The following is a 71,292-nucleotide window of genomic DNA, read 5'->3' on the forward strand; positions in this document are numbered from 1 at the left end:
CAGTCCCACCAGAGCCGGGTCTCGTTAAGGGGCGGCACAGGGGCGTACTCCTGGACGCTGGCGAGCCACACAGGGTCGTACGGCGCCGGCGCATCCCAATGTATCGCCGACACTTGAATAGAGTTTTAATTAAAGCTTGGGTTTTCTATGATAACGGCCATAATACAGCGGCGAATAATACAAAATGGTGCGGTTTCCTACTTATAGTGATAATTTACACCCCAGTATTAGGGCCTATATGACGTCACAGCACTCTTAGAAACCTTGTGACCTTCAGAGACGCAGTTCGTCGGAAAAACGCCTGTCATTTCAAAAGCCATTAGTACCTGCTTATTCCTGTATGTTTAATATTTAGGCAAAGGCGTTATCTTGATGTTAGTATTTAAAATAAATTTTACGACTTTTAAATAGGTCTTAAATTGCTGTCGTTATGCACTTTTTAACCGACTTCAAAAAAGGAGGAGGTCATCAATTCAGTTGTATGTTTTAAGTTAAACGACTGGAGGTTTTCGGTTTTTTTTAACAAAACGTAAATAATCTTAGTATTTTTAGGGTTCCGGAGCCAAAATGGCAAAAACGGAACCCTTATAGTTTCGCCATGTACTGTCTGTCCGTCTGTCCGTCCGCGGCTTTGCTCAGGGACTATCAATACTAGAAAGCTGTAATTTTGCACGGATATATATGTGAACTATGCCGACAAAACGGTACAATAAAAGTTAAAAAAATTTTTTTAGGGTACCTCCCATAGATGAAAAGTAGGGGTGTTTTATTTTTCTCATCCAACCCTATGATGTGGGGTATCGTTGGATTGTTCTTTCAAAACAATCAGGGGTTTGCTAAGACGATTTTTCGATTCAGTGATTTGTTTGCGAAATATTCAACTTTAAAGTGCAAATTTTCATTAAAATCGGGCGTCCCTCGAGCCCCCCTGTAAAATCTAGACCAGTGGGTGGAGAAATTTGATAAAATTCAGGATGGTAGTAAGTATATCAAATTTACAAGGAAAACTATAATGGCTAAGTTGGCTTGAGTAAATAGTAGCCTAAGGTATAAAATATACTTAAACTTGGAAGATTCTGCATATAAAATACGAAATCCTTAGAAAACAATTACTTATTTTTTTCGTAATGGCTACGGAACCCTATTTTGGGCGTGTTCGACATGCTCTTGGCCTATCTAACGATACCCCACACTATAGGGTTGGATGCGAAAAAAAATCACCCCCACTTTACGTCTATGGGAGAACATTTTTTTTTTAATTTTTGATTGTACCATTTTATCGGCATAGTTTACTTATATATTCGTGCAAAATTACAGCTTTCTAGCATTGATAGTCCCTGAGCAAAGCCGCGGACGGACAGACAGACAGACATGGCGAAACTATAAGGGTTCCGTTTTTGCCATTTTGGCTCCGGAACCCTAAAAAGCAATAACCTAACCAACAAAAAAAAACAAAAAATTGAACCGACCGAAAAACTATGAAAATAATTTTCTACCAGTCTGAAGTGAAACCAGGTTTTCCAGCGATGGTTCTTAGACATGTTTCATCAAAATCCGTTTAGCCGTTTTTGAGATATTGAACTTTGAAGAGACAAAGTCAGGGTTTTCCAACTTTTTAACCGACTTAAAAAAGGAGGAGGCTATCCATTCGGTTGTATTTTTTTTATGTCTGTTACCTCAGAAGTCCGTCATTTATGAACCGCATTCAAATCGGACCACCCGTTTAAGAGCTACGGTGCCACAGACAGATACGCAGACAGACACACATAGCGGTCAAACTTATAACAGCCCTCTTTTTATGTCGGGGGTTAAAAAGACGCTTTTGCTATGAACACGATCGAATAATGTTATTATTTCAACGTCATACTAGTTTCTCAAGTACTTAAATTTACCAAGAAACTGGATTTATATACCCGGAGAATCCGCTTGCATAATTTAGCAACAAAATGCAATTTAAAATTATAAGCCCTGTTCATGTTAATGCGACTAAAACGGCGAAACTCGATCCTGCGCGGCACGGACTGCGTTTGCCGCTACCCACGCGACACCGCCTCTGTGTAGCCAATTTAGCGACTTTGTCGCAAGAACTAAAAAAAAATGGTTTAGCGACTTATCTGGCCACTTCTGGAATACAAATTTAAACAGTTCTAGGACCAATAATGGATAATTTTTATGTCAACTCGGCGACGATGAGAACTATACTGTGCTAAGAGATATATATGGACAGCGACAAACGCGCTTGCGCACCAAGTTCAAACTTTATTTAATATAACTATATTTAAGCTCTATCCGTTTATGCTCTAGCTTTAGCTATTTAAAAAAGAAACATTTTCAGTGAATTCGGAAATCTTCTAATTTAAGTTGTTTTTTTTTCGTAGGTGTCCCAACCTTTCAGACCACCAGTGGCCTCTCGTGTCTCTCCCAGCCAAACAACAGACCGTCCGCTCGCTCCAGGTGGAATAAATTTTAGCGACTTTCTAGCGACTTTAGATTTTAAGTTTAGCGACTCGAGTTTTTAGAAGTTGGCAACACTGCCGCGCGTCCACAGTGATCAGACAAGTCCTACAAACTTTAAAAGTTAATTTCAACGTAAGCTCATACCCCAGAACTGGCTCTGGTAAGGATACTAACAGTATAAAGAAGTTAATGATAGAAATTCCAGACAACACCGTTAATGTCCGACTTGTGGATGCGTGGTGCAGTTTCACCAACTCGAGTTGGGGTGAATTAGCTGCTGTTATTTGTAGTTAAACTAATCTAATTCCCCTGAGTTGGCAATCGTGGAACTGATAGAACAAATGCTAACAATCGCAAATAAAAGTTTGTACGTCGGTAGGAACTTTAACTAGCTTGCATCGAAACGCAATATACCTACCTGTTAGGTGCACGTCGATACGTAAATAGGTAGGTACATTTGCCACGGTTAATTATAAAATTTACCGGGTGGGCCCTGTAACAGGAGTAAATATTTAAAACACAGGTTCTGCTACTCAAATGGAACTACTTTAGTTATGCAACTTTCAAAATTTAAGTAATTTTATCATTAAGTATGTTTATTCCAAATAAATTAAATTGTATTTACCATAGATATAATTATATTTTCAATGTACGGCATCCAATAGCCTAAATGACATCGCCTGTCACGTAACAAAATGCCGGATTTCGCAATACATTGCTTGTGCAATTAAACTTTAAACTATAATAAAAATCATAATACAAGTTATTTTCTAAAGTTGTAGAACTAAATTAGCTCAAGATTAAGAGTGGAAATTGTGGTTTAATTTTTTTCTCCTGTTACAGGGCCCATCTCTGCATAGTTTAGAGTTAAAAAAATAAAACGATAACTGTAGGTTATGGATGACAGTTACTACTACATACATTCTGATAATACTTAACCCTGGGTTAGCACTGAACTCGAAGTTATGTACCTACCTTGTTAACTGATTCAAGTCGCTTAAGTGTGGTAAACTGTGTTGTTAAATAAGTATTATCGTAGGCAGGAGATACAGTCGTACAGTTGCTATTTTTTTCTGCAAGCCGGCCTAAATATCTTACTCGTAGGTACCAAATCGAATCGTACCGTTGCGTTCGACAGAATCTTAGATTAAACGCGTGTCTACAAAGATCTTGAGTAACAAAATATTTCCGATATAAAACCAATTACCAAACCAACAAAAAGTTAGAAAGCCCCCGACTTTGTCACTTCAAAGTTCATTATCTGAAAAACGGCTGAACCGATTTTGATAAAACATTTTTTTTTATTCGACTGGATGGCAAACCAGCAAGTGGGTCTCCTGATGGTAAGAGATCACCACCGCCCATAAACATCTGCAACACCAGGGGTATCAACATGTCTAGAAACCATCGCTAGAAAACCTGCTTTAGAGCTACGGTGCCACAGCCAGACACACATACACACACAGCGGTCAAACTTATAACACCCCTCTTTTTGCCTCTGGGGTTAAAAAAGCATAAAAATACATAACCTAGTGGTAGATATTTATTGTATTTTTTATAGTGAAACACAAACCTGAATTAATGGCAAGCAACAAAAGAATCATTCCAGCTTCCTGTCTCAGTCACGAATAATTATCACTATCAGGCTCACTGCTGCACCCTCAACTTCCCACATATCGAGCAAAATGTCACCAATTTTCAAAGTTGTTAGAACGCTCATTTTCGAGTTAAATGTAATCGGTGTACCGCCAGCGAGGAGCCACACATTTTCACTAACCGCTAGTAGTGGAGATTGAATTTAAATTTGTATAGCGGTACCGGACTCCATTGGCAATTCACACGGTGCCTTGGCTTGTCCATCGATCATATTAATTAAACTCGGTCCTGTTGGTATGGCCCGCGACACAGTGCGTGACGCACACTTGTTCTAGAAAGACTGAATGTGATATCCTGCTCAATATGCAAATCTTAGATAGCCGTAGTTAGAGAACCAAGAAAGTACTGCCTGCTTATTTCATTCAAGTACGTACCTGCCTCGATTGCTAGGAACTTATTAGCATTTCCTTTGATAAAGTAGATGTAAATACGTAGGTTCCTATTTAATTATCCTGTTCTGAAGTGCAACAGGGTTGCCTCCTGCTATTGAACGAGAAAGTTACGAATTTATTGGTTTGTAGGAAGCAGCGTCGGAGCAGTAAACAAAAATTGGAAACTGGAAGTTCGTCTCGCATTCCTGTATAATATAAATTACAGGGTGTAAATTTTTTACAGGTATATAATATTGTAACCACGATTAGTACTGGGCCTAGGGAAAGGGAACATAATTACATTTTTTTTTTAGGAAATTGTTTTTTTTTCATACATAATAATAATTGAGCACGCAATATATTGCATCCATATTAGTCGACGTAGATACCTAAACGTCACATCATTTGATGACCGGATGGCCAAGTGGTTAGAGAACCTGACTACGAAGCTTGAGGTCCCGGGTTCGATTCCCAGCCGGGGAAGATATTTGTATGAATAATACGAATATTTGATCTCAAGTCTTGGGTGTTTAATTATGTATTTAAGTATATGTTTATCTATTATAAGTGTGTTTATCCGTTGCCTAGTGTCCATAGTACAGTCACCAGCAATAATATCTGCCACAGCGGCGCGTGCAAAAATCCTTCCTCGACACGTCCTTCCGGCCCTAGAAATAGAGTCGTATCAGATATTTATGCACGCTTGTTGTGTCAGATATTGGTGCTGGTGACTGTACCAGCTTTGCTTAGTTTGGGACTAGGTCAATTGGTTTCAAGTGTTCCATGATACGAGTATTTAAGATATACATACCTATATACGTAATAGTCAGTCCATCTTTTCCTTTAGGCATTTTTGATAGGTACCTAGGTAGTTATATGAACTGCCCAGAGCTTAACAATCGATGATAAATATATCTACGAGTTCACCAATTGAAAATCTTTTGCAGAAATGTTTGAGTTTAAATAACCTTATATATTTAGGTACTTAACTTAAATATTGACTTTTTTGATAGGTAATCTTATGATAATGATAATGAATGAACAAAGACATAGGGGACGTTAGTAAAAGCATAATATGACCAATTGACTATCCAGTGGATGAATAAACACATCCTTAACATCTACGAGGATCTATACCTAATCTCTATAGGTATAAGCATGTCCAGGCCAGGAATTTATGCTAAATGCACAGTAATTAAATAGGTATAATGTCTATACGGCCGGAATATTATGTATATTTGAACCGAAAGTAGGTATATACCTAAGTAAATCGGCATACTATGTAATGTCCAACAGCTCGGCACAGACCTCCTCTCGGAATGAGAACTTGGTTTAGTACCTATCATTCCCACTTTGGCCCAATGCGGATTGGGAACTTCACATACGCCATAGAACTGAACTGCTTTATATCATAAATGATTATTCTGTAAGTAGGCCGCAAATGGTTCTTTGGGGTTTTTTGTCACGAGGTACCAGGGCTATTGAAACTACCATAATCGTCATTGTGCGGGTTGGTAGCAGGTGGTAGGACCTTGTACGAGATCCGCCCGGGTTGCTACCACCATCTGGCTCACTAATCCTGCCGTGAAGCAGCAGTGCCTGCACTGTTGTGTTTCTGTTTGGAGAATAAGGCAGCCGGTGAAATTACTGGCACTTGAGGTTTCCCTTCTTATGCCTCTAGGTTGGCAATGCATCTTCTATCCCCCTGGTATTACAGGTGTCTATGGGCGGTGGTGATCTCTTGCCATCAGGAGACCCACTTGCTCGTTTTCCATCCAGTCGAATAAAAAAAAAGGTACCTATCTTTACTTTATATAGGACCTAAAGCTATGAAATTATCGTAAAAAGGTACGATAATAGTAGATTATTGTCGTGGCCTGGAAGTAGGCAATTGCCTGGCTGAGTATGAGTAAGTATTAAACGGACGAGCTTGCGAGTCCGTTTAAAATACGAAGCCAGCAATTGCTATTCCAGCCAAGACTAATATAAAGCTTTTCTTAAAAATGGTAAATAATTCTGAACTACTTATGACTTTTAGTTATAATTGTTTCAAAATATTGATTTGATTGCATGTTGGCATTGATAATATTTTTTTTTATTTTATTTTATACTTATTTTATAATTTAAACATTTTTTAGAACTAAATAGATTATATTGCGAACTATAGTATACAATTTATTACAAATTATTTATTTTATACAATTTTAAACGCTGACATTTTGTTAATAATGAAACTTTAATTCATATTTTATATTTATAATGTAAGAAAATTGCAGTGCCCTAACAGGGTATCATGTCGTAGGTACCTACTCGCATGTTTACTTTAAGGTCTACAGTAGGTAATTGTACAAATGAACATGATCGCAATAAATAAATAAATAAATATCACGGACAATTCACACCAATTGACCTAGTCCCAAAGTAAGCTTAGCAAAGCTTGTGTTATGGGTACTAAGCAACGGATAAATGTAATTATATAGATAGATACATACTTAAATACATAGTGAACACCCAAGACCCGAGAACAAACATTAGTATTTTTCATACAAATATCTGCCCCGACATGGGAATCGAACCCGAAATGAATATGAAATAGAATAAACTATTTTTTCAAAATATATTATATCATTTAATTTTATTCCAATATTTTTCTTATGCTTTCCCACCTTTTGTTCATTAAAAATAAACTGCAGGTGTATTTTTCCACCGAAAACACCACAAGCTGTTACAGACCCAATAAAAAAGTCCGGAGTTCCAACAATAGTACATGTGTCTTAAGGGCGGTAATAAGGAAGTACAAACGAGAGTATTAGAAGCCCGAAGTCCGAAGTCGAAGACTGAGGGCATTAATGAGTCGATGTTCGTAACTCTAGTACCGCCCGTGCGACATACAATGTTTTTTATCAATTTGCGAGTAAAATTGTATATTTGTAAAAGAAAAACTAATCTTTTTTCAATAATTGCCGATTCCGCTGACTGCCGCTCGTGGCAGCGCCAGCTGCCCGCCGCCCTGCAGCAGCGCGCGCACGGAGCAGCAGGGCTACTACGAAACTCGAAATTCAAAGTTCGGATCGTACCGTCCCTCTCGCTCTCGTATTAAATAGTATAAGTTTCAGAGGGACCGCACCACACGAACGTCGAGTTTCGAGTTTCGTAGTAGCCCTGCAGCAGCGCGCGCGGCAGTATCAGTACGGGCATTGACTCATTTACCGAGCTTGGGCTTCATGACAAGCACATTAGGGTCGACGGTTTTATTTGGGGGGTTGCAACCAAAGGTAGCCTGCATGTTACAACCACAGACCTTATATCGAGATAGACGATAAGAGCGCTTCACTGTATGAGAGCCTAGGCGTGTCGTATTTGTCGTACCTACGATGACGTCACGAGCGAGATTTAGTGATGGAAAATCAAGAGTAAGCCATCATCCCGCGTAATAATTTTCGGCGCTGGTTGATCGGGGGGGGGGATATGGATCTCTATAAAGTAAATATCATAATACCTGACGACGGTACGAATAATTAAAGCGTCAGGGTAGACTATTATGAAATTCGAAAATCGAAGTTCGTGTCGTACGGTCCCTCTCACTCTTGTATTAAATAATATAAACGTCAGCGGCAGCGGCACGGCAAGATACGAAGTTTGAATTTTGCACTTCGTAGTTATAGCCTGCCTGTTATAGAAATTTCACTTTCACTTCACAAGTTTGGCGCCTGACTCATCGCAGCCCATCTTGAGCCCATCACACATTTTCATTTTAATTCTGATTTTAAATTTTACCGCGCCAATAAAAAAAAACGTGCGTTTCAGTCACGATTATAATTGTTAGATAAAAGTTATTTAGCCCGTTTCTATATTGTATTAAGTTATTTATTTTTGTATTTTTCACCTAAACTTTACATTTATTTATTTTTGAAAACTCCGTCCTACATTAACGTTCCGTTATTTACAGAAATAAACGTACTCCACTGGCGAATTGGCATTTTTCCCGCATCGCATTCTGTCATTGTCATTGTCATTTCACTCATTGTCAAAACTTTCATTTTCGTTTTCGTTTAGTTTTTCTGATTGGACTGATTGAACCGCTGGTCAAGTGGTCAGTGGTCAGGGAGCCTTTCATCGATAAATTAACATAATTTGAAAATCAATAAATATTCTATATCACAAAATAAACTTTCAAAATGGCGTTGGTTATCGAGCACAAAAAGATCCTTGAGTTTTTGGAACTAGTAGGCCGTTTGAAGGTAAGTCAGAATTTACAATTTAGTTTGAGAATGAACACGACTTATTTTAATAATTATTTGGTTTTAGCAATCTATATTGTACGCGGATCTTTAATGTAAATGTGGTATATATAACCTCATTTGGTGTTACTTTCCAGCACGTAAAGCGCACTGGTTGGGTGCTTTGTGACATCGATGACTGCGAGTCAATTGCTGGACATATGTACCGCATGGGCATGATGACATTCCTGCTAACTGAGGAGAATAATCCTACAAAGTTAGATCGCTTCAGGTGCCTACAGATAGGTAAGATTTTCAGTAGGTTTAATAATTTACTATTTCTCCAAGGCTTAGCAAAATTCTTTGGTTGCTAATTCTACATTGCATCCGTGATACAGTGAGGGATATTGACTGCAGCTATTTCTCAGTCAGTTGAATCCAGTTCCTTTTGATATTGATTTGAGTAGAACGGGACCTAGTTATGGGAATGCTGTGTGACAAATGTATTGTTTGATAACTGCTAGTCTGTAATTAGGGTTCCGGAGCTAAAATGGCAATGGATGGGGGTCTCTATTTGTTTTGTTTGAGTAGACAGAGACAGCATCACATTTAACTGTCAGTTAACACTAATCAATGGATGGTGAAACAGCCACTAAGTCTTGCAAATAGATTCTAATTAGATAACTGAAAACATAGAAATCTTACTAATATTATAAATGTGAAAGTTTTTTTACTCTTTCACAATAAAATGTTTGGATAGCTTGGGATTACATTTGATGGAATCTTTCACACATAGTCTACTTTTTATCCTAATATTCACATGGGATCTAAGTAAAATTCCAAAATCTCAAACTTTGCACAAGTGTTTGTCATACAACATAAATAAAGACTAATGTGATTTTTGGAAATTCCCATGGGAATTTTGTAAAATCCCAGAATTTCAGCTCAACTGCCAGATCTACTGTTTCATGCAAGCAAAGCCATAGGTAAAGGCTGGCTAATATTAAATGTAATTAAACAAAAATATTGTTCATTCTTTGTAGCTTTGCACTTTGTTTCACTAGCAAATGATCTGACCCTAAAACCAGGGACACCTTTTATACTTAAATCAAGTAAAGCCAACAAACAATATTATACTTCATCCTTTTCGAAAATCATATATTTTAAATTTTGTTTTATTTTTTATTTTATTTGTGGTTGCTGTTTATTGTTTTTTTTTGTATTTGTGTGTGTTTGTGAATGTGAATAAATGCCTTCTTTCTTTCATTCTTTCTTGTCTTGGGCTTACTTTAAATACATACTACTTACATACAATCTTTCCCAATTAAGGGGTAGGCCGTCCATTTTTTAGGGATCCATAGCCAAAATGGCAAAAACGGAACCCTTAGTTTCGCCATGTCTGTCTGTCTGTCCGTCCGCGGCTTTGCTCAGGGACTCTCAGTGCTAGAAAGCTGTAATTTTGCACGAATATGTATATGCAAACTATGCTGACAAAATAGTACATTCAAAAATTAAAAAAAAAAAATTAAGAGTACCTACCATAGACGTAATATGGGGGTGATTTTTTTTTTCTCATCCAATCTTGTAGTGTGGGGCATCTTTAGATAGGTCTTAAAACCATTAGGGTGTTACTAAAACAATTTTTCGATTCAGTGATTGGTTTCCAAATTATTCAACTTTATAGTGCAAATTTTCATTAAAACGAGCGTCCCCCCCCCCTCTAAAATCAAAATTGGTGGGTGGAAAAATTTGAAAAAATTCAGGATGATAGTAAGTATATCAACTTACAAGGAAAACTAACACGGTTAAGTTTTCTTGAGAATTATTAGTAGTTTAAGAGTAAATAGCAGCCTAAGGTATAAAACTTGGAATATTCCGTACAAAATACGAAATCCTTAGAAAAATATTTCTTATTTTTTTCGTTATGGCTACGGAACCCTATTTCGGGTGTGTCCGACACGCTCTTGGCCGGTTTTTTCCATCCTGACAGACATCTTTCGCTTCCTCCACACACATTAGTACAAACCTTTTATTCAGGAAAATTTATTTGAAATTATAATTTTTTTTAAGACATGAATATTATCTTATATATTTTTAATCCTTCAGTTTAGTAGTTACATAAGAAAATAATCTGTTTTCAGCCCTTGTTCATGACTTAGCGGAGTGCATAGTTGGTGACATAACTCCTCACTGTGGGGTCACACCTGAAGAGAAGCACAGGCAAGAGGATGAGGCCATGAAGACTATAGCAGAGCTCACTGGCATTGCTGGTGATAGGATGTATGAGCTTTACAAGGTATCCCACTACAATATCTGATTTAAAACTACCCTAACATTTGATCTTAAAGTAAATATAGAAGCATTGGCAGCTTTGTGGCATGGTACCTATGGCCTTTCAAGCAAGGGATCCTAAATTTTAAACCAAAAAAATAGAAAGAACACACCTGTAAACTAACATAATTATCTAGTCTACTTTTTCATCAACAAGACAGCCCTTGATTGACCATTATGTAGCAGAGTCCTCACTGCATATGCTGAGGCTAAGCCTTTTGCAACATAATGTTTGTTGTTTATACTAGCAGTTTTATGTTTTTTCTTTCTACTTTATATCCCACTAATATAATAATTGCGAAAGTTTGTAAGTCTGTTTGTTTGTTTGTTACTTCATCATAATTAAACCATTCATCATTTAATTTTGTATTTATTTTGATATTATTGATTTTTTGTTGGTTCTTTTTTTCTGTTTCTGTTTCCGCCACCTATTTTTGTTTGACATAACCATTAGTTATTGAACCCAAATGGTTGTCTTGAAGAGATCGCTTTTAAGCGATAAGACTGCCTATTGTCTACCCTGAATCTAAGTGTTTATATTATAAGTGTTTTGTACAGATTTATGGTGTGCAATAAAGAATATTTGTATTGTATTGTATTGTAAACCGCTGAACCAATTTAGATGAAATTCGGTTTACAGATAGTTTGAATCCCGGGGAAGGACATAGGATAGTTTTTTATTCCGGAAAGTTAAGTAGTTCCCGCGGGATAGTGAAAACCGAATTCTAAGCGGAGGAGTCGCGGGTAGCGGCTAGTCAAACATAATAATATGCTTTCTGTCAACACATTATGCGAATACATCAGATAAACAACATTCAGACACTTCCTTCCGCTTCTGTGAGTGAACTTTAATATTAGTGCCTCTGCTGGTTGCCAGAACAATTTCTTTGCAACAAGTGTAACAGCAGGCATCCAGGAAGCGTTTCGTCCATGCCAAAGCATCACTGCTCTACTTACCTTAGTTAGATTGTTGTCGGAACGATTTCCTTGCACCAAGTCTAACAGTAAGTGTCCAGAGTGTTTCATCGATGCGTAAACACCACTGCCCTCAAGAGTTCCTTGCTAAACGTCCAACTTTCGGTGTCGAGTCGAAGGCTATCATCTTGTTGATGATATTTCGTATTAGAGCGTTTTCAAAAAAAAGTGTAACCTACTTAATTTTTCTTTCAAGATGTATGTATTTTATTTTTTCATACAATTTTTACGAGTCACTTTTATGACACCCATACAGATCAGACTGTATGAAAAAAACGTCCCAAAACTGACGTTATTGTTTGGGTCATTTTTGTAAACTATCGGAATCAATTGTGCTCTTGATTCTGAGTAGGAAACCATATATTACCTACATTTTTAAAAAGAAAATATACCTACCTACACTTTTTATGAAAGTGCCCATTAACAGCATAATATTATGATAGCTTCAAAGTAGGTACTAAAAGACTTTTCGATTATATTATCATTCATTATCTATCACCTATCATCTCTAGTAACATGATAAATATGCTATCTAGAAATGCATCAGAGGGCATTATGGTCAAATGCATACAATGACGTGCAATAACAATCAATGATGATGCTAGTAGTTATTGGAAGAAAAATTTTCAAACTGAACTTGAATGTACCTATTGATAAAACAAAATTTAAAAGAAAAACTTACTTTTCAGGAGTATGAGAATCAGACATCGCCAGAAGCGAAGTTCGCCAAAGATTTGGATAGGTATGATATGATTTTTCAAGCTTTCGAGTATGAGAAGCGGGAAAATGCACCAAGAAAGTTACAGGAATTCTTTACAGCCACCGAGGGGAAGTTCAACCACCCTTTTATTAAAGACCTTGTATTCGAATTGTACAGGCAACGAGAAGAATTCGAAAAGAAATCAATTATACCTAATAACTGCTAAAGTAATAGAATATGAATAATATAATTAATAATGCAACTTGTCCTATTTTTATAGACAAAGTAGCATTGTTTTATAGCTTCTTAAGATACAAAGCAAACACATTCATAAAGACAATTGATGAAATTAAGTTTATTAATATGGCTTACGAAATACGTGCAAATATGATACTATAAGTAAGTAAATAAGTAAATTGAACTGAACTGATACAATTAACTTTGCTCGCCCGCGACCTTATGATAGCTACGTTTAAATGCAAGAAATGCGTGTTCATGCAGTTCCTCCACCTCCACACTGTAAGAACACACAAATCACACAAACCTATCTGTCACTACCACCACACTACACTGACGCGTTTCGAAATCAATGAGCTCATCTTCAGAGCAACACAACCGTTCACCATGCTACCAGATGTTAGACGCTGAGTCTAACATCTAGTAGCATGGTGAATGGTTGTGTTGCGGGTGCGCAAAGTAATTGTTTCAATTCATTGATAGGACCTCCGCAAAGTAACGCCTGATTCAATAAATTATTAAATGTAAGTAGGACAGTCGCTGAATAATGCAGGTACTTATAGTCAGCCAAGAAATTACTTTACCACCCTTACGTTTAATGTCATTTGTAGCGCTTAAAACGTCAAATCCTATTTTCACTCAGTCAATATGACAACCAGCGTCATTGTTTAATTTCTGAAGCAGGAACTGTCATTAAAATTGGTAAAGCACTTTCTTGGTCGATTATGCCTACCTACTTAAATTTTATATTTTCAATTATTTCTGGAAGTACTTATGAAGTTACTTTAATTTCGTTTTATTATAATTTTTGCCATAGCGTAATACGTAATAATAACTAAGAAGATCCTTTGTACACAGACACGAATGACGGCGATACATTTGTATTGCAGAAGTCGCTTGCGCTGACCAAGTTAAAACTAAGGCTTACTAATCCTACTATCCACGTAGGCCACGCCCTACATCGTCATTTGACGCTTGTATACATCTCGCTTGCATCCTGCGTAAAAAGGAACTAAACTGTCCACGGTGGCGCGTGAGTTGCGTGACGATAGGTACGTCACGGCACCGTGGACAAAGTTTCGTCCCTTTCTACAGAGGATGGAAGCAAGCTGCACACGAGTGGCAACCTAACGCAGTCTATGTTGATAATAAATAAATAAATATCATGGGACACTTGACATCAATTGACCTAGTCCCAAATTGAGCAAAGCTTGTACTATGCCGATACTAGTCAACGGATAAACATAGGTACTTATATAGATAAATACATGCATTAAAAATCCAAGACCCGAGAAAAAACATTCGTATCTATTATTCATACAAATCTCTCTGTGTATTTGTATTTTTATGTGCAATAAAGAGTTTACATACATACATACAAATATCTGCCCCGGCCGGGAATCGAACCCGGGACCTTAAACTTAGTAGTCAGTTCTCTAACCACTTGGCCATCCGGTCGTCAAGTCAATAGGCCTAAGTAACTGAGTTAATCGCTAATTAACCCTTAATCTAGAGTTAACGATGTTTTTTTTTACCCTGGACCGTGAAAGCGACCCTTGGAGTTTGAATCGTCTGCAAGTCTTGTGTACAAAGGGTCTATGCGGAACCTCTGCCCTCTAGACGAGTGCATGGAACACTAATTTTCTCTTCAATAACTAACGCTTAACGTGATAATACAAAACTGAAAAATAAAACGAATGGCCTAAAAATAATCAATGTCTTTTCAAAAATAAGGAAGATACGAGCGATTGAAATTTGCAATTCGTTAAACTATAAAGATATAAGTAGGAACAAATAAGAAAAATGCTTGCATATTCCCTATTCGCAGGCCCCAGTCCGACCTTGCGAATCGGACCACTACCGATTTAAGGTACTAGGGCCAACTCAAGTGCGCCCACTAATAGAAATCATTGCGCTATGGATGTGTACTTAAAAACTTCGCATGTCAAGTATTCAAGTTGTGATCTAACTTTTAGCACAATTTGCAGATTTTAAGTCGGCAATCATTCATAAGCCTCGTATCCACTAGAGGCAGCCTCGGGCCGAGCGGCTGCCTCGCTCCGAGGCCACGCAAGTGGAGACGCTGCTAAAGGCACGGCTCAGACCGAGGCTCCTTTGAGCACGGCCAAAAAACCGACAAAATATGGCTCGGCTCGCGGTGCTCGGCCTGAGGCTGCTCTAATGGATACGCGGCTATAGAATCTCGCCTGTTGTAAGTACCTACTTTGTATGCATATGTATAGGTGTATGTATGCAAAGGTCAGTAGGTAATACGTTTAGTAGTACACGGCACCCAAGGCAATCAAGTTATCCTAGGTACTTCCTACTTAATATTATAAATACGAAAGTTTGTGAGTCTGTTTGTTTGTTACTTCATCACGTCTAAACCACTGAACCGATTTAGATGAAATTCGGTAAACAGATAGTTGGAATCCCGGAGAAGAACATAGGATAGTTTTTATCCCGAAAAATTGCATAGTTCCCGCGGGATAGCGGTAATCTAATTTTGCACGGACGGAGTCGCGGGTAACGGCTAGCGTTTCCATAAGTTAAGCCAAGCCAAAGTATAGGTAGTGTGCAGTGTAGTTAAAAAGTGATTCAATTTTTGTACTAATTTTAATTTTAGTGTTGCAAACATAAAACTAATAATATGAGGAATCGGAAATGTCGCGAAGCTAAACGCAAGAGGATCACGACGTAGAAACGTAGGGTAGAAACCAACCAAATTAGTCTGTAACAAAAATTGCTCAAAGATACTGGGTTATTGAAGAGATTTTGGCCCGAAAAAGTATCGCTTTTCACTGTTGAGTACCATAATTTACTAAAACCCATGGAAACACGAAAAAGGCGTGTACATTAGCATTAGAGGTACCATGTTTGTATGTGATGCAAATCTGTCAATTTGTCCGATTAAACGTGATCGATTGATTGCCCATTACCTACACCTCACGATATTTTTTATATTTTCTCATAATATTGGTCTTGTGGTTGTAAGCGATATGATAAATTGATGATCATAGAGGCGATCATATTTATGTTGTATCTTTATTTTTTTTCGTTTAAATTTCATTGTTAAGTTGTGAGCTTGTTTTTTTGTTGTTAACTTTGTTCTTCATTAATGTTTAGCTGTTTAATCCTGTTACAGTTGCTAATAATAGGGCGAATCGAAAATGTTAAACATTTGTATTTTAGGGCTAATCATCATATTTTATGTAAGTAGTAAAATTTCATTAAAACCTTGATTTAGTAACAATATATCCAATAGAACCAATCGAAAACGGTTTGGTTTTCAGTATGATTAATGATTATATACAGGATGATTCGGGAGACGTGAGCAGGACCAATCCTACACCCTCAGTTATTGGTAAAAGATCAATCACAATCATATTTAAGTAAAACTCGCACACTTAAGGGGCTACCCGAGGTTTTAAGGTTTTGAATCGTATCTCCTACTTTTGCACTACAGACAGAATTATAAGTCAAACGGCTATCGGTTCCTTAATCTTTTATCTTCATTTTTGTCTACCGGATTTTGAAAAAAATTAATACTTAATTTTGTATGATTTTTTTAAACATTGTCTGAAAAAACACTTATTTCGTATCTCTATTGACGTGAAAGATCTATCATATACGAAATCTATATATTTGGGTTAGTCTTTGACGTCTCTAAAAACTGGTTGAGGGTTTTCATTTGAAACTAATTAACACAAAAGTTATTGCCAGAAAACCAGTTGTTTGGTCTAAAATTGTTCAACTTTGATGCCAAATATCTCGAAAACAATGAAGTTTGAAGTAAATATGGGATACTATATTGCTTAAAGCCGTTGTTAATATAATAAGCTACAAAAATCATTAGAAAACTAAGGCATTCAGATCGAAGGTCATTGGGGCATGGGATCCCCCTAATTGCAGTGACCATGCATTTAGTAAATAATAATAGCAACACCTAAAATGGTACGATATGGTAGTCTTAAGCAAGTGAATCCGGTAGTGTAAGTTCTTGCTCACATCTCTCGAATCATTCTGTATATGACAGGTGGAGGGTTATTATACTTCAATACTTCTTAAAATATTCCTAGCTTGGCTTGAAACCGCGTCAAAATTACTGTTCTTATTTTTTGTTAGTCATAAACATTATTTTTATGAAAGTGTGCAATACTATTGAAACAGTTAAGAAGACATTTCCTGCTTCGCCCAGCTACCTTTTTATTATTGTTATTTGCAATATATGTGATTAAGATGGTACCTAATACTTACCAAACAATTACCAGTGATCAGTGAATAACAAATAAATGAACAATATCCAGGTTACTTTTTTTATTACTTTCCTTTGATATAATTATAGTTAATGCCAGAAAGTGAAGTCACCACACTCTGGATAGTCTTGAATCCTGTTAAAGTTCACCAATAGTACTTATACTATTATCTATTCTGTACCTACCAATAGTCGTGTCTCGTGTTGGGTTGACGTCTGTACCTATCAAAGTTTTGGTCGACGCTACTTAGTTAAGAATACTCCAGTTTTTTGGACATATGACGCGACGTGGGGGGGACTCCGTGGAGCGACTGGTTGTGCAGGACCGGGTGAATGGCAGCAGATGACGTGGACGTTCACCATTGCTATGGACGGACCAAATTAAGTCGTTGACTGACAAATCCCTCAACGAATGCGCAAGACAGGCCTCGGCAAGGGATAAATGGCGCACGGTAGTGAAGCGCTACCGAGCGTCTCTCGTGATCACGACTGCTCTGCCAAGAGTAAGCGACAGAAGAGAAGACAGACTTAGATAAGTACTTTAGGTATTTCTGATTAATCGTTGATTATAATAAACACTCTTTCTCAGACGTCTTTACACCATGGGGTCCTGCCCGAAAAATACCTACAAATTAGGTAATTATTGTATTTGTCAACAAATGGACACACCTGTAAAAAGCTGAGGTTGAAAGACGATGCCCTACGGCAGGTACCTACTACATAAGTGTTTGTGTGTGTAAGTAAGTACATAATTGTGTAGAGATGTCGAGGGGACATTTTTAGGTACCTACGACCTACTTATCCTGTTGCGAAGAAACTAGTGAGGTACTTATGTACTTTCATACAGGACGGGTTGGAAAATTTAATTTAAGTATATAATACCGCCTATCTAAGTTTTTCATTCCTGTTTAGGTTAGCTTGAAAATATCCCTTTTAGGGATAAGTTCGCCTTTGTACTCCTTTGTTTTGTTGTTTTCTTTTTGTATTATTTTTGTGTTTTATGTACAATAAAGTATTTACTTACATACATACATACAATACCTCCAAGTTGCCTCCGGCAGATTGAGCAAGGAGATTCGATATTTACTCGCTAATTAAATTTCCCACAATGATTCGACGAATTTGAACACATCGGTTTAAAAGTTGCAGTCATCGTCCAACATTATTATTATTATAGGTTTGCATTTGCATAGAGTATAGCATATAAATAGTGAAAATCTTAATTCGTAGTTACTACATTAATTTCATCAAAGACAACGAAGAAGGACGAACAAGATGAAACTATAAGGGTTCCGGAGCCAAAATTTCAAAATGGAACCGGTATAGTTCCGCCATGTCTGTCTGTCCGTACGTCCGCGGGTTTGCTCAGAGAATATCGTGCTAGAAAGCTGTAATTTTGCACTGATAGGTATACCTAAGTAGCAACTGTCGACAAAATGGTAAAAAAAAAAATGGGTACAGTCACCAGCATTAATATCTGCCACAGCAGAGCGTGCAAAAAAATCTAACACGTCCTTACGGGTTTAGAAATAGAGTCGTGTCAGATATTAATGCACGCTTGTTGTGTCAGATATTGGTGCTGGTGACTGTACCTCCCACAGACGTATAGTAGGGGTGTTTTTTTTCTCGTTTAACCCTATAGTGTGGGCTAAGTATCGTTAAATAGCCTTTTAAAATCATCGTTGTAAAGACGATTTTTCGATTCAGTGATCTGCTTACGAAAAATTAAACTTTAAAGTGCAATTTTTCATTAAAATCGAGCGAGCGAGATTTCAAAAAAATTGAATAAATTATTGAAGGTTGTAGGTAAGTAGGTATATCAAATTTACAAGGAAAACTATACCGGCTAAGTTGAGTATGGCGATATTTTTGACAAAATCATTATTTCTTAATAGCAAAATTTCCATTCGCGTTTTTTCCCTATAAGTATGCTTTTTTACTAAAGCTTATTTTAACAGTATACCTACACATGTACAGTCACGAAATAAACAATATTCGCAGAATTGGAGCGCTAACTGGCAAAAATCGTCCTGTAGTTGTCACACTTACAACTGCGTGGAAGAAACATCTCATATTGAAAGCGAAATCAAACCTACCTGCAGGAATCTATGTCAAAGAAGACTTTCCCAGGGAGGTCATTGAAGCTTCGGAAACAACTACAACAAAAAGTCGAGGAAGAACGCAAAAAGGGCAACATAGCTTTTCTGAGAGGACATCAACTTGTAATTAAAAGGCAGAAAGACAATCAGCGTGAAAAAAGGAAAAGAGATAAGACGGTATCCCCCAACTCGCAAACAGCGAAAAAACCGAACATAGTTAACAAGCCAAATAACCCTCCTTCTTCGCAGTCGGGTAAAAACCAAACAAATAAAACAAACACAAATGGTACTACAGTAAATGGGAAGAGATAGAACTAATTCCACTTCAACCTTGGAAAGTCCAAAAAACTAACGAACTCACATATAAAAACAACAACAACCAGAACCGGAACAACAAAACGAATACTGAAAAAACACATTACAAAACAACTTGCACAAAAAAACTTCCCACTACGGTTGGTCACCGAGGGAAGTTCAGACCATAACCCTCCAGTAAAATTTAGCAGAAAATTGAACAGAATCAATATGTGGCGTTATCTGGGAAAAGGTACCTTGTTGTCGGTTCTAGTTTCTGAGATAATCGTAATCGCGTTTAAAGTAAAATGTCGAAAAACATCATTTTTCTTTTTTCACTATATTAATAAGCAGGGTCTAAATTTTAATTTGACAGAGACACAAGTTTTTTAATCGATTTTTTATGAGTTAAAACATCCCTTAAAGTTTAGTAAGAAAGGTACCTTTTATTGTCGGTGCCGCTCTTGAATGCTTTCTGTGCGCTCGGTATCGGTTTGGAAGACGTGTCGGACGTCGGTACTTTGTCGGCGCGTCATCATCATCATCATCATCCCAGCTTATATACGTCCCACTGCTGGGCACAGGCCTCCTCTCAGAATGAGAGAGCTTGGGCAGTAGTTCCCACGCGGCCCCAGTGCGGTGCTTGTCGGCGCGTGAAAAGTGTCAATCAGAATCATCATAAAATGCGTTTAATTAGAGTAAGGTAAATCATCTATAACTGGCCACAATTAGGCGGTAGCCAGTTAGGGCCTTATCACACTAGCGATTTGCGGGCGAGTTGAAAGCGAGGCGAGCGCGCAGCGAGTTCGCTTCGAGCGCGTAACGATTTCACCGCGAGCACGCAACGATATCGCCGCGAGCGCGCAAAGATGTCGCTGCGAGCGCGCAGCTGCTGTTTTAGTGCCGAAGACGCCCTATTATTATTATACGAAAGTCTACAATATGGCGTTTTTGGTGCTAAAGCAGCGAACTCGCTACGCGCTCGCAGCAGCGACATCGTTGCGCGCTCGCGGCGATGTCGTTGCGCGCTTGCGGCGAAATCGTTATACGCTCGCAGCGAATTCACTGCACGCTCGCCTCGCTTTCAACTCTCCCGCAAATCGCTAACTGTAGGCCCTTATTGACGATTTACGCCAATTTGTGTCTTAGGAGGTTGATTTATTATAATAATAATAGTAACGATTAATATTTACAACTACAAATCAATAGTAGATTGTACAACAAGAGCATAAAACGAGCCATTTTACCCGAGGCGTTCTTATAGCCACCCGAGCCGGTACGGCGAGGGTAGATAGACACTTCGAGGGGAAAGTGGGTTTAATGTTCGAGTTTTACACTCTGCTTTTCACTTCGATGCGAGGAAATGAAATAGCAACAGTGGAAACAATGATTCACTTTCTATGTACCTTTGATTTTTTATACATTATTATAATTCCGTTTTTTTATTTTACTGATTTATTATGATTGATTTGAATGATTTTTAGTTTTATATAAATTAAAAATTATCTAAAAAATATACAGTTTTTTTTTTGTTTGTGGCTGTTGACACACCTGTCTTAAGTTGGTCTTAGACGAAGATTTTATTTTATGCACTAGAGCATAAAAAGTCATTTTATGTCGCCTAGATACAGCATAAACACGAACTTTACGAGCATGAGAAGTGAAAAAGCATTTTTTTACATCTTATTTTTAACTATGTCACTAAACATTTTACGTCCGACAATAAGGTACCTTTTCAAATACGTTAATCATTTAGTGTTTGCTGAGACAAAATAATAGGTTTTTGGTAAGAGTTTTAATAGTTTTAATGTGCTCCCTGGTTATTCTACTAAAGTGTAGGTACAGTCAAGGAAACTGAATCACATACCAGGGTGGAACCTTTGTACTACGGTGGTACTAAGTACTAATGTCATGTTGACATCAAATAGGTACAGCTACCAAAGAAATCATAGCGAAATTGGTTAAGGAGGTTCCACCCTAGGACGTGATTCAGTTTCCTTGACTGTACCTACTTATAAAGTTGTTCAGTAAATTGTGTTGTCTAGTGAAAACTCATTTATTCGTTAATATACTTACACACATTAACATTCGGTCATTTTTTGTCAAAACTTAGTAGATAGTCAGCATGGAAAGATGTGCAAATAGGTTACTGAAAATTATATACATTACAATTCTTTTGCAAAGGTACCAAATAATTTTGTCACGCTTCTCTTATTTGTGTCGTTACCCTTAAATTGGCAGTGTGCCACACAAGTCCCATCATTCAAGACTATCTTTTAGTATTTTTATTTAATGTAGAATTTTTTGGACTATAATGTAAGGTTTGAATCATGAACTTTTTTTTTGTCAATTTAAGGGTTAAGATGAGAAACTAATTATAGAGCACTCAACTACCAATGTTAAGGATTTCATTTTTAGTGCAAGTTTGTGTCTAGATAGGTACCTAAATCACTGCATAATATGCAGATAATTCATTTTTTTTCTCTAGTACCCTGTACTTATTCCAATTCATTCTTGATTGTACAAAAAAATGGGGTGTTTTGTTTTTACATACATACATGCACATTGTTATCAGTCAAATGAGTGTCAAATTACTTGTATAAATGCTAAAACGTAGGCTAAAACATATTGTGACTGATTGTATCATACATTATAAAATCAGATCTATGTGGTTGCCACAAAAAAAAAAAAAAATTGAACATCAAGCTTAATTTGTCCCGAAAAGGCTTGTGGACAAATATTTAAAAAAAAAATACATTTTGTGTGGTGTTTTAGGCTTTATGTTGGAACTGAGAATTTAAAACATATATATTTCTTAATTAGAATTGCTTGTTATCACTTGGATCATTTTCAGCTCAGCAGAAAACTCAACTTCAATGAGATTGTTCATTAAGAATAGAATTAAATTTAATTAACAACTTGTTTCTGAGCACCCTCCTGCTCCTCCTTTTTCCGTTGCTTCTCTCTCATTAATTCAGCATCCCTGAAACAGAAACAAGTTAATGATTAATATTTAAGAAAAGCCTACAAATCAAGAAAATTATCATAGATGTTTTTTAGCCATTGTAATACCAGGGTTCATAAAATGCAATCAAAATCCATTGAAGTGCCAGGGTTGTCATACGTCATTACGATCCCTGCTAATTACCAAGTACCCTAGGATGTGCAGTGAGGTGCAGGTGCAGCTGCTAGCATTGCTAACCCTCACCAGGGGGGTGTCACTAGGCCATTCCGCCGCCGAGCTACAAGTACATACCGGGCCTCCCCAACGTTGAGGCGATTCAGTGCGACTCAACGCGTGCGAGTGAACACGAGTTATGCGATAGACAGAGAAGCATAAAGTAGGCACGATTCTTATGCCTAAACGTCACTTTTGTACGGCAGTGAAACTTCTGTACTTGTACTATTACTTATTCTGTGCCCTCACTACATTATCAATGCAAATAGTACCCATATTCGAAAGGGGGAAAAATATTTTAACAATATAATGTTCAAAAAAATTGTCTTTTATTCATCTCAGCCTACAAAGGTCCCATGCCACAGGCTTCCTCTCACAATGAGAAGACTTGGTCTGCAGTTCCTACATGGGCTGAGTGTGGATTGGGAACTTTACACTCCTCATTAGATTTCTTTACAGGTGTGCAGATTTCGTCACAATGTTTTTCTTCACTACAAAGCTCATGGTATATTTATATTTTAAATATAATTTAACACAAAAATTAAAAAAAAAAAAAAGAATTGTGGGGCTCATCGGCTCGGGACCCTCTGCTTGTGAGGCCCTTAATTTAACAAATAAATAATTTATACTTAACATTTCACAAACTCAGGAATAATTTGAAAGTAGATTATGCAAATTTAACAAGCATAAATCATGTTTGGCACACATTGGTGTGCAAAATGACCTGACAACGGAACAATATTCAGTCTTGCTAAGTAAGTAATAAATTAAATAAAAAGGGGCCAACCTATGTTTCCTCTCAGAGAGAGACATCCCTCCCTTCTCACTTGCAGCCTTCTTCTTAGCCTGCTCAGCCTGTTTTTTTTGGTTCTTGGCGCGAGCCAAATCTCTCTGATTACCTCCTGTAAATATGATTTTCTTAAATAAATACTTATTCATTTCTACAAAACGTAAGTGAAATAACAAAGAAGCTTTAATTAGGTACAATTATAACAAACCATTGTTTTAATCACCTAAACAAACAACACAACGATGTGTCAAAAAACATTTATTTAGCAAACTGATTACAACAATAACTCGCTAATTACTTGTGTTGATGTAACTAAAGCTAGCAATTGCAGGTTACAAGCTTACCTTACATAGCCTCTAGAACATTCTACGAAATTAGATCATTCTATATTACGCTAACAATAGAACTAAATCAATTTCGATCACTAAACAGCGGTTAACGATTATAATTTACATTCAAATGTTGAATCTATACTTACGGGTCATTGCTGCTATTCTCGCAGTGCCACAAGCCACAAGGTAGAAATCGTCAAAATTTGCTTTACATAAAAATGGAACTAAGTCCGGACGATACGCTAGTCCGGCCGAAACCTAAGACAACGCACCGCCCTCTTTTATGTACAATTAAAGGAACTTTGAAAATAACTAAAAGATAACAGCTGGCTTAGAAATAAAAACCACCCACTGCCCACAAACAATAATAATATCAGAGGCAATGTGAAGAGGAAAATGGTGGTTACGGTTAGCCAGCCAGCCCAGTGTTGCCAATATGCAAATCCAAAATTATCCCAAATCACCCAAATATTTTTATCGCATACATTTATTCATGTAATATATTATGAAAGGTAGGGTTTATTTAGGATAGCATATTTATTTGAGTATGTAAAAAGAAAGAGGGGTTGTGCAAGTCTGCAGCGCAGCCAGCTAGCAAACTTTTTTTTAGACATGGTAAATTCTTACCAGTTATAATAATTTCATACATTTTTTGTGGTAACATATCGTGGCAGACGCTTTAGTCTTGGACTATGTTGTATGTGTGGCTTCCAGTCTTTACCTTTTAAAATAAGCTAAAAAAAACTAGTGCAAACTGCGGGGCTACTATGAAACTCGAAAATCGAAGTTCGTGTCGTTCCATCCCACTGACGCTATTTAATACGAGAGCAAGGGAGTAAGGGACGGTACGATACGAACTTCGATTTTTGAATTTCGGAGTAGGCCCTCTGCGCACACTTCGTTCAGAAACAATAAAATTGTGCAATTTGCTTTACATTACAGTGAATTTTGATAGGTCGTTATGAAGATTTGAATTTAAATTTAATTTAAGACATAATATATTGTTCATTAAAAAATATTTGCTAAAAACAAAATCTCATTCCTTATCTCTCCGATAATCAAAAGGGAATAGATTTCTAGTTTGGACCTGCGCCGGATCGATTTTGAGGCTACCTACCTACTCGTGAAATCAAAACAAAGAACCAGTCAGAAAAGAAAAGAAAAGCAAACTGTCAAAATGTCGGTCAATGCTCAAGTACATTTGGCTAAAAGTGAAAATAATAAAAAGAATGATAAAACCCTCAAACCTCTATTTCCGAAGCAAGCTGAGTGTTCATATGTGTCTTGTTATTGGTATGAAAGTGTATTTTGGTTGTTCACATTTATGTTGTTGCATTCAATGTTTGTCTGATGGTCACTGTTTTTCTACAGCGAAGAGAACGTATGGAAATTGTGTCAAGATGTGTCCCTAAGAGTCCCGGAGGAATTGGACCGGTGTTTCGTCGTTTTCATTTCCAATCCTTGTCGTACGGTGCCTTTGTGGAAACAAAGGGCTGGGCGTGAGGAAGACCGTTTAGTCATATGGGTGTGTACTTTATCGGTGTAGCACTTGCAAATTTAAGTTATTCACTGTGTATAAGTATTTTGAAGAATGCCAAATGTCTAAAAAAATTATAATATCTTGTTACTTTCATAGTAAGAATGCTTGTAACTGTTTGTCTACAGGACTATCATGTGATATTCTTATATGCCTGGGACTGCAAGACTTGTCTTGTTTACGATTTGGACTCAGAGTTGCCTTTCCCAACTTTCTTCCACAAATATGTTACTGAAACATTTCGCACAGATCAAGTGCTACAAACAGAGTTCCACAGGTAACCTATTATATGTGCATTATTAAAATTGTCATTGTTCTTAGAAGTTTATTTTATTGTGGTATCTCATGTTTCTAGATTATTCCGTGTTGTGCCTGCTAAGCATTTCCTGCAACATTTTGCATCAGATCGCCGCCATATGAAAAGACCTGATGGCTCATGGATCAAACCTCCGCCGCCTTATCCAGCTATCTGCACTTCAGGTAAATCTTTATAACAATACTTTTATATTTTAGTAAACCTTTTTATAACCAGCTAATGACAGTATTGCATTGCATAGTTGTATAGATTTAAGAGAACTATCATCTGCTATGTATCTACAAGCATAAACAAAGTAGCTTACGTTAAGGCACAACCTTAACTACTGGGATTAGAAATTTTGCACAGGGCTTCGTTTTATTTAGTAGGTAAGAACTAAAGCCAGGGATACACCATGGGACAAATGTCCTGCCACACGTGACATTGTTATGATATCGACTGCCTTGTGAAACACAATTTCGTGATGTCGCCAGATATGTCAGGCGAAATTTCGCGAAGTCGCACGACTTCGCCTCACGTCGCTACGGATATAAATCGGGGTGTAGTTAATGTACGACTTGTTAATGCACGCTTAATAATGCACGGCCTGATAATCCGTGCATTATCAACCCGTACCGAACTAGCAGGGAACCAATAATATACGCGCAATAATGTATGACATGATAATCCGAAGCATTATGTCTTCCGATTATCATGCCTTACGATTTCCGTATTGAAATAAAAAAAATACCTAACGAAAGGCGAGAGCGCCCTCGCCCTTCAACCTACCCGGCCGGGTCGGATCTGCTCCGACTATATCGATCTCGCTCGCTGCGCTCGCTTGATCCGCGGCGAAAAATGTCTGTTCATTCGAATCGATTGGATTCAGATTATGACGTCGTACATTATCCGAGTACTGCCTTTTCGCAACGTTACGTTTGGCAACCTGTTTCATTTCGTAATTTTTCATTTCGCAAACTCTCTTCATCTCCTGCGTTTGCGCGCGCCCTAGGCCGCGGTAACTTTCTAAAATAATGAAACTAACTATAATTGACAAATTAGGACTGGCGCGCGCAATATTTTGTACGCCCTGATAATGCGCGACCATGATAATGTACGGCATGATAATCGGAAGCGATAATGCTTCGGATTATCACGTCGTACATTATTGCGCGTACATTCCGAGTTGTACGTTATTGTTGTCGCCTCAAAGTTTCGCGCGACTTCGCCTGTCGCTAGATTAGGCCAGGCAAAGTTTCCGTCGCACGGCCTGACGTCGCTACCGACATAAGTCGCGCGATGTCGCCAGATAGTGCACATTAACTAAAAGAGACATAGTCGCCGAGCCAGCCTTGGCACGCCAGTCGTCGAAGTCGACCTGTCTGTAAGCTCTAGTTCATTCCGATTCAAATCAACCTTAGAAAATTCCCACAGGGTGGGCAGTTTTTCAACCGGTATGATGCTGTAGGTATAAGCTTTTTGTTAATATAATGGTGAAGATCTTTAACTATTTCTGAAAAAATTGTGATACAATTGTGTTCAGTATGATACAATTTTCTCACTTTAGTTACAAATTCAGTTCACTAACAATTACGTTATGGTATGGTACATCTATTTTGCTTTTAACCCATAAACTCTTTCAATGCATATATAGCTGCAGGTATTTTTAGCAGTAAGTTAGGTGCTATTCCTTATTTTTCTCACCTATCACTTCTTGCTGCTAACTATGGGATATAGAGAGTAATTTCCACAAATACACACACAAACACACATGGGGTTCCGCAGCCCCTAGAATAGAGGTTTAAAAAAAAAGCAAATTTTCCGTTTTTTAACCGACTTCAAAAAAGGAGGTTCTATGTTCCAATGTTTGTATTTTTTTTTTCCTTTTCAGTGTCTACAAATAACCTAGATGAGTACATTAACATGGATGCTGGATCTGGATTGGGGCAGGTATTCAGCCTGATAGAGTTTGTTCAGCGTTTTTATAAGATGAACAAGTAGTACAAACATGGATCTATAATGGTGCATGTCTTCTCAAGAAATACTGTTCCAACTTCATACAATTGTTGAGATTACATATTGAGAGAGAAGCAATGTGCATACTTTGGGCAGCACTTTGCTGAAGGCAGCGAATTTTTAAAATGAGCGTAAAAAACAGTCCTGCTGGGAAGAAAAATTAATCTGGCAAATGCCCCACATAAAAATTTGTATGAAAATTGGTCAAGCTTTCACAGACAGACATCACTAGATAGTCAAATAGTATTTTTCTTAATTTTAATTATCCATGACAGTCATGTTTTTAGTTGATTATGTTCTAATAATCTTTGTTATTACTTTAGGTTGTCTCTTAATAATTTATTAAGTTTGTTAATATTTATACTTAAAAGTGAATATATAGCATTTATATATGAATATACCTACATGGCACAGTGAATTTTCGATACTTACCCACAATATTACACAATGAAGTGTACTGCACAAAAAAACAATGCTTTAATTATTATTGCCACCTAATTGGTCAAATTTCTATGTAAAATGTTATTGATTTTTCGTTTAGTTTTTTATTCATTTGTTGTGGAAACAATGTTTAGTTACAATAATATAACAAGTTAGTGTTTAACTTACATAGATTGTTGACCAACGAATAATTATCTAATGAAAGATGAATATATTGTATCAATCAAACACTGCATTACTTACTACATAAATGTTATGATATAATTATATTCCTCCAATAATAAGCTAATGCCTGTATTTAGATAGAACAATTCTAAAAGTACTCAGTAGTATTACAGAGAGGATAGTGCTTATATCTCAATTTTATAGTTAGTTATACTTAGAATTAATAAAAAATACATTTATTGTTCTTCATCTGTTTCTTTATATGAAGAGTCTATATATATATTATATTCAACCTTTACTTCTTGTTATCATTTAGACTGAGGTAACCCTTGTTTGTGGATTGTATGTTACCTTGAGTGATAAATTAAAATTTAAGTAATTTTATTATTGTAGCATAATGGTCAAGAAGTAGCTTTTGTATGTTGTTAAATCTATTGAATAATTTTATATCAACTTTTATACACTCTTTTTATCCTGCCCTAGCACCCTTAGCAGTTAATAAAGAGATTTATCTCAAATATAATAACATAAGTGTAAGATAACTGCTTGATGGCAAGAGTTGTTAAAAGGTTTTTCATAATGTGGTCAGCACCTAATACTCTGGAGTGAATAAAAGAAAGGTGCCCAAAGATTACAGAATGCGGCCTTATTAAATTGTCAAGTGTTGGTTTCTTTGGGTACCTTGCTGCTTCAAGTGACATTTCTGATGCTTACTGTGACAAAACCAGTATATTTTCATGATTTTATATTAATGTACCCACTAATCTATTTCTTGATAGGTTACGTTCCGAGTTAAAGATAAAACCTACGGCTTTCCCGTTTCACAACATACCATGTTTTTAACTTTTATTAGCTTAGTTATAAGTTATAGATTTTGTATGTGTGACCAAATTTCGACTTGTAAGCGGGTTTAATCCAAGATCATGTAATAAAATTAAGTTATAATTAAAGTAATTAACTGTAACCCCATATAATAACACTTCATTCCACCTTGTAACAGCAATGCTTGTATTCCCGCTTGTATTGTTTAGATTACTGCTGGTGGGGGTTCAGTGTCTAATTAAATCATTAGATAAAAGTACGCTGAAATATAATAATAATTAGATAAAAGTTAACGGATTCATACCAGCGTGGAACCTTTGTGCTACTAATGCCACGTTGACATCCTATACATTTACCAGATAAATCATAACGAAATTGATTATGAAAAAGTTCCACCTCGGTACATGATTCATTTTCCGCGACTACACCAGGATATAGAGACTAAATAAAATGCGACGCATGCGACTCTCAAATCTGTTTATTGCTATATGCTCAATGAAGTAGGTTTTGTTGTTATCGTAGTGTGTGCTAAAAATTATGCTTGAAAACCAACTGCAAGCCAAACTTTGCAATGAGTTTCTCGTTGGGTGGGCGCGTTCTGGTGGGTCCTTGTGGGTTTGTTTATGAAGGTACAAAATAAGTAGGTACCTCAATATACATTGCAAAATATCCTATATAAGAGGATATTATTTCATCCATGTCCTTTTATTACTTCCAGTAATTGTCTAATGTTTGTATGATTATAACATAATGACTTATGATATGATCATATGATTATCGCACACGTCGGTTAGTTAGTTATTGTTGTTTGATCGTTAATAACTTTTATGCATTTAATTTATTAATTTAATATATTTCTGCAGGGTTGACTATCTGTGTTCAATTTATTCTAGTTTAAGTATGTAGACTTACTTGTATTCTAAACTAGATGTGTTTCTACATATTGTTGCATTTACTCTATTTTATTGAAGCAGAATATGCTTTCGTGGCTTGTTTATTGTCGCTGACGAACATATAGGTGTACTCAATTTTATCATCTTTATTACTGATCTAAGATCTACATATATCTAGTCATAATTCCTCTTCTAATCTTCTATTAAAATCGTATTTTAACACTTAACTAGCACTTATTGTTAAAGGCGTAGCTGGTATATTTGTTGGGACCAATGACCAAACTAAGAAAAATGTGGTGGAACCCATTGTGTGTAGTGTGAATTCCAGTACCGGGGGGTGGTAACGTCCCACTGGTTACGCCTTTGTACTGTTTGTAACGTGAATTACATGCTCGCAGTTATTATTCTTAAACAAAAAATCAATCGATCCCTTCCTTCTACGCCTTTGAAATTTTATCTATTGACTGACTGAGTGATAAATTGTGCTTGTGCTTTTAATGTAACAAGTTACATGTTTAGTTTAAGATTGCAAAAATAAAACACCACACGCTAAACTACATGGTTTTATTCAAGTAACAAAATTGACTTACATGGTAGAATATTACAATCCGTGAGTTCTTAGAAAAACCTTCGGGTTTCGGGGGAAATCGGAAGGATTCGCTAGTAGAAAATGACAATTGTCTTTTTGACTTATGATGTATTTTGTTATTTTGTACCGAAATAAAGATTATAATTGCAAACGAAAGCAGACCAAAAAAAATCATTTGACATACTGACATACCCAAAAGAAAAGGTACTTACAGTATAACAACGGCTCTATATACTTCCAAATAAAAGTAGTGTGTTAAGGCGGGGTGTTCTCTATTTAAATTAACGATAACAGTAGATACAGAACCGCATATCACGAACGATGCGCGACACATCCGAAGCATACCTAATTCTAAAATCCGAAGGTTTTTTTAAGAGCTCACGGAGTGTATATAATACGTGTAACAACAAGTGTACAACAACTACGAAAACAGAAACCAGCTTAGTGATATATAAATACCTAACGAATTTAAATATACTGTATGTATAGATACAGTTAACAAATGCATTTTCAAATCTTACTCGATTATAATAAAAGAGTTTATAAACTTAGGTAACTACAGTCAAATACACGACTTGATAACTAACACGTTAATCATTTCCGAGGAGTACCTACTAATTAAGGCCATAGTCGGGTTTACATAGTAAGTCGGCCCTTACAGCAAATGGGCTTGGGTTTTCTTGTGAGTACCTCTTATAGTGAAGAATGTTTATGCTGAGTATGAACATCCTACTTGTGGCAGTATTTAACTTATGATTTTTTTAAAGATGTCTTTTAATGTATTTTTTTCGGGATGTATTCAAAAGATTTGCTTAAAATTTTAAATAAAAAACTTGCCCATACATATTGCCTATTTTTGAAAGGAAGTACCGCCTGGAAATTTTTAATATTTAGGCAAGTAGATAGGCGAATATATGGTCTATTTTGGGAAAACAATCTAAAGGTGTCACTACTTCACAACCACATAAAAAATGACTTTTTTGATCTTTTTGGTCTTTTTTATATGATAACTAAAATAGTATTCGGTTTTTTTGGGGGCGATGCAAATCTATATAAAGAACATTATTTCAAAATTTCAAGCAAATCGCTTGAATAAATTCTGAAAAAAAAAACCATTAAAGAAATCTTTAAAAAAATCATACCTAAGTCAAAAACTGTCACAAGTAGGATGTTCATACTCAGCATAAATATTCTTCAATATAAGAGTTACTCACAAAAAAAAACAAGCCCATTTGATGTAACCGACTTACTATGGAAACCCAACTATGGCCTTTATAAAGAGACCATTAAGAGGGTTTATACCTGCTGAGCTTATATTCTTTAAAAACGAATTAATGTTTTTAAAGAAAGTGAAAGTCTATAACGAATAATTATTGGAGTAGATACATTAACTTATATAATAAGAAGTGTTCTATCAGACAACATATTTAATTTTGATTCAATTTTTATGAAATAATCGAGAAAAACTAACAAAAATGCAACATTGCCAGTTCAGCAGGTATAAACGCTCTTAATCGGAGCTAAACTCCTTTCTTCTAATCCTATGAGCAAGTATTTTTGTCTATGTATAACAATCAATCATCATATACATTTGATTTGTAACAAAGAAAAATCTACATGTGTACGAGCAACAATATCTATTTGGTGAGGATCTCGGCCCCATCTTTAGTGACTAGAATAGTATGTTCAGCCTGAGCAGCTCTAGACCCATCCTCCGTAACCACAGTCCAGCCATCTTTAAGAATTAATGTGTGCTTGCTGCCGTGCGATAACACAGGTTCTATTGTGAAAGTCATACCAGGCTCCATTTGGCCAGGGTAACGATTCACTGAAATGAGAATGAGACTTCTATTCATATCAAAGATAAATTACTTATTTTATTAATACCATATACACCCGAAGCCGTGGTGGCCTAGTGGTTTGACCTATCGCCTCTCAAACAGAGGGTCGTGGGTTCAAACCCCGGCTCGCACCTCTGAGGTTTTCGAAATTCATGTGCGGAATTACATTTGAAATTTACCACGAGCTTTGCGGTCAAGGAAAACATCGTGAGGAAACCTGCACAAACCTGCGAAGCAATTCAATGGTGCGTGTGAAGTTCCCAATCCGCACTGGGCCCGCGTGGGAACTATAGCCCAAGCCCTCTTGTTCTGAGAGGAGGCCTGTGCCCATCAATGGGACGTATATAGGCTGGGATGATGATGATGATGATATACACCCTACCTTAAGTGGGTGATAGACGTACGAACTTAAAGTGCGCGGTTTTTAAGTTTGCGAGCCACGAGCAAGATTTCAAACCGGTTGGATCGCCGACGGTTTTAAAGCACGCTTACTTACGGTGACACACAGGCGAAAAAGGTCGTCGAGCCATAAGTACGCGTACGTGTACTTGCTTGCACGTCTGTCAGCCACTTTATACCTTTGACATTGTATTTTGTGCCTTTTTATTAGTTTACATACATAGGTACATCCTTTATATGAGGAAATGTTAGTGGAAAAATAAGGTAAGTAAATAAGTTTTGGTAGTTCATTGATAGGATTGCCGCATGCAAAGTACTTAACGCCTGAATCAAACAATGAGCAATTTTTGTACATTCAACGAAACTGAATTGCGTACCAGGGACCTTTGTGCTACTGATGTACATAGCATACTGATGCACGTAGGTCATAGCACAGAATAAGTAATAAGTAGTACAAGTACAAGTGGTCATAGTGACATTTCATACATTTGCGAAATTAATTGATCATGAAAAGGTTCCACGTTCCACCCTAATATGGGATACGCGATTTAGGGGCTTTTTCACCATCGATTGATTAGTGTTAACTGGCGGTTTGGTGTGATGCCGTCTCTATTTGTTTTGTTCGAATAGACGGAGACGGCATCACATTTAACCGTCGGTTAACGCTAATCAATGGACGGTGAAACAGCCCCTTAGTTTACTTGACTGTAGTTACATTTATTCATATTAAATTTTGAGGTTCTCGGAAACGGCTCTTAACGATTTCGATGAAATTATTCATATTAAATTTTGAGTTTCTCGGAAAGCTGAAATTAATGAAATTTATTTATTATTATTCGATGAAGTGAGGGTTTTGGAGGCGAACAACGATCTAGCTTAGTTTTATTATACTTACCTGTTTCCTAGTTTTAGCCCTGGCGAAGCTCGGTCACCCGGACACATAAGTAGTAATACATTTTTAAAAACGCCGCGCACACGCGCAACTTAATTTTAATAAATAAATAAATAATTAAGCATTAAACTCACATGTATGGTAGATGTCTGGAGGGCCATGGAAGTACTGTCCGATTCCATGTCCTATGAAGGCGGGTAATACTGTAAGACCATTTTTCCTCGAGTGCCTAAAAATCATCATACCAATTTCACTGAAGGGCACACCAGGACCACAAGTTTTGACCGCCTGTAAACGTAAAATTAATTGTTATATAGATTTTACAGGATTTTACTTGCCAAATTTTGCTAAAATGCTATAGGAACAGTAAAATAATAAAACATACAATATTGAGACACTCCTCGGTAACTTCGATTAGCTGTAGCCCTCGATCATCCACTTTACCTACAGGAAAAGTCTTTGAACAGTCTCCATGGAAGCCCTTAAAATATACCTGCAAATATTGAAATGAATTTATTCAAAGTAAAATAACTTCAATAAAACATTGTGTTTGTGTTGAAATGTTGTGTCATAACTAAGATTTGTACCTACACTTTTTTAATAACCTTGTATTACCTTCAATTTAAACTATACAAGTAAAGTGCAATAAATTTAGCGAGTCAACTTTTACTTAATTTGAATGGTCCAATTGTCTCGAAATTTCGTACGTTTTGCAGGTGGTAGGACCTTGTGCAAGGTCCGCTCGGATTGGTACCACCATCTTGCTCGCTAATCCTGCCGTGAAGCAGCTGTGCTTGCTGTTGTGTTTCGGCGTGGAGAGTAAGACAGCCGGTGAAATTACTGGCACTTTAGGTATCCCATCTTAAGCCTATAGGTTGGCAACGCAGATTTTTATGGGTGGTGGTGATCTCTTACCATCAGGAGACCCACTTGCTTGTTTGCCATCCAGTCGAATAAAAAAACAAACTTTTTTATTATTTATTATATTGCTGGTTTAATTCTATACTTACTGTTATATCTACATTGACTATATCACCATCCTGCAATGGTCTCAGATCTGGTATACCATGCACAGCCACATTGTTGACAGAAGTGCATACACTCTTTGGAAAGCCTTTATAATGCAGAGGAGAGGGATATGCACCAGCTTCAACAGTCAAAAAGTGAACGAGTTCATCTATTTCGTCTGTTGTTATCCCTGGCTAAGCAAACAAAAAGTGTTAACTCCTAATAAATATATTATATTAGTCTCACATAAGTCCATTAACACGACTGTCCATTGACTGCAGGTGTGAGATGAGAATATCTACCTTCCAATATAATATACCTTCAGTAGAACAAGGGCATAAGTTCAACTTTTTTTTATCATTTTTCGATTTTTAGACAATTATGCCCTTTTACTACCAAAGGTACATCCGATATGGTATTTGGCATGGCATGGTATTTGAGAAGAAAAAAAAGTCAGTTGAAAATTTAATTTACTTATAGTGTTATAGTGGTTTGAAATATATATCTTTCTAAAACGCTTTTCTATCCTAATACCCTAGTATTTCTTTCTTTGTATACTTAATCCTGAAGTTCAGACCTTTATTTTATAACTGTTATGGGTAGAAGTAGCTCAAAAATTGTTATTCATTTGAGAATAGGCTTAACAATTTAAGCTTTGATTTAATAAGATAAACAAAAAATAATCATATACTATATTTTATAAAACTAACAAAATAAATCAATTGTCAGGTCACAAATAATTAAAAAAAACAGGCAAAAATATGAGGTTTACTTACACAAATACTTTTGTGAACTTGAGCTAATATATTAGAAGCTAATTTGCAGCTTCTTCGCATTCCCCTCAGCTGATTAACATCCTTGACTTCAGGCTTTTCTGGCAATACCAATGGGACATTTTGGAGTACATACTCGGGCTTCTCAATATGGTCTGGAACAGGCCGGCTTGGAGTTGTTTCTACAGGAAATACCTTATCATACACTCCAAATCGTAATCTGTGAGAAATTAATTTTGATTTTGATTTTTTGTTATTTTAAAACCTTTCATAATACATTATATGTAAAATATATTGTGACAATATTTGCTGCAATAATAATATGTAAATACTAAAAAAAGAATACTTGTAGATAGGTATCATTAATTATCAGGTTTAAAGTTAAAAATCCATTCCATTCAACAAAAAGGGTTGTTATTTACGAAAATAAACATATAATATGAATCTGCAGTCTCTATGGTATGCGTAAATAATATAAAAATGCTTATTATGTACATATTGTATCAAATTCAATGAAATGGTTTGAGTTTTTGTAATAATATTAGTAACTGTCCATATACTTACAAGAGCTGCTTTTGGAGTCTTGGGTTAAGTGCCTTGGGAACTCGCATCGTTGAGGCGTAGTCTGGTTGATGATCTTCTTAAATGTTTTTCGTTAGCTGTACAAATACTATCAAAAAACCACTAATATTTCTACAAATATGTACATGACTAAGGGCAAACAAAACCAAACAAACTGTGCAATGAAATGTAACACCTAACTAGCGAGGAATATGCAATACCACTCCAAACTTAGCTTACACATTAGTCTTCCAGAATTGGTTCAGGGAACCAAGAAGTTTTTTTGGTAGTTCCATGGCAATAAAGCAATAGAATTAAGAAATATCACTACGAAGTAAAAATTTGTGTCGAATTAAATTAACTTTATGTCATAATTCTTCAAATACGGATTAGAGTAGCGGACAAATCCGTTTTAATTATGCAACAAATCCCAATTTCGATTCGAACTGAATTTTCCAATCCAACTGTCAATGTCAAAATCAAAATTGACAAGTTGGCGCGATTGATCCTAAGCAAGCCAACGATAAAAACGCCGTAAAAAAACCGACCGCGTAACTAACTTCAAGTTTAGTAATAGTTAAGAAATAAAATATTGAATAACCATATAAATTCGACTGTAAATCTTATTTATTTATTTATTAAGAAAATACAAAATATCCATAGGACTAAAACTACTATTAAATTAAAATAACTAAAACTTTAATTAAAAAAGAGAGGTGGGCCTCTTGGCATGGTGCCCATCAAGCAGGCACGGCACGTTAGTATCTCTTAGTAGTCTCTAGGCACTGCAGCATTCCCGCGTTGAACTGCGATTGAGATTCTTTGCGCGAGAAAGCTGCCGGCGTGAGGGTTGCCTGTTGCCTCCCTTAATCTATTGCTGAGCTCCCTGTGTAGCTCCAGCGCACCCTTACCCCAAGGACCTAGTGTCGACGCCGAAAGCAAAGAAATTATATTGGGCGCCGAGACAGCTATATTTTGTGACCTTGAGGCGTTCCCGGGCGTCTACCGCCGCCCCCGCACATTTGGTAGTTGCTGGTAGGTAGGACGCCGCCTGGGTATCTGTACCGGTAGCGTCCCACACCAGCGCACGGCCAGTCTTTCATTTAAATGTTTTCATTTCGTGATCGATACGTACTTACATAAAAAACAAATAATCCTTAGTAATGTTGTAAATGAGAAAGTGTGTGTTTGTTTGGTCCACTTTCACACTAACTACTTAACCTACCTAAGTACTTAACCGTCTCTTCTCTTCTCCACCTCTTCTCTAGCGAGCGCGACTATTTGACAGTGACGGAGTACTATTATATATTCTGTGGTGACGGTCAGTACCACAACATAATTAAAAAAAAAGGTTTTTTTCTGGCAGAAAGAACAAACGATACGAGTATTATAACATTATAACGATACGATAGTAACGAGTTTATAAAGTTTTTTTTATACATACGTGTACCGGGTGACGCTCTTTTTCGGCCCGGACAACACCGACATTAAAATACCGGCTCTGTTTTTTGTGTGTTCGCCCATAGAAACTGACAGGAGCTTCTATGGGCGAATACACGAAAAACAGGGTCGGTATTTACATCCCGGTATTATCCGGGCCGGGAAAGAGTGTCACCCCTTGTACCAACCAAAGTTTTCGTTACTTTTACAGCCCGCCCTCCCTAACCTGAACTTATAAACTAAATTTTCTGCTATTATCTGTTCTGTGCGTGCCGGACGGACTGCCGGTATTGCGTTGCGTTGATAATTTGATATTGATTGTATTCATTCATGATAGTAGTTTGTTTGTTTATGCATTAGTGGGGTTTTTAATGATAATACTGACAATATAACTGCGGAAATTATCATCTGGTTTTTTTACTATGTCTCAAAGTACGTATCACATTGTATTTCTTGCTTACATTGATGAAATTGTTGTCAAGCAAAAGAATATAGTTTTCCTCTATTTTAGACTCTGAAAAACCTTCAAATAATCAAGATGTGGATCCAACTGGCCCCGCTGCGCGCAAAGGAGTGCTCATATCGTTCAGGACGGGAAAAACCATGGAAATACCCGAGAAAGACATAGTAAGTACTCATACTAAACATAACCTAAATGAAAAATGAATATGAAAATAGTTTATTGGTTTAGAAAATACATTGTTACAATAGAACAAGGTTGGGGCCACCTTTTAAGCAGAACAATGCTTGTGCCAGGGGACCCCGGAACCTAAATATAGACCATCACATCAGAATAGTTTACCTATATCCTCCCGAGCCCTTTATAAAGATCCAATTAACATTGTCTAAAGAAATTACAGTTAACTTCACTTACAAGACAATTTCTACAGCTAGAATTACAATAATTATTATTTTTACGTTTCGCAGTAGATGATACATGCAGCGACTTAAGTACTTATATTTATAGAGTACATTGAATAAAGAATTCTAAGAATTTTGAAATAATATCCAAAATATCAGTTTGCAGGTGGTAGGACGTTGTGCAAGGTCCGCCCGGATTGCTACCACCATCTTGCTTGCTATTCCTGCCGTGAAGCAGCAGTGCTTGCACTTTTGTATTTTGGCGTGGAGAGTAAGACAGCCGGTGAAATTACTGGCACTTGAGGTATCCCATCTTAGGCTTCTAGGTTCTTAGGCACCTGCAATCCCCCTGGTGTTGCAGGTGTCTATGGGCGGTGGTGATCTCTTACCATCAGGAGACCCACTCGCTCGTTTGCCATCCAGTGGAATAAATAAAAAATAACAAAGCTGGTCAACCATGTCTAGGTCTTAAGCACTAAGTTTGTTAAAAAAAGTTAGTACTTGGGAGGATAAAGAAACTACTAATTATCTCAATCAGATTAGTCAATTGAATATGTTATATTTTAGTTGGGGAGATGCAGATTCGTAGGAGAATTTGAGAAAATCAACCGCATTGGGGAAGGCACTTATGGTATTGTATGTAAGTAGCATTAAAGTACAATAATATTATTTAAAATATGGACCAGGAAGAGTATCCGAGATGTACACATTGTGTACTAATATACTATATTAAAGATAGTGAAAACATTCTGTTAATGTTTGGCATCTTCAGTTCAGTATTATTTTGTTTGTGTGCTGAATGACAGGCAATGAACTTGTGCTTTGAATGTTTGTGTGTCACTCACACATAATTTTTAATTGACAATTTTAACTGGAAATATTAATACATGTAATTTGCACACTTTTATGGTAGTACTTTGCAGCCTTGCCTTATATTCGGTGATTTTTCTAATTTATTAATCAAGTTGAAGTTGTGTTTAAATGGAACCAAGTACACCACAAGTAAACAAGTACAGTTAGTAGCAGTATAACTAACTTGCTGTTGTCCACGACCACAGAATAAAAAATAGTGCAAGTACAGAAGGTTCTTTCTTTTGATGTTGACAAAAGCTGCCATTTTATATGCCTACGTAATTTTTATTAGCATAATCACCCCGCACCACGAAGCAACATTGAACTCAGCGCACAAAGGTCGTTATTATTCAGCACCAACGTTTTGGTTTAGGATAGGGCTGTAAATCAATAAAAAAGTAATTCATACTTCCATACTATATTAATATTATAAATGCGGAAGTGTGTTTGTCCGTCTTTAACGCCGTAACGGAGCGACGGATCGACGTGATTTTTGGCATAGAGATAGTTTATGGGCCCGAGAGTGACATAGGCTACTTTTTATCCCGGAAAAATGCACAGTTCCCGAGGGAACAGCCCGCGATAACCGAATGCCACGCGGGCGGAGCCGTGAGCAACAGCTAGTACTCACATATAACTTAAGAGTAAATTCGGACAAATACTTAGTTTTCTAGTATTTTTTAATTGACGCGCCTACGATCGCCGACGGTTAAAAAATGGATAATTGTACAAGGTCGCGTGCCGAATGCGTCGTCGGCTCCTCAAAGGTTTTATACACCCGCAGTGGGCATTGGTAAATCGCGAATTACCTATCTGTTCTTTTGTCGCACTCTCACTTAATATGGTTTTGAACAGAATTGGGTTAGTTAGTGTAATGTTATGTATAGAATAGAAAATAGTAAGAATTTTAGTGTTGCAATTAATGAAATTTTCACGAATTTCCAAAAAAATAAAATTCATGTTCAGAGTTATCTGACTGAACATAATAATAATAATGTTAATTATGTAGTTTCCATACTGTTTAGTGTGGCTGTGGCTATACATATACTGTTTCAGCGCTCAAACTTTACAATTTAAATATATACCTATGCCTCATCCAAAAAAACACCACGCTATTTCATGATAGATATTCTAATATCCTCACCAATCATAATATCGCGAGGTTTATTTTAGGTTTAATTTTTTTTTTGCACTCATTGTGAACCAGTTTCACGAAAATCACACAGCCACACGTAGCGTCACGTGACGCGACTAGTTCGAGCGAGACTGCGAGCGTGCATGCCGGGCGGTGCTCATAGCCCTACTGAGTTAACCCACGCCGGCGTGGGGTGTTTTGATACTTACAGAATCGCACCTATATCGCGGAGTGCGCCGCGCCTGCCACGACTTTGTCTGCCAATAATTCGGTTATTGCTATCCTGCTTCGACTATGCATAGTTATGCTAGGATAAAAACTATTCTATATCTATTCTGTTTCTATATCTGCACAAAGGCCATAGGTCGAGTTTCCATAGTAAGTCGGCCCTTAAGTACATCAAATGGGCTCGGGGTTTTTTAACTAGTATTTTTTTTTTGGTGACTATTATGCAAAGCTATATAAAGAACATCATTTCAAAATTGGAAGCAAATCGCTTGAATACATCCCAAAAAACAATATACCTACTATAAAAAATCCCCAAAAAAACATGAGTCAAGAGCTGTCACAAGTACGATACTCAGCATAAATATTCTTCACTATAAGAGGTACTCACAAAAAAATCCGAGCCCATTTGATGCAAGGGCCGACATACTATGGAAACCCGATTATGGCCTTTAATCTAAAGCAGTGCAGCAGTTTAAGTGTGATGAGGTAACAGACAGACAGACAGGGTTACTTTCCCATTCATTATATTAGTCAATGTAGGATAAAGGTTATGTAGATATAAACAATGAGGGAATTACCTCATCCTGTGAGAGGTATTTGAGTGATTTGGACCTGTTCAATGGTGCAGTGAATATTATTTTGAGTTGTCTGGTCAGTGGCGTAGCTAGGTAACCTAGGGCCCTGGGGCAAATAAAAAAATGGGGCCCACTGCTATCAAAACTGGTAAGGTTTTTTGAAGTAAAATCATTATATATACAAATACTTTAAAGATGCTAAGCAACTTTATCATCAGCTATAAAGCAGAATTTCGAGGGCCCCCTGAGCTTGAGGGCCCCGGGGCACTGCCCCGCCTAGCCCCTTGGTAGCTACGCCACTGTGTCTGGTATCAGAAGATGCAGTACGAATTTACAGGTTCATCAAGCACTCCTTTGCAGCCAGATAATCTGGACATCGCAATAGAAGTGTTTGAAAAAATTACCTCATCAATTTTCACAAACTTTTTTCACTTGCTATTTAAAATTTGTCAACTGCTGATTGCCAATTAAAAGTCAGGGTGTATATTTATTTGGAAAATAATTGAAGATACTAAGTAACCAAATCTAATGTACCTGAAGAAGTCTCATATTTGATAACCAGCATCTTTTAAAATTAAAATTTGAAAAAAGATGTATTTATAAATTTTTATTTTGTTCCCGATTTTAGACAGAGCAAAAGAGAAAGCCAATGGAAACATTGTTGCCCTTAAAAAGGTCAGAATGGATGTTGAAAAAGATGGTCTTCCGCTAAGTGGACTTCGGGAGATCCAGGTGTTAATGGCTTGCCGTCATGAGAACATAGTTCAACTTAAAGAAGTCTTGGTTGGCAGATCACTGGAAAGGTACAAATATATTTTTTATATATTCAATTACTCAGGAACTTTGCATTTTATCAAGATAAAAAGTAGCCAATGTTAACATTGAATAGGTTAGAAATCTCCTATAGTAGTCCGCCATTAAGAAGTGAATCCTGATCCAGACATGTTTCACTCTCATACTGAATATGTCAAATAACAAAATATTGACTTATTTAGTTTTAGTACCAGGTTGACAGGTGTCAGGGTTGACTTCTTAGCGGCGGACTACTATAGTGCAATTTTTTTAAAGTTGTTCAATACTTCACCCATACATCCGAATGTACAAAAGCAAAGTATATCTCTATATTGTACTAGTATTGTATTGTAAAACTCTTTATTGTACAATAACATAACACAGGATAATAAGATGTATGATGATGATGATAATGATGTATGATGTAGTACAATACAATACAATAACTCTTTATTGCACACCAATACAGTAAACAGTACAGAGAAAACAAGTATATACATAGACATTTTCTAAGGATTTTTATAAGGATTTTTTAAGGATTCTAAGGATTTTTTATATACATAGGGATTTTTTTTTTTAGTATTATAGTCAGTGTAGTGATTTCTTAGCAAAAATTAAAGTTCTAGAAAAAATAGTTATGGGTGCAAGAATTACTTTCTAAATATATTTTTTATTTGCATAACACAGAGAAAGATTTAAAAGTTGCATAGTTAATTCCTAAACAGTTTAAATAGAAAATTGTACTTTTTCAGCATCTTCCTTTCCATGGAATATTGTGAGCAGGACTTGGCTTCCCTGTTGGACAATATGTCATCCCCATTTACCGAGTCCCAGGTGAAGTGTTTGATGCTGCAAGTACTCAAAGGGCTGAAATACTTGCATGCTAACTTTATTGTGCACAGAGATCTAAAGGTCTCCAATCTGCTTTTGACTGACAAGGGGTGTGTTAAAATAGGTAATGGTAAAATTTTATTTTTAAATAGCATAGAAAACACAATTTTTGTAAACTGGCACAATTGAAATTAATTAACAATGCTAATCGGACACTTATTTATGTTAATCTAATTATTATTATTAATTATTTTTTGAGTATCTTAAATGCCATAATATAGTATTAATTCGATTAAATTTTTGGATTATTTGGTTGATTCGATAATCTTAATGTAGATTTGCTGCAGTGTGATCCTCCATCTCGCTCATTGATTTTATAGTTAATAAGCATTGAAATTTCTTTTCAGCTGACTTTGGTTTAGCCCGTTGGCTGGGTGCCCCAGCCCGGTGTGCCACACCACGAGTGGTCACTCTCTGGTATAGAGCCCCTGAGTTGTTGCTACAGTCTCCCAAGCAGACTCCAGCACTGGATATGTGGGCAGCGGGTTGCATCTTGGGAGAACTACTTGCTAACAAGCCCCTTTTGCCAGGCCGGACAGAGATAGAGCAGCTAGAACTTATTGTTGATTTACTTGGTTAGTATAAAGTCAAACTAGTTTAAATCGGGTTTTTTCTTCCATTTTTCTGACTCATGTGAAAAGAACAGTCGAAACCATTCAGTGGAAGCCTTTTTCCAGTACTAAGACATTAATAGGCTACATCTTTTATTTTTTATTTTATATATCCATACAATTAATGAACATTCTAGTCATATGAATTTTTCTGTGGTTTAGACCACATAAAAGTATTTCTTTGAAATTGAAAGACTTATTGTTTCTCAATTGTTTTCTTTGTTAACTTTTCCCTAGAATTAAATTAAAAACAAACATTAATATTGTTCTCGGAGTGAACAAGGACAACGTTATTTGTTTTTCATCACACTTGTCAATGACGTTATGCCTGTATACTAAAAGACAATGGCCTCAATTGTTCCCGCGGGAACTATGGATTTACGTATAGTAATTCCTCCCCAAGGGAGTTATGACTTTAGTTTTAAAAATCTTTAAAACTTAGATATAACCTAATTTTACACCATAAAAATTTGCCACGCTTCATAAGACTTCGTTATTTTTATATTTTAATTTTTTATATCAAATAGTTTGCTACAATTTTAGTAAGTATTTTTTTAGCATGTTGGATTAATCTGGCCGTAAGACCATTCGAATTCTAAACTAAACACGGTTCTTCACGGTTCACGGTTCTATGGTAGACAACTCGAAAAAAGTGACAATCAGGGGGGCTACCACGAAATTCAAAAATCGAAGTTCATATCGTTTTCCTGACGCTAATATTATTTAATACGAGAGTGAGAGGAACGGTACGATACGGACTTCGATTTTAGAATTTTGTAGTAGCCCCCTGTATTGGCCAGCGGCCAGGTAGCCATATTTTATTCAGTTGTTTTCTTAGCGTCTTGCTTTTGCTGAACTGAGTGTTTGGACACAAAATAATTTAATTTTTTTGCATTTTTTCCTCGCAATACGATGAAAATCATTGTGTGTATCACGGGCCATAAGGGGATTACAAACTCGGGTCATTAAAAGCCTTCCGCCTCCGGCGTCGGGCTTCTAATAGACTCTCGTTACTAATCCCCTTACGCCCCTAATGTACTATTATGTTACACATAAATAGGTAAATAATTCATTGTTTACTTAGGCGCATTTAAGTACGTTTAACCTGTACCTGTACCTATGTTAGAATATTTTTGGAAAATAAATAAATTAACTTCCAGGAACGCCGTCAGACGCAATCTGGCCCGAGTTCAGCGCGCTGCCTGCCCTTCAAAACTTCACACTGAAGCAACAGCCCTACAACAACCTGAAGCAGCGGTTCCCTTGGCTCTCGGCTGCTGGACTGCGCCTGCTCAACTTCCTCTTCATGTATGATCCTAACAAGAGAGCCACGGCTGAGGAGTGTTTGCAGAGTTCTTACTTCAAGGAGCAGCCATTACGTAAATATAATCACATACCTTGCTTAGGGCCTTATCGCACTTGAGATTTGCGGGCGAGTCGAAAGCGAGGCGAGCGCGCAGCGAGTTCGTTGCCGAGCGCGTAACGATTTCGCCGCGAACGCGCAACGATATCGCCGGGCTAGTAGAAGTATAGAGGATTTGAAAAGTATGTACAGTTGGGAGATTATGAAGCAAGTGCAAACTTCAACATTCAAAAAATAAAGGCTACGTTTTTTAGATTCCTTCTCTAGTGGGGAATTGCTGACTAAATTCCTGTCCACAATTGCAATGGACTTAAACGTTTTTTTTTTGTTACAGCGTGTGATCCGAAGCTCATGCCGAGTTTCCCGCAGCACAGGAATATGAAAGGGCAACCAAAGGTTTCCAGTAATCAGTTGAACATACCACTGTCCAGTCTAAACACGGGAGCTAATGACCAAACAAACAATTTGCCAGCTATCTCAGACCTCTTAGGCTCGCTCGTCAAGAAAAGGAGGCTAGACTGAATTGAATTAACTGTCATTTAAGTAAAAGCTAAGATTTTAATAAATTACGCATAAGTAGTTACACTGTTTTATTATCAAATCTTATTGGTACACGTAGTTCACTTGTAATTTTAATTTGATTGCGATTTTTTTGTATTTTATTTAGTAACTTAATCTGTTGATGCATCTTCGTCACCGGACAGTCCCATAGCTTGTTGGAATTTCTTATACTTTTGCAACGTTATAGCGTCGTTACTCTTAGCCTTCATCTTTTCTTTCTGAAATACGGGTGAAAATGAAAATGCAATTTAATAATTTCGAATCATTTTATGCATACACATCACAAATACATTACTAAGAAACGCAACAATACACTTCAAATACTCACGATTTCTTTATCCTGTTTTTCAATATTTTTTAATGAACGAACACATTGTGAGCAAAGAATGACGTTTTCCATATGGTTCACCGTCTTTTTTCGGTGATGATGTTTTAATCTAAAACAATGCAAGGATGATGAGATGATATTACTGTTCAGGCAATAGGCTTGCTTATGATCATAATTGCGACCTATGATGATCAATGAGGGGTTTTCGACAGGTAAAATATCCCCTTGTTCCCCGTACATAACCAACATCCATTACCAGCACTGGGAGAGGACAAATAATTCCTGCTTCAAAACCGGTTTTGTAAATGGATTTTTTTCCTTGTACAAAACCAACGTCATGGGCCGGTAATGTACGAGGAAAAATAATTCATAGTAGGAACAATACCCGGTTTTGGAGTAGGATTCTTTAATGCCTACAGAACTATACTTTTTTACTGAAGCTTATTTTCACAATCGCGTTTTTTCCCTAGTTTAATCGACACAGAAACATAGGTTGGTTTAGGTTACGTTAAGATTGCATCGGCCCGAAGGGCCAAAACTATACAAAAGTAGGAGCCCCGCCGCTTGTGTTCCGCGATTAGTATTGGGAAAAAACTGTTTGTGAAAATAAGCTTCAGTAATATGCTTTTTTACTGAAGCTTGTTCTGTACAAGGCATTAAAGAATCCTACTCCAAAACCGGGTATTGTACTATGAATTATTTTTCCTCGTACATTACCGGCCATGACGTTGGTTTTGTAGAAGGAAAAAAATCCTACTCCAAAACCCAGTTTATTATTTGTCCTCTCCCAGTGCTGGTAATGGAAGTTGATTTTGTACAGGGAACAAGGGAAAATATCGCAAGATGGCGTTGGTACCGTGAGGTCCGTTTGACATTTCTGTCACGCTTGTGATTGGATAAATATTAACCTAAATGAGCCAATCACAAGCAATACTGAAACATCAAATGGATCTCGCGATACTAACGTCATCTAGCGACATTTTGCCTGTCGAAAAACCCTCATTGATCATGATCATACACTACCTCAGTCTGTAGTGGGGACAAGACATTTTTATCTATAGGTAGAGTCGTTCACGATGACGCGTGCCGTGGTTCTTATTACAATGTCATTAATGGCTAATTTTGAGAAAATCACGCGTCTTCGTGTATGGCACTAGGTATATTCACCTTTAATATGTATTGAGATTAATAGTTTTCGGTAAATAATTAACTTTAACTTAAAACGTGTTATATAAGCGGAACTTACAGTTTGCCACAGTAGTCGCACTGCATCTTGTCAGAGCGGTGTGAGGTGAGGTGCAGCCCGAGCTCGTGGTACGTTGGATACCGGTCCTGACACCGCGGACAAATGATTTTGCCTTCAGACCGTCCGCCATTGCTCTGGTGCTCGACCAGCTCTTGAGACGTTTGGAAGTTTTGGTGGCAGCTGTGGCACCTGAAACTCGTAAGAATGCTTTACTTGAACTAAAATATCTGAAGAAAAAACATCTTCAATCACTGTAGCTCTGATAAGCGTGTCGGCGACTTGCGCGCACCATTTCGGGCATTTCGCAAAGCCCCAAAGTGAAGGGACACACAGATATTGATATAGAACCTCCCTAGTAGCATTATTTCCAAATTTTACGCATGAAAACGTATAACGCTAGCTATTCATAAAAAAAACTTACATAAATATGTTCGTTTGAAGATGATACGCCATATGCTCTATTATTTTCTTCGGATAAAAGTAGTGAAACTTTTTTTCGCAGCACGTGACATACCCAGGCACGCCGTGCCTTTCTTTGTAGTGTTTCATTAGAGACCTGAAATGGAACCCGTTCTCGTGGCAGATACAGCATTCCATTTTGTAGAATAGCGTTATTTGTTTATCTAGGGCTGCGCCCTGCTTGGCAGGCCGGCCGTCTATTATAACTATTGGGTCCAGAGTGTCAACGGTATAATCCACATATTCTTTAACCGGTTCTTTTCTACTGCTATCCTTTTTCTCATCCGGTTTGCTTGCGGGGGCTGTACTGTTCAGTAGTGTTTTATCCAGTTTCTCGGCCGTTGCAAATTCTTCTAAAGGCATGGATTCCAGAAATTTCATGTCGGCAGGGGATTTCTTTTTGGCCGCTTTGGGTTTTAATTTTGCATCACCTTGCTGGTGCTCTGCTGGTGGACTGCTTGATTGTTGTGGTTTTTTGCCGGTTGTCTCTGTGTCTGCTAGGTTTTGGGCTGAGACTGTTGCCAAAGGGTGCAGTTTTGTTGTATTACCATGTTGATATTGCTGGTCACGCTTTTCGTTTGCTTTTAATTTGTGGAATTCCAAAAACTTTTGGGTTTTTTCAACTTTGATGGCGTATAAATGCAGTGCGCCAACTTGTTGCAAGCATTCGTGACATATCGCTTTCGGAAGTGAGTCGTCATTGCGGATCTGCGAATAAAATACCCATCTAAATAAGAAAAACCATCTACAAATGACGTCTCGCCTGCTATGTAGTAAGTAATTGTATTACCTACTGTTGACCTCAGGCAGCATTGTCTAACGCCCCGGCGCTCTTGATCGCATTCCTTCGCCATCTTTTTCTACCCTTGTCGGATCTTATTGACAAAAAGATGTTGTGAAAATGATTATGATTCCGGTTGCGTTAGACAATAAGGCCTCTGGCCAATCTACCGCATCTTTACAGCAGGTAGCAACAGCCAACAACCTATGCTATTTATTGATACTTTTGTAAAACTAGATTTTAGGGTGTAGGTAAGTACATTATAATAAGACAACAAACGAATGCTTGACTACACACTGGTATAAGTATTCACTTTTCTATGCAACTAGTATGAAAAAGTGGATACATAGGTAAGTTAGGGAACGAACCAATTTAACCGTTACGTACCTTCCGTACATAAGCCTTATATATAAGAATAATAGGTATAACTTTGACATTGCTCACTATTTCGTCAGGTGAGAATACGTTTGTGCCATACGCCTCATACCTTGGTTTACAGGAGAGCAAAATAAAGCAAAATATTTAATTTTACATTAAGTTATATTTTAGTGTAAATTTAAAGTAAATGGTCAAAAAGTACTATTCTTAGTACAATAAACATACACGCAGTATAGTGTTATTAATGAGATTTTTGCAGATTTGCGATTGCTATATCCATTTTTAATGAACAGTTGTTTATCGTTTAATGTATGATATGGCACAAATACTTGGATATGGCACCAGATGGTTCATTACTTTTAATTAAATTTGTACCACATCCATTATAAATTCAATAATTATAGAGCTTTTTTTATATACTTATCGTAGATATATAATGTCAAATTTTCTATTTTAAGAAGACCATTTTTCATATAACTGACTGTACTTTTTGTCAACTTTACTTGCATTGTCACTCAAACTAAATTTGCATACCAAATTTCAAGTCGATGCCATTAACCGTTGAAGAGTTCCGCCCTGTGGAGATGATCCTGGCCGGACTACCAGGATGTCACTACCAGATTATTGTATCGCCAAATTTCAAGTCAATTTGACTACTGGAAGTCGGTCAAATTTAACTTGCAAGATTTGATTACAGGCAGACAGATAGACAACGGGACAGGTGAAATTAAATAATAAGCTTGTAAAAAGATTTATCGTCTTTGGGCATGAATGTCAACATAGAATGTCCGATATTTTGACTTATACTTTTATTAATGTTTTTCTCATTCAGAATGGGTGGTAAACTTTTAGGAAAAGTTAGGCGGCAGAAGGTATATAAATGGTAATTCCATAGTTGATTGAGATTGGATATGTCACAAAATTGTAAAAGATCATGTCGTTTGTCACAATGTTTACTTGAGTTTAAGCATTGTTTTATGCCATATCCGGATATAGCACACATTTGTGATTACTATTTATTTCGTATCGTGGATATGGTATAAATTGAATGTAATTTACTTAGTAAAAAATAAGTATTTTGACACAACGATGTGTGCAAAAGATTATTCACGATCTGAAATATTAAGCTTCTCGAAATCCATTTTGGTAAAAAATGGATATGGCACAAACGCATTCTCACCCGACGATTTGCTACCTCGCGTGGTGGGAAAGAGACTTACTAATTTACAAAAGTTAAAAAACGCACGAATTTTTTTTAAAGTTTAATATCTCAAAAATGGCTGATCCTATTCCAAGGAAACATAGCTAAAAACCACTGCGCGGAAACTCGCTTTCACGTTAAAAAAACATCGAAATCGGTCCATCCGTTTGACAGCTACGATGCCATTACAGACGGACAGACATCGGTGTCGAACTTATAACACCCCTCCTGTTACGTCGGGTGTTAAAAAACATACGGACGGTGCAGTTTACGAACCTACACTAGATGTACTTACAACAATGTCGAAGAGTCGCTTAATCCTACGCTTGATCTCTCCACTTAGTGGCTTGAGCTTTACCACGTCCGTGCATAAGCAAAGACGGCATGACAACTCTCTGACTATAGTCTTCTCCAAATTGGCGAAATCATTCATACTGATAATTTTCTATCGACTGCTACAGTTTAAATTGGGCATGTTATTACAAAAATGTATAAATATTACTGTATGGTTGAAATAGTTTATATGGACATGACAAAATAAGTGATTTTAACCTAATGCTACAATTTTGATTGGACGTGACAGCTTCATGATTTTTTTTTTTTTTTCGTAATGTCAAGCGGCCAGCGGGGAGTTTAATCGGATTTAATTGCATTCGTTGCCAAATAGGATTCGGTTATACAGGTATTGTTAATTCCCTGCCGCTGGCATACGGAATATATTTAATTAAAACATGTTTCAAGCACGTCATTAAGTTTACTATTCTCTTAATATAAAACTCTCGTGTCACAGTGTATGAACCTAACAAAAGTCCTCCGAAACGGCTTGACCGATTTTAATGTTTTATGTACCTACCTAATTAACAGTAGGTACTAAGAATGCTTGACCAAGTAACAGCGCCTCTAGCGGAACGTTTGCGATGTTCGTGTTTCCATATAAATTGAGATTTTAACGCGAACGCGATCGAGACGTATTTTGTAACCGAAAACTTACACTAAGGGTACAGCACCTATCAGTTGCTTCCAACTGCCTGCCTGATAATTTAAATAATAATATAATATTCGGTAGGTCTGAGAATAGGACAAACTATTTTTCATACTTCTACGCAGGTGGAGTCGCGGGCAACAGTCAGTTTACTTATAAACAAAGGCGAGCTTATCCCTAAAAAGGGATCTCTTCCTGCTAACCTAGTTAGGAAAAAACATTTGGTTATATAGAGGATAATCGAGTTGTTACGACGCAACGCCATTACTATTTAGTTAACTAATTACTATTAGTTAACATTTCGTGTCTTATAGGAAAAACCATCAGGGTAAATACCTATGGAAACAAAGTACTCTTACTACAAAGCCATTGTTCTTGAACCCAACGCGAGATATTCGGTAACGACTTGAAATTCGGTTTTGTTTAGTACTTACTTCAGCTTGAGCTGTACGGGTATAAACTTAACGCAACGCTGTTTTATCCTTCCGCTTACGTAACTTTTGAAGTTTATTTTATGCTTGTGTAGGAGGCGATTCACATGCGTCGTGGAAATGTATAAAATAGTTAGAGGTTATGTTTCTATAAATAAGCGGGGCAATCGCAAGTAGTAAGTATATACATATTTAGCCTCTGTACGCCTGTAAACCGATCTAAGTTTTAAGTATACTTAAGTATAAGTTTTTTTTATTAGACCTTTTATTATTAATGAACTAGCCGTTACCGCGTGAGCTATGCAATTTTCCGGGATAAAAACTATATCTTTGTTCTTCCCCGGGACTCGAAACTATCTGTATAGGTACCGAATTTCATCTAAATCAGTTCAGCGGTTTAAATGTGATGAAGTAACAAACAAACAAACAGACTTACAAACTTTCGCATTTAAGTATAATATTAGTCTATCAGTGGGATATATAATATTCCTTTCATTTTAATTTATGATGTTCGACACCAGGGACTGATTTTTATTTCCACACATTGCGGGAGAATCTTGCCCATTCATCATCTATCCCAGCCTATATACGTCCCACTGCTGGGCACAGGCCTCCTCTCAGAATGAGACGCTTGAGCCGTAGTTCCCGCGCAGACCTAGTGTAGATTGGGAACTTCACACACACCAATTAATTCGCAGGTTGTACAGCTTTCCTCGTGATGTTTTCTTTCACCGTTAAGCTCGTGGTAAGTTTTAAATGTAATTCGCACATTAATTTCGAAAACTCAAGAGGTGCGGGGCCCGGGTTTGATCCCACTATCCTCTGCTAACGAGGTCATAGGTTAAATCACTAGGTTTATTGCAGCGGCACGGCTTTTTGTCATACAGCTATTATTCAAGCTATATCCGATATCACAATCTCACGATAAAGATTGATTTCAATTATACCGCGAATAGAGAAACAGCCGTGTGCTATATACATTATTTTATCACATCATCGCTTGTTTATAAGTCCACTTGAAATCTTAATTTCAATACTACTTAATTTGAGACATAAGTGATCTTTGTCAATGTCATAATGTCCTTAAGTTCAGCTTACATCTGAAATTTCAGAAAGGTGCTTATTTGCAAGTTGAGCCACTGTCGGCCCGTGACCAAACTTGGCTTTTATCTTTTTCTTCAATGAACTCCGACCTCTAACGGTGGTACTTTGATACATCTCAAATGCCAAGTGATTTATCGAAATCGTTTTACATTCGGCTTAGGCTGCCTTGGCTTGCAAATTGTCAGCCACCAAAGACGTTGTGCACAGGCAACACACCAAAATGCCTCTGGAATAGACACGAAGGCCTGATAATATATTATACGGTCAATAAACGATTATAGTGAACCAAGAAAGAACCTTTACGCTCCAAATATCGTATACTAAGATTACTAAGCCAAAGTAGGTAATTCCAGACATCTATATGACCAGACTGTCAGTTAAATAAGACTTTAATTATTTTATCACAAAACATGTTGTCTTTGTGTACACACACCTCCAATCCCTTCCTATATTTTAAGCACCCTTTTATTACCTTCACCTGTACAGTCAACTACAAGGATATCGATACACGACCTTAACGTTAAGTCAATAAAGTAATGTATACTCGTACATATTTTTCTTACTTTGGCCCAGGGATGTAACTGATGTGGTTTTATCGGAACCGAAAGCAGAACCAGATGTTTTTAATCGAGTTATTCCCACCTGTTACCGCCAATTGTTACCAGTGGTAACAGCTGCGAATTTTTTCCCCATCTTTTATCACTAAAGTACTCGGTGGTAACTACATACTGGGAAAAAAAAATCCCAGTAGTTACCACTAAAGCAATTGGTGGTAACTACTGGGATTTTTTTTCCCTCAGTAGTTACCACCAATTACTTTAGTGGCAACAGATAGGGAAAATATTCGCGATAAGATAAAATAACTCCATAAATATAGAATAAGTAGAATAGAACCTTTTTTAATATGTTGACAATAAACTGCTGAAATTTAAAATGAATGCGGTGGTAACTAATGGGATTTTTTTCCCATCTCATACCCAAATGAATTTAAATTGGTGGTAACTACTGGGAAAAAAAATCCAATTAGTTTGGTGGTAAAGATGTGAATTTTTATTCCCATTATTTACCAGTGGTAACAGGTGGGAATTTTTCCATCATGTTACCACTGATATAAAATTGGTGGGTAACAGGTGGGATCAACCCTTTTAATTTAGTTTACCGGAACCAGAAACGGAATTGGAACCGAAAACAGAACCGGAACCAGAATCGGAGCCTCAATGATAGGTGGGACGAGATGTTAGTGCATTGCAGCACGTGGCAAGCGGGGTAATGAGCGAATGACTGGTATAAACCCGTTTGTTTTTGATGTAAGTACGCCGCTCATGTCCCGCCGTCGCACTAAGCATTAACATCCGATATAACTTCCGTTTCAAAAGTAACGGAACCGGAACCGAAACATGTGTAATACCAAACGGAAGTTCCAACTTAACGGAAACGGAGCCGGAGCTCCGTAACATCCGTGCTTTGGCCGTATCGATCTCTTTGTAGTTGACTGTACCTAATTTAATTACTAAACTTAAACAAACCTTGCAAATCGAATTTTAGGTACCTACCTACCCACTTTCAGTTGTATAATTGAGTTCAAGAGAATGCGTGTAATTCCATGATATAATGTAAATAATAAAATAGAACTGCTGTAAATAATGTTTTTACCTAACACATTATAAGAAAAGATGGGTACTCAATCAAAATGGAGGCCGAAGGCATGTCAGAAAAGTGTCAGAATAAGCTTTTTAGATCTCAGTGCAGGCAATTTAGTGAGTCTGAAAACAATCATATTTTAGATGGATCGATCATTCTACTGCCGCGCTCCTCGCAACTCGAAACCAAAATGATTAAACGTAAACGACTTTTTTCTCTCGTTTTATAATCATTTTATCATACAAATAAATACCAGAAGGAAACTGGTAGCTTGAGGTTTTAAAAGTAAGGTCAAATATTATCATAATAATGTTGGAAATATAGGATCATAAGCTTATTTATTTATTCCTCTTAATGGCGGCCATAAGGCTTGGGCCAATGTCAGTTAAATTAAAGACAAATATATTCTTCTTATGCATGTTGTACGGTGATTGTAGTTTTTGCAACTTAATAGCTTATTTTAAAAAATGTCAGACACGAGAGAGAGCAATATAGAATTTTGTGATCACTGTTCACTGTTAAGGTTAATCGCCGCATAAAACACTATCAAAATTATACTTCAACTAGCCAAAGAAGCAGAAATACCAAAATTAGATATCGTCTACATCCGCCATGTTCGAATGCTACAAATCGAATCCCCGATCATAAGCTTCCTTTACAGTGTCTCAAACGACTTAAGTGACATTGATTGATAGAGTATCTGTCAAATCTTATTTTATTAATTTGGTACTTCGCTTCCGATGTCGATGACCCAATTCCTTACGGGGTTAAGAGAGAAAAATCTAATCTAATCTACTTCGCTTCCGCCTCTCTTCCCTTATGGACGCTGCTCGCTACCGTACGTGTGCCTTAGACTGTGTTGATAAACCTATTTTCATCTCTAGTATATAAGTAATATTCATTGTGTACTATATGCTGAGACATAATACAGCGGTGAATATAAACGTGTGGAGTTTAATTTCAATCCAATCAAGAAATCCTGTTGGCAATAACTTCCATTCATCTACTGCACCGATCCAGGCTCTAACAAATAATGTATACTTTTCTACCTAACTAGTTAGCACGCTTAAGATGCATCACATATTATGTACCATTTGCGACGTCCATGACAGCAGCGTCTAATAGGTACGTTATGATATGATATGAAAAGCATCTGAAATACTAGATCAAGATATTTATTTATTAGATTTAATATTTTTAAAACGATGCTCGTAAACTCGCTTGGACTTGCTTGATTGTAAGCGAATCACTACAGTATTTAACAATAACTCACAGTCTTCATTTACCTATCTTACAATGTAGTGCACCTACACTCTCTGTAAAATATTAAAATAAAAAATATAAATATATAATAATTAATTATATCAATAACCGTATGACTAGTTCCTATTTAAATGTGGCATACCTTAACGCGAACCCGTGAATGTACGCGTGAGCGAGTACTCAACTGAGCGAACTGAAACTCAGACGTTCTGTTTAAATGAAATTTTATTTCATTTACTCGTAATTTGAAACTGCTTCATCATATATTCCCATTAAGATGTAAATAACTCTTTTTAAAGTAATGAAACGGTGCGCTGGCTACTGCTTTATAGCTTTAATAGTAAATTACGCAAATCTATTTAGTTATAGATAGTTGTGCTTTTAGCATTCCACGGTAATGAAGCTAGGACCATTTAAGCACATAAGTACTTATGCTTTTTAGATGTTAATATTTTCAAGTACACGTATATTAAAACGGTTATTGCTTCTATTTCCTTCTATGTTAGTTAAAAATTAAAACCTTATGCGGGTAGTAGCATCTTGCAGAAGTCTACGGTCTTTTATAGACCCATTAAGCGAAGTTAAATTAGGATTGCCTATCTGCAATAAAAAAAATCTACGTCGAACGGTACCCTAAAATTAGGGCTCCAAGTTTCCGACCTTCCTTCAAAAGGCTCGTCCTATCTGCTCAGAAACTTTTGAATCTACCGTTAACTTTCTTTATATCATTAACCTTTACCTCCTTTGCACTTTTCCTATTGTGCTATAGGTACATACGGGATCAAGAATCTTGTATTTGCTAGGGATAATTTAATACTGTGTAAGCAACCGTAACTTTTTAGGGTTCCGCCAACTAGGAAAGAAACCTTTGTAATTTCGCCATGTCTGTCCGTCTGTCTGTCCACGGCTAAGCTCAGAGGCCATTAGGCTTTCTAGTGAAAGCTGTAATTTGGCAAGATTACACGCATCAAAGACGCTGACAAAGTGGTAAAATAAAAAAATAATCATTTTTTAGGGTACCTTCCATACACGTCAAGTGAGGATGATTTTTTTTTCACTTCCACCCTATGTTGTGGGGTATCGTGGGATAGGTCTTTGAAAATGAGTTGCAAAAACTATTTCTTCATAAAGTGAATATTTTCGGAGATATTAACTCCGAAAGTTCAAAAAAATGTCTCCCCTCTCTAACTTTTGAACTGCACGTCTATACAACTTTTATAGGTAATTCTCGTGTCACAACGGAACTATTTCCAGTCAGTCGTTCGTATGGCTATCTACCATTCAACGTGGTCCAAGTTTCTGGTCTTCATCTAACTACGATATTCTTTAATAACATAAAAGTAAATAAAGCGTTAGACAATAGGAACACTATAAGCGGGGTCTATTCAATTACGTGTAATAGAGCATCGGACGTGCCCCGCGGCCCGGGTCTCAGATAAGTGGCCTTTGGGATGAAACGGTTTCGTGTAATCCCACTACAGAATCTCAAAAAGTAAAAGGATGACCTACTGGCCAGCTAAACTGTACCGAGCTGCGGGCTGATTCACCACTTTTAGATAAATTTTACGTGAGAGATAAATGTGATGCTATCACTGTTTATTTAGGGAAAATAAACAGAGACAGCAGCATAAGTATTTGCCACATAAAATGTATCTATGAGTGGTGAAACGGACAGTACATAAGTTTATTCAGATCCATTTACACCTCATCATAACTCCATGTAATTTGTCACGAGTGTGCCATGGTCACGAGTGGACTGAAGTATAAGGGTATCACGTTTGTTTAGCAGCCAGTCTTTCGAAGTACCCCCTCCCTGGTCACTAGTTACTTGTCACTTCAATGTGGCTGTAACCCATAAGTCCCGGGTGATGTAGTAGTAATAATGAGTGAAAAACACAAAAGTTTAAAACATTATGTATATTCATATTAATCCTAAATATGTCTCTTTTTGTCAGGGGACCACTAACTATACTAGGCTATCCGATCATCCAATGGACGCACGCACTTTAATTCGCCGCCCCACGTCCACCATGTCTAGCTAAAAGTTGCCAGTCTATAATTGAATTACCGAAATCATTGTGATTATTCTTGGACCCTTAGTCTGCCCGTAGTTGTGTTAAGGCGAAGGTGATTCGGAACCGGATTACAAGTTGGGTTTGTCCGGCGACTTGCGACTTACGTCCAAGTTTGCGGCCGCCGCGCCGGGAGCGGGAAATTAGAGCCGCCGCTTGAATAAATCACCGGAACAATAGGTACATCACACCGGAAGATTCTTAATTAACGTGTCTTGGTGTTTAACGTAGTTCTAGTGGTAATAATCTTCTATTGCTTTATGGTATTAAAGAAAGTTTATGGTCACTTTCGTATGGCTGTTCCGTTATACATCATACTATACCTACCTCTAATAAGAGGAACTCCTTGATGAGTTCAAATACTAAGAAAATGAAAAGTTTATGGTCACTTTCGTATGGCTGTTCCGTTATACATCATACTATACCTACCTCTAATAAGAGGAATTCCTTTATGAGTTCAAATACTAAGAAAATGTGCAATGGTTATCCTGATAAAATTACATTATGTTCACTGTTATACCAGTTATGGGTGTATGTGGGTTGATAATCTCAGATCATTATTAAGTATCATTATTTATTACCTACTACTTTCAACCGCAAAGTTTTGCCGGCAGCTTTTAAGTAGAATTTTGAGAATCTCAGTATTGTTTAAAACTAATGTGGTTCTTTTTTATGTGATTTGTTGAAAGCCAGGGAATATGGAATATTTTTATTTTATTAAGCCTACTTCGATACTACAGTTACGTAGTTAATAAACACCAAAGAAAATAAAAATGTTGAGAAAACAAAATTCTTATAAAAGTAACCTAAAATACAAAATTAGGGGCCTAATAATAATAATATTTCCCAGACTGCGGAATGCCTCAAACGGCGCAAATATGTAGGCATCAGTAGTGCCTACATTTTTGAGCCGTTTGGGGTAGAAACCATGGGTCCTTGGGGTTTGAGTGCTTTTAATATTTATAAATCATTGTCGTCCAAATTGATTACGGCTTCAGGTGACCAGAGGGCTGGCTTTTTCTTAGCACAAAGCTTAAGCATTGCCATACAGCGTGGTAATGCTGCCAGCCTTCTGGGCACCTTACCACCTGGCAGTGATTTTTGGCAACTTTTTTATTTATAATTTTAGTTTGTATGTAGTTTTAGTTACCTTTATTTTGTTTTATATTATACAGGCAATGATAGGTAGTTGGGGAATACAAAGGAATAAATCAGAACAATTTATATAACTTGTATTTTCCCTCATATTAACATATTCATAAGGTACCTAAAAAAGTTTTAAAACACTTAGATAACTGTGCCGACTGTAAGTTTGACTTGTAAGGGCTTTTGCGAGATTAAAAAAGTTGTGAGTGTAGGTACTTGCCTGTCTAGACCTAACCATATTATTATTTCATTGTTTGAAAAGATACGAGTACGTATAAGAATTTTAGTTGAAAGATTGTAATAAAAAAAAGTTTGCCTGGAAGAGAGCGCTCTGTACCTGTTTTCTGTATCGCTTGCTATTTCTGGTGTACAATAAAGAGTCATTGTATTGTATTGTAAAGACAATCTGTCAAGTGCTATCCGACTTTATACCACTAAAGTCACCTATCAGATAATCTTTGGTTTATGAAAACTGCCTGCCTGAAAATATGCCCGAGACACAATAGAGGTAGCCTCTTTTTAGGGTTCTATAGGAACCCTTATTTGCACCCACTTTGGCAATTCAAATCCACGTCTTCTTGGTAACTCTGTCATTTGTTTGTAAATTACAACCAGACATTAGATCATCCATATAAAACTCATTCTTGACCCTTTCAGCAGCCAAAGGAAAATCCTTTCCTTCGTCCTGTGCTACCTGAATCAAGATTTTGACTGCCAGATATGGAGCTGCTGATGTTCCAAAAGTTACTCTGAGTAACTTGTATTCCTTTATCTCTTGATCTGGATTGTTGAAGAATGCGTTGATACTCTGAGTCTTCATCATTCACCTTTATTTGCCTGTACATTTTATCTATATCCGCTATAAAACAAATAGGATATGTTCGCTAAGGCATTATTAACTATATGACGCAACTGTGGTTGCAGAGTTGGCCCCACCATTAAATCGTCATTCAATGACACGCACCCTTGCACTCGTACCCTTGCACGAAGCATCAAACACAATCCTTACTTTAGTAGTCTCTTTATCTTCTCGTATTACAGCATGGTGTGGTAAATACGTATGTTGCTTGTTCACCTTCGCTGTGATTTATTTGTATCATATGATCCAGATTTAGGTACTCATCTAACACTTCTTTGTATCTTTGTTTCAGGTGCTGATCCCGCTCCAACTTCCATTCCAGAAAGCTTCGTTGCAATTTCCTTTGAATGGCCATCCGCACAGGCTGGATTTTCATCTCTAAACGGAAGCCTAACAACATATCGCATATGTTCGTCCCGCGTGGTTGTGGATTCATAGAACTCTTCACTTCTTTGCTCTCCGACTGACAGATTTTTTTCTTTGTTGCAGGGTTCCGCTTCTATTTCCCAGAAAGATTTAAGTAGTGATCTACTTAAGTGTGCATGTTTACGACGTTTCAGGATATATCTTCATTTGACCTTAGTTGCCCACTTAATATCCATCCCAGGGTGGTATTTTGTGCTACTAGAGACCCTGAGGGACATTTGATTATTCCATTTTCTATGATGGTGCTGTAGACCTCCGCTCCCAATATATCTATCTTATTAGAAGTATGATATTCCGGATCTGCCAGTTTAAGCTGTTCCAGTTCCGGCCATGATATAACTGATGCTACAGCCGATGGTAAGTAGAAAGTAAGTTTATCAAGAACGTACGCTGAAACACGCAACATGCAGCCTGGATTGAGGCGTGAAGTGATTAAAACTTCTACCATGGACCTTGTGATAAGGTTCTGTTCACCACTCAATCCTGATATAACTCCCTTGGCCGCTGTTGTTTTTAGTCCAAACAACTGAACTGAAGCTCTTGTGATAAATGATGCTTGAGAGCCTTGATCAATGAGAGCTCTTAAGAGCTGTTATCCTCCCTTATTTTGTGACTCAGCTTTAACTAACGCTGAGTCTGGACAAAATTACGCTTGCTGTTGAGATTACTGTTTATAAAATCCTTACAACTTCTAATGTTATGATCCCGTTTACAATAGGCACAAGATACTTGACTGACATGTAGCATGTGAATTGGATTAGGTTTGGGATTGCTATTTTTGTGAAAATTTGGAATAAAGGTTCGCTGTTTTTGTACGTAAGATGCACCTGATTTTGGATCGAGAAATTCTAAGGAATGAAACCTCGTCTCCAAGAAATCCGTAAATTGCTTCATTGAAGGCAATCGATCGGAGAGAGCTACCCATGCGCTAACTTTCGCTTCCCACTGCTTCCTACTTTCAGGGTCCAGCTTCTGGCTTACATGTAAATGACAATCACGCTCCACCACTCAGTGTCAATTCCTAAATTTAAAAAAGTTCATAGTTTCTGCAGTTACATCTAACAATTCCTTAATTATACTGGAGGACTCTGATGTAATATTTCTTCGGTTGAAATTTGAAAATTGAATTGTATCGGTTTTTCAACAAAGTCCAACATTGCTGGTAACTGCTGTTAGTAATAGGAATATGACGCAGTAGCTGCTCCGCTCCGCCTCTGAGGTGTCTTGAGGTGTCTATTATTGTGATTGAGAGACACAAACAGGTCCCTGAAACTAATCCATTCCGAATATTGCCCCGAAAACACAGGGATGGTGATCTTTGGCAGTCTAACTAACGTTGATGACGATGATTAAGGTGAACTTTCGCTTGATGGCAGTGGTGTTAAAGTACTTAATGTCGTTTTTAGTTCGGATTTGTAATCGAGGTAACACTAGTCAGTGGACTTATAGGTTGTGTTCAAACAGAACACAACCTATAAGTCCAAACTCATGTCCCGGTCCTTTCGCTTCGCTTCTTCATTGGTAAAAAATAGAAGGAATTTCTTTACATTTCTGGCCCCGCGCAAACTTCTGGTCGGGCAGCCTCTTAAACCCTTTCATTTCTTAATGGACTTGTCCGAGTCACTCCATCAATGTGACTTAACTTAAAGCGTGAAATTAATCGTTATAACTCGCTTGTTTTGTGACAGGTGTAGTAATCATCACAATTAGACTAACTCCGTCTCAGAGAAGCAGGAAACAAATGCGTACCTATGCAACGCCAATGGTGAAGATTTACGCGCATAAAGTATACTTATGCGGCGCCCCATATTTAACAAATATTTCTGATTTATCATAGCCATTAACAAGGAAAACAAAAGATAAGGTGTCACATATACACCTTTAGCGTCTGGAGTGCGGCTCAAATGTGTAATGTTATTATCATTTATTATTCTACTAGCTTTTACCCGCGGCTTCGCTCGCGTGAACCACAAACATTTCAAAGAAGCAAGCAATGAAGCAAGCAAGCAAGTATGCATGCAAGTGAGCATGTAAGCACGCATGCAAGTAAGCATGCAAGCCAGCATGCAAGCAAGCATGCAAGTGAGCATGTAAGCAAGCATGTTATTATGCAAGGAATAGTGCAAGCAAGCATGCATTCGAGCATACAAGCAAGCATGTAATTTTGCAAGAAATATTGCCAGTAGTAAGCATGCATTCAAGCATGCAAGCAAGAATGCAAGCAAGCATGCATTCAATCATGCAAGCAAGCGAGGAAGCAATCATGTAATTATGCTATGCATGAAATAGTGCAAGCAAGCATGCATTCAAGGCTGCATTTAAGCATGCAAGCAAGCCATGCAAGCAAGCATGTAAGCAAGCATGTGACTAAGCAAGAAATGGTGCATGCAAGCAAGCAAGCATGCCAGCAAGTAAGCAAGCATACCAGCAAGCATACAAGCAATCAAACCTGCAAGTGAGCATGTAAATTTGCAAGCAAGCATACAAGCAAGCATGCGAGCCAGAATCCAAGCAAGCATGTTTTTAACACATTATTTAAAAAAAACGTTTGTGAAATGTATGACTTCTACAGGAAGTAAAGACACGTGTCAAACGAATGTCAAAGACTCAAAACGAACCTCAGCTTAGCGGTTAGAATACAAAACAAACTTTTGGTCATCCCTTGAGAATGGCAATTTTTTTCGAGATAAAAAATATCCTATTATTTATTCTGGACTTCTTATATGACGTATGCAAAATTTCATAGGAATCGGTGTAGTAGTTACGGCGTGAAAGCTTAACAAACAAACAAGCAAACTCCCTTTCCCCTTTATAATAATACCTAGTATATAAGGAAGGATTCACTACATACTTACCTAACTAATTCACTTTATACTCACACTAATTAAGCAAAAGGTGAGATTAATCAAATTCAAATGTTATTGACAATATGCTGGATTGAGTCGTAGCAATCATGTAAACGTGGTTCAATTACAATCTTTACAATGGAAACATTTTAAAAAGGTTGCCAAGAACTCACAATTTATACTCACAAAAGTTCGAAAATTATCGCGTTTGCAAGATTTAAACAAAGTAGGTACAGTTTGTATTTAAAAACTGTCAGCTTTATGTTCAGATACTGCAAGTATCGCTTAACTTTGGTGCTTTTATTATTTATTGCAACACGATAACGTCCGAATAGTCATTAAAGGGGTTGAAACCATTAAGCCGCAAGACTTTTCGAGATTACAGTGGATCCGGATACGACTTTTAAAATCACGCCCTCAAGGTACGTAGTTAGGTACCTAACATTCGAAAACCGTGAAAATCTGTATTTTATAATTATTACACCCGGGACTTCAATTGTTACCTATACCTACTTAATCATAATGAGTGAAAATAACAATTATAATTATAAAACGATAATACATTTATAATACTTTATAGCAACATACATTTATGTTGCTATAAAATTGACCGCTAACATACAATTTTTTACTGCTAGGGAAAATGAATATAACGATAATTTTCTAATATTCGACTTGTACTTGATGTTTAGTACTCACCTCTATTTTCGAAAGGAATTTTTAGACGTCATTTCTAAAATCGGCTCCCTGTAATAAATATAAAATTAGTGGCTGAACACCGTGTTCAATTTGGCGTTTAAATATATTATTTAGTGAATATGAACAAAATGTTCAACAAATAATTGTAACCTTCATAAACCGAAGAAATCTTTAGGTTTCTATTCAATTAAGTCTCAGCAAAGGTTTTCGACCTTTAAGGTTGTTCAACCAGATTTATTTAAGTAAGAACTTTGCCAAAACCGCAGCGCACCATTAATTTCTTAATAATGATAGTGGAACTTGTTTGGATCCTTTCACAATAGCGAAAGTGACTAGCGAAGTAGTGATTAGTGACCCGCACAAGGCAAATTCGTATTTAATTCGGTCGGATTTGGCTTGAGCCGCCGCAGCCATTGTTCTAATTGGAGTGGTTTCAAAGATTACTTGCCGAGTTTCTTGACTCGTTCTGGTTGAATTTTGGCGGAAAAGAATGTTAGAAATATTGTTATATAGTAAGGAAGGTTCAATTGTTCTAACGACTAAAAAGAGTTGATTCTTACGCAGTTTTGTGTTACTCGTGGCAAATACAGTGCGTCGTAATTATAAGAGCTGTTGACTAAATTCTTACAATATTATTATTTTCTCAAAAAAGGGATACATGAGCAACCATATGGTCAACCTACCTATATAAACTTATAGTATAAGTCTGCCTCCGTAATCGTTAGTGTAAACTTTTTTTACAAATCTTTTGCAAGTTGCCCGAAACAATTGAAAGTATAACATACATTTTAGCAAATATTTATAGACAAACAGTAAAGTAATAGTCATTTGTGTCACAAGGGAGCAAAATGGTGTATTTACGGCGAGGGCGTACATTGAATCCAGAATGTAGCAAAGGATTCTACAATAGAATCCTGAGCGTAGCGAGGGATTATAAAGTAGAATCCTGAGCGTAATGAGGGATTCAAGTGTTAACGCCCAAGATGAAAATAATTTTGCTCGCGAGTGGCTCATACAACTTTTCACACCGAGCATTAAGAAACTTGAAGAAAAAAATAATCTAAATATTATTAAAGAGCAACCAGCATATAAAATGGCGTAGCTTTACAATTATCAACTTGAAAAAATGGCATTTGCAATAAAACACGTAGAAAAGCCTTGAACAGAAAAGTCGCACTTTGCTCCCTCTCGTCAGGGAGGAAAAGTTACTTTTCTCAAGGAGAGGTGTGAAAAAATCAGAGTTCTACTTAAGTTATGTATGTATGAGGCACGAATTTTCACTATTAAAGCTATGTATACACCACACTACGCCGTGTTATACACTTGTATAACACGGTGCTATAATACATATTTCATGTCATGACCTGGAATATGTAAATTCAGATCCCAAAAAGCTAAGTTAATCGGATTTGTTTTTAAAACCCACATTTAACGAGCCTCTGACAAACTCAAACTGATATTTTGTATATTCAAATTGAGTTATGGAATCACAGTGACAGAGGTGCCAGGCTTCAATATTTTAAAACGTTAGGCCTGCGTATAAAATTGGACACAGAAAGTAAAAAACAAAAGCCCTGGTGGTTAATTACTCAAATTGATGGCTGACCCCCCGCTTCGCACGATTTGTCAGGGCATAGTTAGTCTTTCATGTTTGCCTGGTAATTACCGTTCCCGAATATCCTTAAAAGATGACTAATTACTAATGACTATTCAAAATTATAAGTCTGGTAGCGGAACACAGTTTATATTTTGCGTCGATCATTTATTTACATTTGGGGTGAATAAAATTATCCCTGCGAACACAGCAATAACAAAATTTGAATTGTATTAAAGGTAGAGTCATTTACGTTGACGCATGCCGTGGTTCTTATTACAATGTAATTAATGTCTAATTTTGATAAAATCACGCGTTTTCGTGGATGACACTATGTATACATGTGTAAATAGGTAAATAGACATGAGATGCTTTCAAGGTTTCCTTAGTAAAAATGGAATCCTTATATGTCGTTCTGCCATGCCCTTCTGTCGGTTTGTCTGTCTGCGGTTTAGGTTTAGCGTAGAGACTCTAATTACCGAAAAGTTGTAGGTAATTTAGCATATAACTATGTTTATAATTATCTATCACGTCTAAGTAAAAAAAAATAGGGTTTCCTATGGTTCCTACGCTTTAGGTGGGGACGATTTTATATTCACATCCACCTACTCCTGAGTAGGATGTCGTTGAATAGGTCTTTAAAAATGTTGTACCTATCTTTACACAATCCATTTTTTTTCCATGGAACTTTAAGAGAGATTTAAAGTGCATTTTTGTTAGTGTCACGTGTTGCCCCATCCCTCCAGGCTAAATTGTTTTTAGAATCGTAACAAAAATTACAGCAATACATTAAACAGCTTTAACAGGATAACTATGTTAATTAAAAAGCATATTAAAAAATTACAAAATAACCTGAAACTTAAAACATAATAACTAATTTAAAGAAGGTGGCGGAACGATTTGGAGCGATTCCAGCCGGACTGGCAACATTTTGCCGAAGCCAGAGACGAGTGGAAGGAGAAAGGGGAGGCCTTTGCCCAGCAGTAGGACACTATATAGGCTATAAAAAAAAACTAATTAAAACCTAATATGAATGGGCGAGAACAGTATTTTCATTTTAAAATAATATTTTTTATTAAACTTGACTTAGTTTAGTTAATTTATTCATTCAATATAAATACATAATATATTACAAAAAAATCATTAGTATTGAGCTGTTACGCAGTTTGTTAAGTATGTTTGTGCATAACCAGCAGACACTGCTAGCACAAAATGCATGGAGATACTTTTAATATCAGACTCTTTAAAAAGTCTTGCACAAACTTTTTAGAGCGGCGAGTTTGTACCCCCAGCCACTGAAACAACATGTTTTAAAAAGTTAATTGCTTTCACAATATTAATTTTCCTCCTGCACGCTTATCAGGATTAATTAAAATACTTTGCACCTCATGGGCAGATGCAATTTTCAAAGCTGCCAGATTAATTTCTTACGCTTTGTGTACTTTGACAAAGTCGTTAAGTTGAGAACCAATTTATACTTCATCAGTCAGAACCAACTGTGGCCGGGCTGATCTTATTACAATTGAAAAACAAATCAAGTTTGAGTCTCTGTCTGACACTCTGTGGCTTCGTAGCTCCGGATCAGGTGAACAGCAAGCTTAATGCAATTTTCTTCATTTGGTAGGTTGATTAAACGAGATCTATACTTAGGTATTTCCATTATTTATTTATTGCAGTTACCAATTATTGGCCAATTACTTTATTGGCTTTACCAGTTTGAGAACATTTCATTTAATTTTCTTTAAAAATGTATGATGGGTATACCGAATTTAAAACTTTTGCCATTTAAAGATTTTTTTCATTTTATTAATACACGTAGAAAACTTGGTTGAGCAGATATTGCTGGCTGGCGATACCTACTACAGCGAGCCAGTGCAGTGTTCCTAGAATTAAGTATGGGCACTTTTGAGCCGATTACAACGCAGTGGTAGTTTACAGTTTAGTTTGTAATTGTAAGTATTTTTTTTGGATTAAAAAGAAAGTAGAAAACTTAGATCAATGTCAACCCTTTTAACATAAAACTTTTTTTGTATCTAAAGTTATGTAAATGTAAGCAATTCTGTTTCAATATTTCAATTAGATGAGTAATGTTATTATAAGAATGTAACTGACAGGATATACATGGGACCAGATCCTGAAATAAACGTTTTGTTATTAATATTATTATGTAATTTATAATGTAATGAAATGTGACTTTGATTTAATTAATTTGTTTTTATTTGGTTTGACATAGATAGACAGTTTAATTTAATGAGGGCTATCGCGTATGAATTCGCCGCTAGAGGCGCTAGTGTAGCGTGAGGTCTCCAAAATGTCAAATCTCATAGTTTTTGGGTGAGCTACGCGGGTTTATTTATAATTAAAATAATTTTGTGAATATTTTGCAATATCTGATATTAATTATGGCAAATATGCGTTCCGGGGCAATGAATGTCTGTGTTTTGAGACAGTTTTGTCTTTCGGAAACCTTTTTCCTCCCTTTTTTTCCGAACAAAACGGGGACTATGCAACACTGTGGCATGCTAGATATTTTTATGGTACGGTTTTAAGGTGTATATTAAATATGATTTTAATCTAAACTTTGTCTTTACGCCCGTAATAACAGACTTTGAAAGCCATACTTAAAAATCTCACGCAACAGTGCGCCATCTAGTGAGACAAACAACGATAGCCCTCATTGGATGTGATGTGTTAATTTGAAATGAAACAGAAGTTAATTAATTAGGCAGTGTACATGAATGTCATGGAAATTAATGTAATGTAGCTTTGATGCTAAGAAAAATACAAGGTCTACATACTACAATGTCAAACGCGGGACTACATTATATATAAAAAAAATGATGAAAAATCTATAGAAGGGTGTTCAGTCAAAGTAATACAACAATCTGTTATACAATATCTCGGAGTAAATTGAAGACTTGTATTTGTATTTCGTTTCAACGTCGGTGTTTTTCACTTTACCAATGTCAACGAATATGTTTATGAAGTAATACCAAATTACCATAATACTCCGCTAAATAATGTAAGTGGTCATCTCCGTAGGAAGGTTTAATTGGTAACAGATTATGTTAAAAATAGCCTGAATGGCTCCGAGAATAGTATGGTACGGCCGTGCCTTTGTTTTGCTCGACTTGGCGGGGGCACTACCGTGCCGCCAGATTGACATATTCGTCGATTTTGGTAGCACAGAAGATACGGTGATTCATTTAATTTGCGGTCTTTAACCAAAAGGTGGACCGACAAATTGGTTAAAATACCTGCCGAGTGCTATTGACCAGTGACCATTCTATAGGACCGCGCTTGGGGAAAACCTATGTTCAGCAGTGAACTGGCCAACCCAGAGGAGAATAGATTGAAAACAATCAATGTTTTTGTGTCCGTAGCATCAATACTTCCTAGAATTGTTTCTTGAAAGCTACCCACAAAGCCCGGAATCGTTTCTAGCTTACAACATAACTATAATTGAATTACGCACATTACTACAAAACTTTGTTGCCTAGTAGCTTTACTAAACAAGCCCTGGATTCTAACCCTACTCTCTGTGGATTATCTTAGTGTACCTACTATTTGTTATCTTAGGAGGGGCATAAGTTGAGGGAGATCTGACATTGAGTGGCGTAAAAAGTTTCTTCCTATAGGTTCATACAGACACATACCTTCTAGGCCAAGTTTGTGACGCAAGAAACGTCAGACGCGTTCCCGTTTTTATTTCAATTTATATGGGAACTTTAACCCCTGGCGACAAGCATTTAACCGCAATAAATGAGTTCGGCTGTCTGAAGGCCGTAGGAACACTTCCTTTTCAATTAAAGTTGTAAAGCTGTACGTGCAATATATGTAGACTTTCGATGCACCTCGACATTTGTTTTTGAACTCGCTTTAATGGTGACTATCTGACAATCCCAATGAAGGCTATCGCGTATGAATTCGCCGCTAGAGGCGCTAGTGTAGCGTGAGGTCTCCGAAATGTCAAATCTCATAGTTTTGGGTGAGCTACGCGGGTTTATTTATAATTAGAATAATTTTGTGAATATTTTGCATTACCTGCAATTAATTATGGCAATTATGCGTTACGGGGCAATGAATGTCTGTGTTTTGAGACAGTTTTGTCTTTCGGAAACTTTTGTCCTCCCTTTTTTTCCGAACAAAACGGGACTATGCAACACTGTGGCATGCTCGATATTTTTATGGTACGGTTTTAAGGTGTATATTAAATATGATATTAATCTAAACTTTGTTTTCACGCCTGTATTAACCGACTTTGAAAGCCACACTTAAAACCTCACGCAACAGTGGCGCCATCTAGAAAGACAAAAAACTATAGCCCTCATTCCACTAGTAGTTCTTTTTGAACTTAGAGCTCACATTTACCTTTATTGCTCATTTACCTTTTCTTGGTGACTATGTATGACTGTGCTGATTACTTTAGTGACTCTAACTTTGATTTGTGGTCTCGGATTCGATCGATGTTCTTAAGTACCGGATTTTTATTTTGTACTAGCTGGTGCTGTGCTGGTAGTTTTTTTAAATTTTCTAAATCTTCTTTTATAAGAACCTTCTCCTGACAATAGCAAACACAACAAAAGAAAATTACCGAAATCGGTCCAGCCGTTCACGCGTGATGCCGTGACCAAGGGAAATAGGGATTCATTTTATATATTAAAAATATAATAAAAAAGATTTTCACAATATTTAAGTGTACTTACTTATAAATATTTTTATCCGTTGTTTATTTAGCAACTATTAGTACAACCTTTGCGTAGTTTGGAACAAGTTCAACTATTGTAAATTTTCTCACGATATTTATTGATTTAAAAAATAATAATTTTGAATTGTGATTTTGTACCTTATTGTCAATAAATACTTTGTTATTATTTGTCTCAAATAATGCTTATCAATTTGAATGAAATTTAAAGTAATGCTAGCTACTCAAGTTCACGTCTGTCAAACATTAACGCCAGATAAATATAAAAATACGACGAATTGCTCCACTGAACACTGTAGGTACTCAACTATTACCACAATTGATACTTATCATTGTCGCGATAATATTACCTTTTATTATTCGTTTATTATTTTTATTACTCATTGTCAGCGTGATAAGTTCCGCCCGGTTGTGGTAGTAGTTATGAGTGAAAATTACGAAAGTTTAATAATAATAATAATAAATATCATGGGACACCTGACACCGATTGACCTAGTCCCAAACTAAGCAAAGCTTGTACTATGGACACTAAGCAATGGATAAACATACTTATATAGATAAATACAATTACATACTTAAATACATATTAAACATCCAAGACCCGAGAACAAACATTCGTATTATTCATACAAATATCTGCCCCGGCCGGGATTCGAACCCGGGACCTTAAGCTTCGTAGTCAGGTTCTCTAATCATTCAAAAACTATTATGTTCTACAATACCCATATCCATTGCTGTAGTCTGGCGTTCGCTGCATAATGGTTTTAAAAAAGCAATGGGTCGGTTGTGGTAATTGATTGGTTTTACACCCGGCTGCTCTGCACGCTACATAGCACACGGCCGTCGGCTTTCATAACAATACCGTGGCCAAGGTCCGGGCGACGAATAATGGAAGATATATTCATTCAGCGTGGCTCGTCAGAACGTCGAAGGCGTGAAGGCTGGATAAGTAAACAAAGTAGCTTAATATTTATGAGAAACTTATATCTAAGTACCTATATAACCACCTTTTTTTACTCCTTTTTGTTGGTTGTTATTGCGTTGCCGTCCTATGGATAAATTTGTACCAATTTTCAAGTAATCTGATCATTAGAAGAAGATGGAGTTCGACTGCAATATTTTTAAGCAAGCTTGCTTATGGTTACCTATATGCAGACAACATTAAAAATTAAATATAAGTTTGTTATAAAAATTATAGTTAGCAAGAAGCGTAAGAGTGTGCCTAAAGTGATAACGTCTTCATCATGTATCATTTCCTGATATTCGCCAAATTTTATGATCTGCTTTTATAGATCTTTCACATTTTAATTATCTCTTCTGTTAGCATAAACTCGAAAAATAATAATCCTCTTCACCTAATGAAAAAGTAATTGTCATTTAAACAAGAAAGCTCGGAATATTGGACTTATTTAACGCGTAAAATTGATTTTTATTAAGTTTTAAAACACATCATAAACGTGTTTCAATTTAGTATGACATAATTTATACTTACACGTGGCTGTAAAACGACAAGGTAGAAAAGTAAGCAGCTACTTTTGTCGTCAACTACTTATTCAAACAGAAGTGAAATTTGTTCAAGGTAAACTTTGGCAACCAAAAGTTTAACATTAGTTAGATGAACGTAATATGACGCGCTTGCCAGTATCTTGATAGTCGCTCAGTGCATCTCTTTCTCTCTGTATTATAAAGAGGCAG

At 36.8% G+C, this 71,292-nt stretch overlaps 7 protein-coding genes across 9 annotated transcripts in view; 3 read left to right on the plus strand and 4 right to left on the minus strand.

The window, feature by feature from the left end:
- Positions 1-4,349, minus strand: part of LOC141438071 (pancreatic lipase-related protein 2-like) — a 17,009-nt gene extending 12,660 nt beyond the window's left edge. The window contains exons 1-2 of the mRNA XM_074101736.1: positions 4,031-4,349; positions 1-112 (exon numbers count right to left, since the gene is read on the minus strand). The exon at positions 1-112 is cut by the window's left edge and continues 57 nt beyond it. Coding sequence (XP_073957837.1) covers positions 1-112; positions 4,031-4,061 — 143 coding nt within the window. The 5' untranslated portion in view covers positions 4,062-4,349. The remainder of the gene's footprint in view (positions 113-4,030) is intronic.
- Positions 4,350-8,480: 4,131 nt separating this feature from the next.
- On the plus strand, positions 8,481-17,254 carry LOC141438072 (5'-deoxynucleotidase HDDC2). The gene is made up of 4 exons (XM_074101738.1): positions 8,481-8,725; positions 8,863-9,010; positions 10,846-11,000; positions 12,700-17,254. Exons 1-4 carry the CDS (start codon positions 8,663-8,665, stop codon positions 12,934-12,936), a joined length of 603 nt encoding a protein of 200 aa, XP_073957839.1. The 5' UTR covers positions 8,481-8,662; the 3' UTR covers positions 12,937-17,254.
- Positions 17,255-22,352: 5,098 nt separating this feature from the next.
- Positions 22,353-24,293, minus strand: LOC141438073 (putative SERF-like protein). The gene is made up of 3 exons (XM_074101739.1): positions 24,042-24,293; positions 23,561-23,675; positions 22,353-22,578 (listed from the first exon to the last, which is right to left on the minus strand). The coding sequence occupies exons 1-3, from the start codon at positions 24,046-24,048 to the stop codon at positions 22,503-22,505; spliced, it is 198 nt and encodes a 65-aa protein (XP_073957840.1). The 5' UTR covers positions 24,049-24,293; the 3' UTR covers positions 22,353-22,502.
- A 612-nt stretch (positions 24,294-24,905) lies between these two features.
- Positions 24,906-30,618, plus strand: tun (N-terminal glutamine amidase tungus). Its single transcript, XM_074101746.1, has 5 exons — positions 24,906-25,188; positions 25,267-25,420; positions 25,561-25,709; positions 25,788-25,912; positions 27,619-30,618. Exons 1-5 carry the CDS (start codon positions 25,073-25,075, stop codon positions 27,726-27,728), a joined length of 654 nt encoding a protein of 217 aa, XP_073957847.1. The 5' UTR covers positions 24,906-25,072; the 3' UTR covers positions 27,729-30,618.
- On the minus strand, positions 29,700-36,601 carry LOC141438076 (methionine aminopeptidase 1D, mitochondrial). 2 transcript variants are annotated; one of them, XM_074101743.1, is made up of 7 exons: positions 36,368-36,601; positions 36,131-36,203; positions 35,570-35,786; positions 34,796-34,987; positions 34,171-34,278; positions 33,920-34,073; positions 29,700-32,481 (listed from the first exon to the last, which is right to left on the minus strand). In XM_074101743.1, exons 1-7 carry the CDS (start codon positions 36,369-36,371, stop codon positions 32,291-32,293), a joined length of 939 nt encoding a protein of 312 aa, XP_073957844.1. In that variant the 5' UTR covers positions 36,372-36,601; the 3' UTR covers positions 29,700-32,290. The 2 variants fall into 2 exon arrangements, with proteins under 2 accessions (XP_073957844.1, XP_073957845.1); XM_074101744.1 differs by lacking the exon at positions 36,131-36,203.
- Positions 36,602-37,700: 1,099 nt separating this feature from the next.
- On the plus strand, positions 37,701-45,454 carry Cdc2rk (cyclin-dependent kinase 10). Of its 2 annotated transcripts, none has more exons than XM_074101742.1 (8): positions 37,701-37,999; positions 38,106-38,194; positions 38,996-39,068; positions 41,847-42,021; positions 42,763-42,965; positions 43,249-43,476; positions 44,673-44,891; positions 45,210-45,454. In XM_074101742.1, exons 1-8 carry the CDS (start codon positions 37,990-37,992, stop codon positions 45,395-45,397), a joined length of 1,185 nt encoding a protein of 394 aa, XP_073957843.1. In that variant the 5' UTR covers positions 37,701-37,989; the 3' UTR covers positions 45,398-45,454. The 2 variants fall into 2 exon arrangements, with proteins under 2 accessions (XP_073957843.1, XP_073957842.1); XM_074101741.1 differs by having other exon boundaries at positions 37,702-37,999; positions 38,079-38,194.
- LOC141438074 (uncharacterized) lies at positions 45,453-50,419 on the minus strand. Its single transcript, XM_074101740.1, has 5 exons — positions 50,125-50,419; positions 47,432-48,177; positions 47,011-47,199; positions 45,765-45,873; positions 45,453-45,654 (listed from the first exon to the last, which is right to left on the minus strand). The coding sequence occupies exons 1-5, from the start codon at positions 50,260-50,262 to the stop codon at positions 45,547-45,549; spliced, it is 1,290 nt and encodes a 429-aa protein (XP_073957841.1). The 5' UTR covers positions 50,263-50,419; the 3' UTR covers positions 45,453-45,546.
- Positions 50,420-71,292: the final 20,873 nt, after the last annotated feature.

Source organism: Choristoneura fumiferana, chromosome 18 (assembly GCF_025370935.1).
Source record: "Choristoneura fumiferana chromosome 18, NRCan_CFum_1, whole genome shotgun sequence".
NCBI lineage: Eukaryota > Metazoa > Arthropoda > Insecta > Lepidoptera > Tortricidae > Choristoneura > Choristoneura fumiferana.

Excerpts from the sequence above, each read along its gene's own strand:
- LOC141438072 (XM_074101738.1), top strand. The coding sequence starts at position 8,663 with ATGGCGTTGGTTATCGAGCACAAAAAGATCCTTGAGTTTTTGGAACTA. Across the intron at positions 8,726-8,862 it reads AACTAGTAGGCCGTTTGAAG|CACGTAAAGCGCACTGGTTG; the intron begins GTAAGTCAGAAT and ends GTTACTTTCCAG. Across the intron at positions 9,011-10,845 it reads CTTCAGGTGCCTACAGATAG|CCCTTGTTCATGACTTAGCG; the intron begins GTAAGATTTTCA and ends ATCTGTTTTCAG.
- LOC141438073 (XM_074101739.1), bottom strand. Across the intron at positions 22,579-23,560 it reads CTCTCTGAGAGGAAACATAG|GGATGCTGAATTAATGAGAG; the intron begins GTTGGCCCCTTT and ends TTTCTGTTTCAG.
- tun (XM_074101746.1), top strand. The coding sequence starts at position 25,073 with ATGTCGGTCAATGCTCAAGTACATTTGGCTAAAAGTGAAAATAATAAA. Across the intron at positions 25,189-25,266 it reads TCATATGTGTCTTGTTATTG|CGAAGAGAACGTATGGAAAT; the intron begins GTATGAAAGTGT and ends GTTTTTCTACAG. Across the intron at positions 25,710-25,787 it reads CTACAAACAGAGTTCCACAG|ATTATTCCGTGTTGTGCCTG; the intron begins GTAACCTATTAT and ends TCATGTTTCTAG.
- LOC141438076 (XM_074101743.1), bottom strand. Across the intron at positions 34,988-35,569 it reads AAGTTCACAAAAGTATTTGT|CCAGGGATAACAACAGACGA; the intron begins GTAAGTAAACCT and ends TTGTTTGCTTAG. Across the intron at positions 34,279-34,795 it reads TAGTCAATGTAGATATAACA|GTATATTTTAAGGGCTTCCA; the intron begins GTAAGTATAGAA and ends CAATATTTGCAG.
- Cdc2rk (XM_074101741.1), top strand. Across the intron at positions 38,195-38,995 it reads AAATACCCGAGAAAGACATA|TTGGGGAGATGCAGATTCGT; the intron begins GTAAGTACTCAT and ends GTTATATTTTAG. Across the intron at positions 43,477-44,672 it reads ACTTATTGTTGATTTACTTG|GAACGCCGTCAGACGCAATC; the intron begins GTTAGTATAAAG and ends ATTAACTTCCAG.
- LOC141438074 (XM_074101740.1), bottom strand. The coding sequence starts at position 50,262 with ATGAATGATTTCGCCAATTTGGAGAAGACTATAGTCAGAGAGTTGTCA. Across the intron at positions 47,200-47,431 it reads CTTCAAACGAACATATTTAT|GTGCCACAGCTGCCACCAAA; the intron begins GTAAGTTTTTTT and ends TACGAGTTTCAG. Across the intron at positions 45,655-45,764 it reads AAAAACAGGATAAAGAAATC|AAAGAAAAGATGAAGGCTAA; the intron begins GTGAGTATTTGA and ends CCCGTATTTCAG.